Raw genomic sequence first — 72,089 nt, 5'->3', positions numbered from 1 at the left:
AGTGGAACTTGGGCAGGGGTCTAGTGGGGTACAATCTATGGGCTTCAGAATGCAGTAGGTTTAAGGTTTTGGGGAAGGAAAGGAAAGAGGAGGGGAGGGGAAGGGAGAGGAGGGGAGGGGAGGGGAAGGGAGAGGAGGGGAGGGGAGGGGAAGGGAGGGGAAGGCAGTGTATGCCAAGGCATCAGTAGTTCAGCTCATGTTTCTATTGTGATCTATTATTTGTAAAGTACTTTCTTTACAACCTGCTACACATTATTGATCCCATTTTATATATAACCACCAGGAGGCACTGCTGACCACTTGCCTGAACCTGCCTAATTTCAGTCACTCACTCATTTCTAGCAGGTATGCACTCCAATCAATGCCACAGGGAATTCTGCAATAATGCCTTATGGTTGCTTCTCTTCCATAGTCCTGTCCCTTTGTGGGTGGCAATATTGGTTTATGAGCTTAGTGTATTTGTGGATTTATCCATTCAAATCTCATAATTCCATCCTTATCCCAATAGACAACCCTACCCTTCTTCTCAACCCGGTCTTTCAATGGTGTTTATTCACAAGAGCATGTCACCTGCACTCCACCCATCCTCCTCATCCTCCTCCCTCTAGAACCTTGAATTCCACCTCAGGAAACACACTGTGCCCTGACAGGTAAGTTTCTACCTTGTCTTGTCCAGAATCAGGCTTCCACGTTACTTGATAACCATTCACAAACCATACCACTACAAAATGCCCCCTCTTCCCAGTCCTCCTCATTATGTGTTGTCTTCCTCCAAAAGAATATAAGCTACTTTAGAGCAGACACTGCCTTTCTTTCTGCTCATCTTACACGTCTATCGTCTGGTGCACTGCAAGTGTTTAATAAATAGTTTTTACTTTGCCTGTTACCATATGCCATAGAAAGAAGGCTAACACGAGTGGAAGAAGATATAAAAATAAAAGTACCCTCAAGAAGAGCATTTTTGAAAATAGATTTCAATTGATGTCTTTTGTCTTAATAGTGCCTACATTTCCCACCTCTCCCAAAGTTCAATCTCTTATAATATTTTTTAAAACAAAAATGAGAAAAAACAATTCAGCAAAACCAAAAAACATGTCAAAAACTTCTGACAATTGTCCATACCCGTGGCCTCTCACTTATGCAAATGAATGGAGATTTTCTCATCTCTCTTAGTTAGAGGCAAACCTCCTCTTTATAATTTCACAACAATTCAGTTTCTACTGTTTTGTTCTCTCCATTTACATTGTTGTATCATTGTGTATATTTAGAGGGTATTTGGAGTGGATTCCAAACCACAAGTTCTTTCCACAACATCATGTTGATTACTTGCTCACATAACCAAGATTTTTTTTAAAAATTTGCTGAAGAGACATTGGAACAAGCATTACGTATGGAGTACAAAGACTTGAGTTTTTTTATTACTACCTGTGTTGCCTTGGAAAAACCATTTCCCTTTGCTTAAACCTCACTTTCCTTGTTTGTAAAATCGACCAACAAGCATGTGACAGGTACTGTGAGAGGTGTCCTCTACATGTCCTCCATGGTCCTTCCCATTTTAAATCCTAAATTCCTAAAGCTACCTTCAATCTCTTGGGTCATTGAGGACAGTTGTGTCTGCCAAGAAACACATAACCCAAAGGAGGGAAACAACCAGTAACTGGAGGAAGTGGACAACCAAGGTAGCTATTGTTGGTTTCCTAGAAGATAAAAAGCTCGGCTGGAATTTGAGCACCCAGCCTTCCCCAAGGTTACAGCTGCCAGTTGCTTCAACCACAACAGAGACAAAGACCACTAATAACACTGAGCACTTATAATCTCTAAGGCAATTTACCAACATTAAATAATTAATCTTCACAATGCACCTGGCAAATAGGTACATCTGTAGCCTAATCCCCATGGCCCAGCCAGGGAATCTCAGGCAGAACCACAAAGAGAGTTGAGAGAGGCAAAGGCTTGAATGAGAACTCTGGGATGGAAAATTCAATCAGCTCACAGTTTGTCTTCAAGATACCAAATTGGCTTGAGTAATTTGAAGACTGAATTACTTGGCAGAAACATAATGCCATGTTTACTACCATGGCTGCTAGTACTTATCATGCCTTGTATTTGCAAGTCACTTTACAACACAATGACCAGCCTCACTTAATTCTCTTATTTGGTCCTCACACCCCACCCCTCCACCCTGAGGCAGGTGGAACTGGGATTATTGTCCCCCATTTGCAGATGTGAAAGAAAGGTCATGTATCACATAAGTGACCCAGCCAAGACTTCAGCTCAGATCTGCTAACACCAAGCCCTGAGTTCTTTCTATTAGGCCACACTGCTCATTCTATTTATCCATTCATTCATTAACAAGCAAGATATGGTGACTAGTAGTGCTTTTCAGGAGGGAGAGATTTCTCTCTCACAATTCTCTCTGTCTCCTCATCTGACTTAGAAATGTAAGGAACCCCAGAAAAACCCATCTAGTCCAAACCCCCCATTTTAGAAATGAAGAAAAATGAAGGACCCAGGGAAGGTAAGAATTTAAGGTTATAGAATCATAAATCTAGACTTGTTATATGTAATCATTTTATAGATGAGGAAACTGAGACCCAGGAAGGTGAAGTGACTTTTTCCAAGGGCACACAGGAGATTACTGCTATAAGTGGAATCAATAAATATGAAAGCATTTAGTATTTATAGCGAGAAAAAAATGAGATAATTAATAGAGGCAAATGAGCTTTGGAAAGTTTTTTCAAAGGCTGTGTAAATGTCAGGGATTGCTGTTGATTTTGTATTGCTTGCTTGTACATGTCAATCTTTTCCATCCCGTCCTTCAATATATGGTCTTATTGAGCATGTACAAGGGCCTTTCCTTTCTAATGTGGACAATGGGGCTCTGTACTTGGAGTCAGGAAGGCCCAGGTTCAAAGCCCACCTTAGATTTTTTTAACTGTATAACTTTGATCAAGCCAATTGGCTTCTATTAGTCTTGATTTCTTCATCTGTAAATTGGAGGTATTTTTAGCACCTACCTCATAAGAAGGTTGTGAAGATCGAGTGAGGTAATGTCTGTGAAGTGCTTTGCAAACCTTAAAATATTTTGTGCATGTAAACTATTCTCAAGACTCTTGAGAGGAGGAGGGAGATGGAGCAAGAGATAGAGATGGGGGGGGAGGGAGGGAGAAATACAAGCATACCCCACCCAACACTGGTAAGGGGTTGTATGAAAACATGGTATTATTTTTATAGGAACATTACAATATTCTAAACAGAACCAATCAGACAATACTATAGTATAGCAGCATTTTACGAAATTATGATGAGAATTGGTTATAATATCACCCCTTCATCTCAAATTACCTTGTTCATATTTGTATATCATTATGAAAGATTTAGAACCAGGAAGAAACTCAGATTCCAACTAATCTAATCCCATCATTTTATATCTAGATGAGGAAACTGGGATCTAGAAAGAGATGAGTTGATCTGTCCAAAGCATTCTCTAAAAAGCCCAGGTTCTAGAGAGAAATTGTGAAATGAAGGATATATTCCCAACATCTTGACCTTGACAACAGAGCTGTAGACTGGAAATCAAGAGATGAGATTTGGGACTCTGCCATTACTGCCTGTTTGACCTTGATCAAGTCATTTCACTATAGCTCTCAGCTTCCTCCTATATAAAATGAGAAGGATGGGTTACTACAGAATCTCTTGGGACTCTTCCATCTTTAATATTCTGTGACTGATTCAAAGAGATTAGACTATGACACAATAGATGGAGTGTTGGGTTGGTTTCAGAAAGACCTAGATTCAAATCCCACCTCTAATATTTAGTAGGTGTGTGGCCTTGGGCAATTCATTTAACATCCTCGGACATAAGTTTCCTCATCTAGAAAAGGAGGGGATTGGACTAGATGGCTTCTGAGGTTCTTTCCAGTTCTAAATCTGTGTTCCTACGAGTCTTCTTTTGGCTTCTTTGATTGTTACTTTTTGAAAAAGACATTTCCTAAGTTATTATTTCCAAACTTTGGCCTCACATTTTTGTTATTTACTAAATGTCAGGATGAAGGGAAGGAAACATTCCTGCTCTCCTCCATCAGGAGATGTTAGTAAATATTTCCATGTTCTGGAAGGCCTGACTTTAAAGCTTTGGTTGTGTTCAAATAATTGAAGCCAGACCAACTCACACCTTTGAGGATAACCCAGCAAAGCTTGAATAAGAGAGGGAAAAGTCTGCAGGGAAAAGAAGGACTTAACCAGCACTGGCCCTTTAACTGTCTCATCCCTCTTTTGCAAAGAACCAAAGATAATGGGAGACCTCTGAGATTCCCAAGTCCAGAGAAGAAACCCAGCCCCACCTCTGTCCTCCCACTAACTAAACCAGCTGGCTTTCATTAACACCTTTCAAATAAAGGGCTTTGGAATAGCATTTTCCATTTGTGACGTCTTGGTTCTAAGCACTGGACAGTGGGGTACTCACATAAACTTCGTGGGAGTCACTGTTAAAAAGAAACTTCAAATTCCATCTACCAATGGAGCTAGTTAACTAGATTTGTAGATTCACCTTGGAATTGATTCAAGAGCAGCAAAGTCTTTTTTCAAGAATCCAACATTCAAACAAAGTCATGGCAAGTCAAGGTGCTGTCCCTGTAGAGGCAGTGTGGTGTCATGGACCTGGAGCCCCGAGACTTGACTTCAGATTCCTATTTGGCACCTAGTAACCAATCAATCAACATTCATTAAGTGCCTACTATGTTCCAGGTATTCTGCTAAGCACTGGCTTATTAATTAGACAGCTATTAGAGAACTGTAGGCAAGCCCCTTTATTTCCCTGAGCTGTTTCTTCATCTGTAAATTTGGAGTAATGATACTTGAACTACCAGGGCCATTGTGAGCAAAACCTCAAAGCACATAGAATGCAATTCAAGTTAACATATAATTATTAAGCACTCACTGTATGCCAGGCATTGTACTAGGTGGTGGGCCTGCAAAACAAAATTAAAGCAATCCCTGCCCTCAAGAACTTTATGTTCTTGGGCACTCAGGTACACAAAGCATAATGTAAGGGATATTGACAAGGAGAGGCACATGAACAATAGTGAGGGGTGGTAAGGAAAGGGCTCAGAGATGAGGGAGATGCCAGGGTTGACCCTGGAAGCAAGACTGAGATTCTAGAAGTATAAGATAAGGACAAAATGGGGGGCACAGACAGAGGCAGAAGATGGCGTTCCAAGTTCCAAGACCAATTACTAGTCTAGTTGGCTGGAATGTGCATGAAAGAAAAGGAAATAGTATGAATAAGATAGAAGGGGTGTATGAGAATAGATTATGGAGGACTTTAAAAACCAGGCTATGGAGTATGTATTTTATTCAATGTTGGGGGAAACCAAGGACATCTTATGAGTGAGGATTCACATAGTCAGACCTGTGCTAAGGTGCACAGTTGTTTGTTTTTATGAGTGAGACTCCCTATTTTTCTTTGAATGCTTTCCATGGGTAGGCATGCTTAGGAAAAAATCTCTGTAGAAGTTACAACAGTAAATAAAGTCCTAGGTTTCAGGGCTAGAAGGGACCTTGTGGTTGAGGTTCTGCCCCAAATAGAAAGGTAGATCCATGGGAGACCCTTCAGACAAATGGTGGCATTAGGAGACTTCTTTTGTTGGGTTTTTTTTAATAAAATTTTATGGATATCTTTTATTTTTATGGCATCTAAATTCTTGCTTGTATCCCTCCTTTCCATCCCCCAGGAATCCTTTGAAACAAATTATTTTTTAAAAAGAAAGGAAAATCAACAAAACCCATCAATACATCCCCAAATAGTCTGACAACATATGCAGTTTTCCACATCTGTGAATCCTCCTACCTTTGCCAAGGGTTGGAGGGTGGGAATCTTTTAGAAGATTTCCTATTGGATTTACAGAGTCAGGAAATAGCCGAAGACAACAAGCCATTGGGGACCCGCTCCCTCGCACTCTTATTCTGTATTTCTTGCTGGAGGAATCCCTGTAATTCAGAGTCACAGTCCACTTCAGCTAAAACTGTTCTTTAGCCACTGGTCCTCATTCCTCTGTGCACATCCATGTCAAGTCCATCCAATCTGTGACACTGTCTCCTACTAATTTACCCTCCCATTGTCTGCCTGTAATCCTTCTTCTATTTCTAACAAACTGCCTTCCTTTTAGATCTGTGCTTCTCCCCACCTCACCCTCCAGAATTTACTTTGATTTTCTCATGCATTTAATTTTTTATCTCTGTTTTGATTCCTCTTTTAGTTATTAGGCTCTTGACAACAGGTACTATTTCATTTTTAATTTTTCTTTCCCCAATATCTGGCACAGCACCTGACACATAGTAGGTGATTTTTTAAATGTTCATTGGATTGAACTGAATCTTGGTTGCCCCCTTCTGGACACTCTCTCATATATCAATGCCCTTCCTACAGCAGTGGCCAGAACTGGACACAGGGCTCCATATGAGGGCCCGCTAGGCAGTGTATAGTGGACCCATCACCCTTACCCCCAGAAGCTATCCCTCCTGTAATTCAGCCTAAGATTGTATTTGTTTGAATTGTCATATAAAACCATTTCCTCATATTAATGTTCCATCATGTTAAAACCTCCAAATCTTTTTCAGCTCAAGTAGACCAAGTCATGTCCCTCTCACCTCGTACTTGTGAAGCTGATGTTCTCAGCCCAATAGTAAGACTTTACATTTATTCCTATTCAGTTTCATTTTATTAGAGCACACCTGATATCATTTGTGAAGACGTTTTTTGAACATTTTAAACATGTTAACATTTGTTAACATTCCTCCCAGATCTGTGTGATCTGCAGGTTTGACAATCGCATCATCCAAGTCACACTTATAAAAATCTTCAGTAGGATAGGACTGAGCACAGGTCCCTGGGGTACTCTACTGGAGACCCCCATTCAACTTGACATTGACCTCTTTGGCTCTAGCCCTAACTCCACTGAATGATATTGTGTCCTGCTCCATCTTTTGCACAAATAGGGCAAGAAATTCTCTAAAATGCCTCCCCAACACAGAGAAAGGATGTGGTTCACAATTCCACATCTGACATTTATCTCTGCGACCTTGGGTTTGAGTTGGTTCAAAGCATCTCCCAGTTAGAAAATTGAATTACCTTTACCAATATAGATGGACAACTGCCATGTACTTTATGGTCTTAGAAAATCAGCAGGAGAAAGAAAGTCAAGAGACAAGGGACTGAGCCTTTGGACACTCAGGCCTGTGGACAGGCCTCCTGGGGACAGTCCTAGGCAGTTCAGAGGCAGGGCCATCCCCATTTGCATAGGATAGCCTCGCATTTTATTCCAACCAATTGACCCACTCCTGGGAAGACCTCTGGGAACTCTGCCACTAAGTCTGGCAAACAGGTCACAGAATAAAGCAAAGAGCTCAGTGAGGAGCAAAAAATAAATGTAATTCTTTATTAATGTCTGTGCAGTGAGCCCAGATCATACATAGAGGACAGGCCCAGGAGCCTTCATTCCAAAGAATACTACAGGGGTAGCGGACAGAGTTAAGAAATTGTTGGCTCAAATCCTTGAAGTCTGAGCCCAGGGAAGCCTAAAATGAAGAGGGTGAACCTAAGGAGTCTGCAAGGTCCTTTCCAGCTCTAAATCGATGACCCACACCATAGTACTTTTGCATACAGGAAATACTTTCAGAATGCTTTTTCATCTCTTCACATACTAGCATGTATCCTACTCACCCTTACCCCCACTCCATCCCAACCTACCAAGATATCAGAATTTCCACGTGAAACTGTAACAAAGATTGTTTTAACCTGAAACAAAACCAGTTTCTCAGTCTTTTTCCTCATTCAAATTTATTGATGACAGGAGACCTAGGGCAACATGAAATGCTGTGTGTGTGTGTGTGTGTGTGTGTGTGTGTGTGTGTGTGTGTTGAGTGTACTGGGAGAGGGGAAGAAGGCAGCCAGTTCCCTGAGAAGGGAATCCAGCCCTTGCCCCTGGGGAGTTGGGGCAGGGAGGAGACTTTGGAGGCCAGGTTGCTTGGAAGATGGGCATAGTAAGAGACCCTGAGAGTGGTACACCTGGTACAACAATTGGCTAGTGAAATACCGAAAAGGGAGACACAGTTCCAGCAGTCGCCATGGGAAGGAAGTCCTACAAGTGCTCCAATTTCCATTTGTCCCATACAATTTATGTCTCTGCCCATACTTCTCCACAGTATTGGCATTTTCCATCTGCTAAACTGCTGTGGGACTTACCTATCTTCTCACAGTGGCCCAGGAACCTCATTGCTGGGAAATCTCATCAGCCTACAACATGGAATCAACCTGTCCTCACCCTTGAGAGTCCTTCTACCCCTCCAATTGAAGGGTGGGGTCATGAGCTCCAAAACCTCCGTACAAGGAGGGCGCAGCCATCTCCTCCCTTGGCACTAGCTATATAGCTTTTAAACTTCGCCATCACACCCCCATGTCTGTTACCTTCTTCCACCATCTTCCTTCTCATTTTTCTTCTGTGTGGTGTCTTTCCCTGTTAGGTTATGAGCATCTTGAGAGCAAGTATGCTCTATCTCTTTATTTCTATTTGTCTCCCTAACATTTAGAACAGTGCCTGGCACATAGAAGGCACTTAAGAAATGTTTCTTGACCGATAGCAAACTGCTTGTTCATTCTCCTCTATCCCCCAAATGTCACACGGATCTCCCATTTCACTATTATAACTTCATGCCTTTGGAAGGGACTTTGCCCTCTCCAGGTTGCTTTTTAAAAATGTAAATCCCCTGAAAGGATCATGTATTCCATTCTTCATCTCTGGAACCTTTTCATCTTCCTCTTAGGTTTAATCATCCCTCCTGAGAATATAAGGTCCTAGATGGCAAGTCTGTCTTTCTTCCCACTAATCTTTGTATACGCAGAGCTCAACTCAGTGACTGGAATATTGAACACATTTAATAAATGCTAGTTGACTTGGCTTTTGAGATCTGTGAGGCTATGGGCACTATTTGAACTAGGGTTCAAATCGTGTCTCAGTATGACCATTTTACCCCCCTAGGCCTCAGTTTCCCCTACTATAAAATGAGGTTTGGACAAGATGACCTCAAAGGTCCCTCCTACCTCTAACTTGAGGATCTTATGACCTAGAGATAAAATTTTCAGACCCTTTCGTCATCCCATTCCACTGATGACAGAATACTGGGGCCCCATAAGGCCTTGGGTGTCCAAAGGTGGGAGTCAGAGTTTGAACCCTAATTCCACTGGTCTCATGATTTTGCCCAGAACTGTGGGGGGTAGGGGCTGGGGGGGAGTGGTTGTCCTTGTCTCATTAAAATATTGCTCTCCCTTAGGGAAATACTGCCAAGGCATAGACCCCACTAGTATTTTTCCCAATTCCCTTTCTTGAACTGGCACTCTATCTCTCCTGGCACATCTCTGCCCTCCCTTTCATGTCTGCTTCTGGGATCTGAGGGCTCCTGAGTCTTGCCTGTGCTGGAGACAAGGCCATATCTGGTAATTGCAAACCTACAAGCCCAGAGATGCCAGGGTGGAATGTATGAACCCCAGCTTGGAGCCCTGCAGGCAAGCAACCTGGTATCCCAGACTAGGGAAGGCTTTGGTATCTCCTAACTACAGGAAAGAAGGCTGGGCCCTGCTCGGGGATCAGCAGACAGCAAACAGGCCGAGCAAGTTCTTAAAGATGGGGCTCCCAAGGTTTTGGCAGGGATTTCCGCGAAAGCTGAGCTCCTAGAGAGTACAAAAGAGTCAGGATGTGGCAAAGACCCAAGCCAAGAGAAGGAAGACCTGAAGACCAAAGACCCTTCACATACACACACACACACACACACACACACACACACACACACACACCACACACACATACTCACACACACCACACACACCACACACAGCACACACACACACACACATACCACACACACCACACACACCACACACACACACACACACACACCACACATACTCACACACACATCACACACACACACATACTCACACACACACACATACCACACACACCACACATACCACACACACACACACACACATACTCACACACCACACACAGCACACACACACACACACACACACACACCACACACACACACACACGCACATACTCCTAACAAGCACTAGGAAGATTACTCTGTTCCTATTGGGGTTTTTCCCCAATTATCCTTATCCAACATAGGATTGAGTCATTTATACATTTATTTATTCAATATATATTAATTGACAAGACCTCCCCCTTACACTTAAAAAAGACAGTAGAGAAAGTCAATTTAGAACTTTAAATCTGAAGAAGAACAAATAGAATGTTAAAATTGTTTTTATATGTAATCGGGGAAAAAAGAAAATATTAAATAAGAGGTTTTTTTAAAAGGAACATGGGTGTACAGATTATTATTGCAGCGTGTCATTAGAGACATGGTGGTATGACTTGCACTTGGCTTTGTTTTGAGTGAGGGAGGGCTGTACAAATATTTTTTTAAAAAAAACCAGACTCACAGATCCCAGGTTCAGAACTTGTAAAATACATGAGGATATCTACACAGATGCTCACAGACAAAGCTGGCCCTCCTCTTAGACAAAGAAGACAGCTATCTGTGTGATGTGACGTGAATGGTACCAGGCAGATTCTTCTGTCCCCAAATGTCTCCCCAATGGATGTTTGAAATTCCATCATTCATATTGTTGGAAACTAGGAGGCACAGTGGATTGAGCGCTGGGCTTGGTATTGGGAAGACTCATCTTCATGAATTCAAATCCAGCCTTTGATACTTACTAGCTGTGAGTCTAGACCCTGGGCAAGTCACTGAATCCTGTTTGCCTCAGTTTCCCCATCTGTAAAATAAACTGAAGAAGGAAATGGCAAACTACTCCAATATCTTTGTCAAGAAAACCCCAAATGGGGTCACGAAGAGTCAGAAAGGACTAAAATGACTGAACGGTACAATACATCATAGACAATGAAGTAAATGATTTCACTCCTTTGGGTTAGAATTGCTTTCTGCAGGATTCTCTTTTAAAATACATCCACCAGAGAGGTGAGGGACTTGAGGTACCCCTTGAGACATGCATTTTCACACATGGTGAATGCATGGAATAGTTTTGCTTGCCTGCGCTTATTTATTACAAAGTTCCCTCCCTCTCCCGCCATTGGACGGAGGTTGGAAAAAGAGAAGAAAAACATCAGTAGTGATTCTCCCCTCCCCATCTAAAAAAAAAAGAGAAGAAAAATAAGTTATTGAAGCCCTTTTTAAAAATACGCAGAAGAAAAGAGAAGAGATGCAAACAAACAGGACACCTTTGAAACTGTTGGCTTTATTATATGTTTGAAGAGATAAAAGCTATACAAAGTGGAGGTGTGTGGTTTCATATGTAGCCTTCTTTTCCCTTTCTTTTGTATGGAAAGGTTTAGTTTGTTAAGTCCAAAATAACCCCCCAAATTATCTTCATTTAATGTGTGTTTGGGGGTAGGGGAGAAAGGGGAGTCTAAATCTACAGGAGGGGTTCCAGGGTGGCTGGGCTTCGTATGGTCTGAGGTCTGGTTCACCTTTGCCAAGATTAGGAGGTTGGTGGGAGGAGGGATCATGTGCTCCAGCAACAGTGGAGGAGAGGAGAAAAGGAGGGGGACAGGCAAAAGCCAGTTTGGTTTAATCTAGGTGATCTTTCCTCCAGTCTCCCCACCCTTTGGCTGGGAGAGAGTCACCTCAGCTCAAACAGAGGAAGGAAGGGCATGATCTCACCACGGATGTCCACTCTCAGTGGTCTCTAGATTTGCAGACACTGAGGACAAGGGACAAGATAGGAGGCAGCTTGTCCATGCCTGGGGCTCATCTGCTGTTCAAAATTTTGCACACATTCTTTCTCTTTCTCTCTCTCTCTCTCTCTCTCTCTCTCTCTCTCTCTCTCTCTCTCTCTCTCTCTCTCTCTCTCTCTCTCTCTCTCTCTCTCTCTCTCTCCCTCTCGTTCTTTGTCTGTGTGGTGTGTGTGTGTGTGTGTGTGTGTGTGTGTGTGTGACTGGCTGGCTGTCTCTCCTCTGTCTCTCTCTGTTTCTCTGTCAGTCTCTGATTCTGTTTCCCTCCCTCTGTTTCCTCCATCTCACCACCCCCAGGTGTCTCAAAGTGTCCTTGCAACCAGTCAGTAGTCTTATCTCCCTCTGTGAACCTTGCACAGGGTTGTCCTGGCTTCTCACCAGAGTGCAAGTGGGAATGCAATTCACAAAATCCAACCTTTTTTCTCCTCTTTTCTTGCCCCTATAGACCTCACAGTCATATTTTCAATGTCTCTTATTTGGGGGCGAGGGGTAAGGTTAGGTATGGCATGGCCCTGGAGGACTGTAAGAGGGCAATTGAAATGAATGCAAAGGAAAGGCTGTTGGGAGGGGAAGACAGGCGGTGGGGGGGTGGGACAACCAAGTCCCCTTAGGAGTTCTGCCTCTGGCTAAGTATGGGCAAAGATCAAGCCTAGCCCAGGAAAATGAATTCCTCCTGGTGTCACTGTTGGGTCCAGGGTCCACACTGATGTGGATCCACATCCTTCTCCAGCTCTGCTGTCATTCCACTTGCTGTCAGGTACCTGACTCCACAAGAAATACTGGTTCTGGCATCATAAGGCCTAGGTTCAAATTCTGACTGCCATTGAATACCTACATAACTTTGGCTAAGTCATTTCACTTTCCTGGGGTTCCTTTTTCTTCCCTGTAAAAGGGGAGCAGGGATCGATGAGATGGCTTCTCACTCTATTTGGAGATGGCCTGAATTGGTAAGAAGTTTTGCCTTCTCATCAGCCTCACCTCAGCTTCCAGTCTATGGTCCTTGGGACACAAGGGTAAAGTCAGTTGTAATGAATCTTCTTTAAAATCAGAGGGAGAGACTTTGCCTTCCAGAGGGACTAGTCCTAAAATTCTTTTAAATAGCAAGGGTCCTTTGGGAACTTAGTCACTCTCCTTAAAAGTAAGGATTACAATTGGAAGGTGGAGGGCTGGGGGGAGAGATCAACAAATCCACCTATCCATCAATAAGCATTTATTAAATGCCACTGTGTACCAGGCACCAAGCTAAGTGCAGAACAGGTTATCATTTGAAATCAGTCATGAGAAAGCTAGGATTTTCTGAAAACATCTATAGTGACACTTCTTAAAGTAAACTTGTACAATAACCCCCAAGACAGACCCACAGACTCTGTTTGTTTCCAACCCAGAGTTTGATTCCACTTAAATATAGAATGTAAAAGTCCATGGAGTGGAAGAGAATTCTGGTTACCCATGACCCTTTATGATACAACAGCCAGGAGCATGGAGTCTGGCCCAGGCAATGGGTGGTTGGGGGGAGGGGCTGCCAAGATGTTTCCTCTACCCTATGGGCCATCTGGTGATCATTAAAGTTGTCAATAAATTAAAAGCAACAACTCGTCAGGAAAATTCCAGCTGAAACCACCAAAAGTTTTTTTTTCTCTTAAGTGTGGGAAAAACTAACAAAATTGGAATTTTCAGCTTTTATCCAGGCTAGAACATTAAAAAGAATAACTTTAACCTCATTTCCATTTTTTTAATTATTATCTTTGGTTCTTTTCGGATGAGTCGCATGCCAGTGAGGACACTTCTCTCCATCTCCGGTAGAAGCTTTCTTATCCCTTTCACCTTTGCCACTAAGTGCTTCCAGAGGAGACACTGGGGGCTTTCTCTCCCCTACCTAGTCTTTCTCGTCACCATGGGTGATGATATAGCACAGGTTCTTGTAATCGAGATTACCACGCACATCTGGAGGGAAAGCTGTAAACATCTGTTTGATCTGGAAAATAAATGCAAGAAACAGGCATCCATGGGGTGGGGAGGGAGGAGGAGAGAACCCCAAATCCCCTCCAGCTGGCCTCCTGTTGGACAAAGACATGCCTTGTCCAGTCTCACTCGAGTGAGAGTTCTGCTTAGAACCCTCGTCCAAGTTCATTGAACCCTCCCAGCCTTTGCTGAGCTCAGGATGGCCGCTAGCTCTCCTCCCCATGTGGGTCCTAACCAGCCCTTCCTTGGACAGTCACAGAACATTGGTGGGGACCTCTGTGGTCACTGAGTCCCGTCTATCCTCATACCTTCCTTGGACTCAGCCCCTTTGTCAGTGCAGGAAAAATCGCTATTCTTCCTCCTCCCAGCCCACAGGATGTGTGAGGAAGGAACGTGCAGAATTCTTCAGAAGATTCATAGTTGGGCATCTGAGACAGTGGTTTTACTTTCCTCCAAAGTCACCCATCATCATGTATGACCAAAAAATGTAAGGCTGAGTCCCTACCCTCAAGAAGCTTATAATCTAAACCTGTGATTTCATCAGTATAAGTAACTAAGTGGGCAAGTAGAGAGAGCACTGGACCTGGAATCAGGAAGACCTGATTTCAAATCCAACCTCAGATGCTGACTCAGCTGTATGACTCTGGGCAAGTCACTTAACCTGTTTGCCTCAGTTTCCTCAACTGTAAAATGGAGATCATAACAAGACCCAGTTCTCACCGGGTTGCTGTGACAACTGAATGAGTTAATTTTTGTAAAAAGCACTTGGCACAGTATCTGGCAAATAGTAGATGCTAGATAGATGCGTATTCCGTTCCAACCCATCCTACCTCGGAGAGATTCCCAGTAAGGAGATGCAGATCAGCATCTGCTCAGTAACTTAAGACTGGCGTGGGGTCCCTGAGCAGGAAAATGACTTGCCTAGGGTAACACTGTCTGTATGTGTCAGAGATCAGACGTGAACCCTGATTTCTTCTTGACTCCTAGGTCAGCACCCTGTCCACTATCTCATGGTTGCCTGTCTGCAATCAAGCAGGGAAATGTAACAGTGACCATTCATTTACTGAGCATTTTATAAAGCGCTTTCCTCACAATCACCTTGCAGGAAAAGATAAAAGAAGCACTCTGTGCGAATACACAGGGGATCTATGTCTTTGGCAGTGTGGGGAACTCCTGGTATCAACCGATCAATCTATGGCAAAACTCACTTTTCTAGGTGAAGGAAAACAGGTCCCCACCCTGAGAGGAAGGGACTTTGAGAGGTCATCAAGTCCATCCCCCTGCCTCTAGGGAATACTGCAAATCCCAACGACAGAAAAGATGACCTTACCTCCTCCTCGCTGAACCGGTCTGCCTGTGTCATGAGCTTTTCTTTAATACTGTTAAAATAAAAACAAAGTAAATGACTTTATTTCATGACAGGAAACAACCAGGCCTTGGAACTGTGGCTATGCTCCTTTCTCCAGCCTCAGTTTCTTCTCCTGCAAATATTGAAAAAGCAAGCTGAAAGTTCCCTAAGCTGCCTCCCAGGCCTCATGCTCCAGGGATTGTTCCAAACGTGGTTGCGTGAAGCCACATTCTGGTCCGGCCACGGCCAAAGACCCCCCACAGCTTCCTTCCCGGTGAGGACACCAGCCACATTTAGAAACAGCATCAGGGATTTATCTCCTTCCTTCCCATGTTATTTATTACTGAAGTTATTTGCCTTGAAACAGAATATTGTTTTCTCCAGCTAGTTGGCTTCTGCTTTTTATTCCCCAGGGTAACAAGTTACAGATGATCATTCCTCCCAGCTGGTGATGGCTCTGTCTTTCCCTCCTGCCTTTCATTGTGCCCCCACTCCCTCACTCTGGAAAACCTGAAACCATCATGAATCATTAAAGGCTACAACTGGCAGAGACCTTCACTGTACAAATGAGGAAACTGAGGTAGTGAGAGGGGAAGTGTCTTTCTCAAAGTCACACAGCAAGTTCATATAAGAGTAGAAATTAGATCCCACGTCTCCAATCTCCTACTCAGTGCTCCTGTGCAGGTCCCTAAGGACCTTCCAAAGAATTCTCCCTTATTTCTTGGCCTTCAGAGATGCCCCTGCTTGGAAGAAAGGCCACTAGGATGATACAGCAGCATCCCCCTTCAAGGCCAGACCTAAAAATTAAGAAATAATGCCTCAAAGGCGTTTCCTCTCCCACCCCTTCCAGGCCCTGAGTCTTGATTAGAACCCAGCACCCAAGCACTAAAATCTCAGCTTATTTGTTCTTACCATCCCTCACAGCCATTCAGAGTCAACCCCTTTCCTCATACCAAAATCCTCCTCCACATCTTCCTCAATAGCTCCCGAAAGAACTCCCTGCCTCCCCTATCAGACTCAGCCCTCCAGCCCAGTCAAGCTGCCAAACTTCTTGCCCTGATTTTCTCCTTCGGAAGTTTTTAAGGCTCAAGATTTACTGAACATCTATGGGGCTTCTCAGGCAAATGAGGCAGCTGTCCATGCTGCATGATATGGAATCAGGCAAACAACTCCCTTCCTAATCCCTGAAATTGCACTTGGGTTGGAATTCTAATTCTTGGGGCTCAGGATTGCCCTCTCCAGTTACCGCTATTAAAATGCAAGCACCACACCATAAATCTCTAGCAGATTAAAGACAAAAGATTATCATGTCCCAAAGTATTTACTACAGCCCTTTCTGAAACAGCAAAGGACTGGGAACAAAGGAGATGCTTATCAATCCGGGAATGACTAAACAGACAGGAATGGAACTGAATTTTACTTCACTATAAGAAATGGTATATGTGACGAATTCAGAGAAGTATGAGAAGACATGAAATGATGCAGACGGAAGTAAGTAGAACTAGGAAAGCAAAAAACACAGTGACCACACTAATGTAAATAAAAGTAACAAAAAAAAAAAACTGAATGCTCGATAATTATAATGATCAAGCTTGGGTGGTCCTCCAAAAGAGGGGAGAAAAATGTACCTGTATTTTGCATATGAGGAAACTGAGGTTTATCCATCAAATTACTTCAAAACTCTAAAATGAGATTGATCATAGGATTTTAAGGATCATGGATTTAGAACTGGAGGGGAAATTAAAGGCTGCCCGGTCTAGCCCTCTCATTTTAGAGATAGGGAAACTAAGGCCCATCAGGCGAATGATTATACATCCTAGATGCAGAAAGGTTATCTAGTCTAAGTCTTCATTTTACATATGAGGAAACCAAGCCCTTAAATGGTAGTGAGGGAGAGAGGCAGGATTGGAATTCAGCTCTTTCCACTGAAAGGACAGCTGGTTTTATGAGCATTTTCCCCTAGGAATTCATCATGATTTTCCCTGCCTTATATGTCCCTGGCCTTCCTCTCCCCTTCTCCCATCAAGGTCTGCCATTTCTTAAGTCCTCAGAGGTTCTTTCCATATTTCCTATGTAAGACACTACCCTTTGTCCCATTGGGCAGTGAAAACATGGTGGGTTGGGAAGGTCAAGGTCATGGAGGAGCTCGTGAGGGAATAATGACACCACCACCCCCTCCAGGACATAGACATAAACTCAAGAATCTTGGATTGGATGGGCCTAAATTTCTACTGGAAAATTTGAACTGAATGCTTATATTGGAGGAAGTAAGGGTATGGGGGAGGGGTGTGGAGAATTTGGGGTCTAATTATAATCTTCTGATGCCCGGCCCATCCTCCACCCCCTGGCAGGGGCACAAGGAAACCAAGTTAAAGACCTATGTGCATTTTCCATTATTTATTTTATAGGGGAAGGAGAAGTCACAGTTTCCAATGTTGAAAGTTATGTCCTTTTCACATACTATTTATTTCTGGAAGGAAAACAAAAACGTCCCCCCCAAACAAGACAACAACCAGAGCCTTCTGGTGCCTTTGCAGAAATTCGTGCCGAGAGTCTTGATGTGGGTCTCTCGCTGATGAACAGTCTGGCCAATATCAACTGGTTCTAATATTGAAACTATTTTGTTGTGCCTTTGATTTGCATACAATCTTTTAAAAGATTATCATTGGAATCTGCGGGGCAAGTGATCCCTGATCCAGCAGCACATGGAGCAAGGGCAGAGGAAGAATGAAGGGGGTGGGGAGATGGGGGCCTCATCACAGGAACCTCGAGAGAACCACATTATTAGGAACATACTAGGAGAGACAACTCCCTGAATCCTCTCTCCCTCCACTCCTGGGGGAGGAAGAGGCTGAAGGTGGAAGATCGTAGAAGGCACCAAGGGATCTGTTAGAAGTGAGAAAAGAGGGCCAGGGCTGTAAATTAGTAAAATGTACTGTCCTTGGCCCATCTGGACGGACCGCATGAGTCACAACTTTCCAGATGAGAGGTGAAAATACAAAAGGAGACTGGACACAAACCATGGACCCCCCAGGTCCATTCATATGGAGATGAAAAAAATAAATGTTGATTAAAGGTCATCGGGGCTTTTTTCCTGGTATTATTTAATGATTTTAATATGGAACACAATTATCGTTCAAATTTAAAGTTCTAAAATATGACATTAATTGGGCTTGGAAGATCCATCCTAAAGTGGGGAAGAAAATCACCAGCCCCAAAATCTGTCTAATCTCTAACCCAGGGGAGCCCATGAGAACAAACGAAAACCTCAAAGACATTTCAGGAATTGATTAAATGGTTTGCTCTGTAATGATCAGCTTTACCCTCAGGTCTAATAAGGAAACATCACGGTCTCCAGTGAGGACAGACTAAAGTAACTGTCTACTTTGAACAGAGCAGAGAAAAGGGAACTCTGACCTTTCAAGAGAGGCGAGTTTGGCTATGGGGAGGGAACTGTCTTCATTTTGACTGTGAAATATACCATCTATAGGAAATAGCCCAAGAGAGTTTGGCTAGAGAGAGGGCGTTGCATCTGACTGCCATCACTGCAAGGACAAGATTTCCCACTGGGATTCCCCTGCCTCAATTTCTCATCTTGTAATCTATGTCCAGAATTAGAAACTATTTCAGAGGTTCACCTTGGAGCCACTTCAGGTTACCCAACAGCACATACTTTTTCAATCCTCTCTTGAAAATCATCTCATAAATAGTCTCCAAATTTATTCAAAAAATTCTCAGCCAGTTATTTTTTTTTTTATCAATGCTCTTTCAAGGACTCGGTCAACCACTGAAAAGGGAAAGCATTGGACAAAGCTCAGCCCTTCAGTAAGTAATTTAACACCACTGAGTCTCAGATTCAGTTTTAGAGTCCGCAATTCCTGTGACCAAAACTTCAGAGACCTATACTTTAAACTTTGGTCATGCTACCCATTCTGTGCCTGGTAGTCATTTTATAGAATCAGTGGATTTCAGAGCTGAAAGAAACCTCAACTGCCATGGATCTATACCTGGGGGGTGCTGGAGCCAGATTATATCAGCCTATAAGGGCTGATGGTTAAATGTTCAGTATGAGCATTTATACCTCAGAAATTGGCAAACACTACACACCAGAGATATTATAGAAGGAAAGTCAACAACCTTGACAACAGATTGAATATGGTGGGGGGCATGCAAGTGAAAGAGAGTACGGAGTTGAGGGTAACACCTATATTGGGAACCTGAGAGCCTGGGATGATGGTGTCAGCCTCTATAGTAATAGGGAAGGCAGGAACGGGGTAGGACTTAGGTGGAAAGATAATGAATTTGGTTTTGGACATATTGAGCTTAAGATGTGTCCTGGATGTCCTGTTTGAGACAGCTAAAAGGCAATTGAAGAATCAAAACTGGAGGTCAGCAGAGAGGCCAAGCAAGATTGGAAGATTTGAAAGTCATCAGTTGATTAAATCCATGGGAGTTGATAAGATCACCAAGTGATAACAGAGGGAGAAGACAAAACAGCCTAGAACAAAACCCTGAGGAACACCTGTGGGTAGAGGGCATGATCTGGATGAGGATCCATCAAAGGAGACCTAGAAGGAAGAGTCAGAGAGGTAAACAGGGGGGTCCCCAAAACCAAGAGAAGAAGGTATCCAAGAGAACAGAGGGAAAAACAGCATCAGAGGCTGCAGAAAGGTTGAGGAGAATGAAGATTGTGAAAAGACCGTTGGTTTTGGCAACCAGGAGATCATTAGTAACTATGGAGAGAGAAGTTTCAGTGAAATGAGGTCAGAAGCCAGATTGTAATGGGTTAGGAAGAGAACTAGAGGGAAGTGAAGGCACCTATTATAGCCTTCTCAAGGGGTTCAGCCACAAAGGTCAGAAGAGATCTAGGTTGAAAGCAGGGATGGACGGATCAAGTAAAGGGGTTTTGAGGAAGAGGGGAACATGGACATATTTGTAGGAAATGAACCAGTAGAAAAGGAGAGTTTGAAAATAAGTGATTAAGTAGGGATGACAAAGGGAGAAATCTTGTGGAAGGAACAGGATGGAATGGCACCATTTGAGCCTTGGTAAGAACAAAGGCCATCTCACCATGTGAGATGGGTGAATGAGGAGAGAGTGGCAGAAGGCATCTGTGTGATATGAGATCAGAAAGCAAGAGCTCATGGCAAATAGCCTCCATTTCTTTTTTTGTAAAATATGATGCAAACTTCTCCATTGAGAGAATGAGCAGAAGGGGATCCCATGGGAGGTTTGAGGAGACATGAAAAGGTTTAGAAGAGCTACTGTGGAAAGTGGGATAATGAGGTGATGAGACAGAGGTACAGTAGGATTGCCTGGCAGCAGTGAGGGCCCAGTTGAGGTTGTATAACATAAGTTCATAGTGAACCCAACCAGAAATCTTGTCCCTTCACATGGCATGTAACTCCTCTGGGTCACAGTTTCCATATCTGTAAATATGAGAGGATTGTACAATATAATCCTTAAGATCCTTTCCAGCTCCAAATATATGATTTTATGTACTATACTCTTACATGTCTCAATGAGATTCTGCTCTTTGTGAAGAGTTACGCCAGATGTGGAGAGTCAAAGATAAAACTGAGTGCCTTCACACTTTAGTTTTGGCAAGACCACCTTTGGAAAATGTGGAAATATAAACAAATGTCCTCTCAGGAGTCACAAGGAGACTTTGAGTCATGTCTACACTGGAAAAGAAGCATCCAAAGGCAAATATTTTCAAAGAAAATGAATACCCTCCCCAGGCAAACCTTTGTCTCTGTGTCCTGAGTCTTAGCAAGAAATGCGATCGCAGCTTCCATCTGGGCTGTATCTCCTCCCTCATGCCAAAAATGGAAATTATGATCACCCATATGTATTCAATAGGTGGCGATTTGGGGGTTGTAGGCTGATTTCTCTCCAAAGCACAGAGATCAGTATATCTAATGCCTATGAGTGTCTGGAATTCTTTAAGCGACCACCTCATGTCCTTTCTCATCTGGGGAAGGCAGTATTGGAAAACAATCCATCGATTTTTCAGTCTTTCTGCACAGTAAGGAGAAAGGACACATTTGTCTTAAAGTGGATCCTCAACAATGAGTAGTTATAATGACCAAACCTGGTCCTAAAGAAGTGATGAGAAAATCTCCTTCTCATATGTGTCCCAGGGATAATTCCACAATTATCTACCTGTACAGAGATAGAGGTGAAATGAAGAAATGCTGTCCTTTGAATTATTCCAGATGTGGGGAGCCAAGCTAAATGCTGTTCGCATTTCCCCTTTACTTGGAGAAGAGGAAGACTATGGATGCATTTTTTCCCCTATGTTGTGGGATGTCATCACTATGGTAGCTGTTCTAGCTTGAGTGTTTTTCTTTGTTACAAAGGAAGGCTTACTAGGTGGGCTGGATTTTATCTGGAATGGCTTTTTTTAAAAAGCATTAATTAAATGTTTATTTAGGAAAAAAAATGAAGGAGTCCTTTAGAAAGGTGAACTTACAAGTCGGCCTTAAGGAAACCTTTTCCTTCAACATCAAAAATCTTGAAAGCATGCAGGATGGCATCTTCTGGATCTGTGCCTGGAAGGACAAACCAGACAAAGAAGGTGAATATTTCATGTAGCCAGGAGTCCCTGCAGAGAGACTGAGGGTAAGAAGATGTAGGGTCTCCTTCAATAAAATCAGGATGGACATGGTAAAGACAGACTTCTTCACCAAATCCCATAACTTCTCTCTCTCCTCCCTTGAAGTTTAGACTAATTTATTTTTTTTAACTGGGTCCCTTAATTTTTTTTTTCTAAATGAACATTTTATTGATGCCTTTAAAAAAAATCAGTCATTCCCCTACTTCTGCCCACCCAGCAAGTCTTCCTTTTGTAACAAACTAAAACAGCTAATTAAAATCAGTTTTGGAAGGGACCCTAGAGGGTAGCTACACATATACATACCCCCAACTCCTTGGATTTACCAAAGAAGAAAGCAAAGCCCAGTGTAGTTGAATGACCTATCCAAGGTCACAATCAAGCTACTGTCCTAGCTGGAACTAGAATGTAGGTTAGGTCTCCTGCCTTGCTGGAGGCATGCATGGAGGTAATAGAAAACTGGATGACATCAGGGACCAGCTAATAGTTCATCTTGGCTCGTCCTAACATGAGTGTGAAGAATGGTGACATCCAGTTGGGGAAGTAAGCTCCTTTCAGGAGGTAAGGTGTCTCAATAATTTTGTCCTCGAGATAATAGGGAGTCATTGAATATAGTTAAGCAAGGATGTGACAGGGTTTGCTAGGAACATTAAAGCAGCTGTCCTTGGAAGAATGATTATTTGTGTTTATCATCCTTGTTCATTTTAATTGCCATTTGTCATAAACTGAGGGTTATTATAGGTAGCACTTGGGTTTGATATAAGCCAGATTTGGGGAGGGGATGGAGAGGGAGTTCGAAATGTGGTCAAATACGGCAAATGAGAGGGATTAGTATTATTATTTCAATGAACACACCTTGCCTAGAGCTATTTCTTCTGTTTTTCAAAGGGTAATGGACATGACAGCTTATTGCTTAGTGAGGTTTTTGATGGTTGATATTTTTCAATTTTGGTTTGGAGAGTTTTAAAGGTGCTATTTTCTTGACAGGTAGAGCAGTGGAGAGAGCCAGGAATCAGGAAGACTCATTTTCCCGGGTTCAAATTCAGCTTCAGACACTTATTAGCTCTGTGACCCTGGGCAAATCGCTTCACCCTGTTGGTCTCAGTTTCCTCCTCTGTCAAATCAGCTGGAGAAGAAAATGGCCAAACCACTCCAGAATCTTTGCCAAGAAAACCCCAAATGGAGTTGTGAAGAATCAGACATGACTGAAATGACTGACTTACAACAACAACTGGGAGCTAAGTGTTAGAGATACAGAGGCAAAAAACCATCCCTAGTACAAAGGCCCTCACAGTCTAATGGGAGACAAATGTAAATAAACATGCATACACAAACTATATGGAGGATAAAGGAGAGAGATCAGCACAGGAGAAGGCATGATTCTAGGTCTCTTTTTACAGGTTTGTGAATTTCAAGGCCAGGTGCAAGGGAGATTCCCATTCCCAGGGTGAGAATGGGGACCATTTGGAGGCAGATTCCGCTGCGTGTGGGCAGGAGATGGTTTGTGGGGGCGTGGGGAGGCTTCCTTTCTTTTCTTCCTGCATGCAAACTGCTTCTTCTCCCCTGCTCTAGACACGAGGCCCTGCCTAGCCGGGCTGCACCAGGCAGCCTTTATTGATTAGCTGGTAAATAGCGCGGCCCTTTTGATGTGCCGGCATCCCTGCTTTCTGAACAAATTGCATTACTCTGTTTCCCCGTAGCTACAGTTCCATGTGGATGGCATTAACATAAATGGAGTTTTGTTAGCTGTTCATCTGGCATTGTAATATCAATGTACAAGGCTCGGTCTTGTCTCCAGAATCCTAGCTCGCCCTTTATGACAGAAATCAATTAGAGTGCCACCGATTTCCCAGGGAAAGCACCTTTCAGCATCCTCTTGTTGGCAAAAGAAAATCACAGTCCAGTGGCCAGGTCTGGCTCCCTGCGTCCTACTCCCTTCCTGACTCTCCGCTCCCACTACAAAGACTCTTTATCCCAATTAGCTTTGATTGGCTCCGAGCAGCCTTTTGGCTCAGCATCGTTTGCATGACAAAAGCCCAGCCAGAAGGGCCTGACAGGCCCAGCTGTTTCCCCCTTGTCAAATGAAAAAAAGCTGGCCTCCTCCTGGCCAAGAGGAAGCCTGAGGATGGTGGGCTGGGGACGTGGCACCCGCTTCCCCAGGCCCACGGCTGTCAGTGACATGAAGGTGGGACACGAGGTTAGAGAAGCAAGAGAGGGAAAGAGTGGCAGGGACCCTGGTCAGTAAAGAGGGAGGTCCCCAGAAGTCATCTCATCTGGCCCCACCATCTTTTGGGGGGGGGGGTGGAGAACTAAGGCCAAGGTGAAGAAATACTCAGCCAAGGTCACACAGCTGGTAGTCACAACGTCATAGACCTAGAGTTGGAAGGGACCCTCAGATTCCCTCTAGTCCAACCCTTTTGTTTACTGATGAGGAAACTGAGGCCCATGGTGGTGAAGTGAGGTGTGGAATCATAGAATAATGAATGTAGATGGAGAAGGGACCCCAGAAGCTACATCGTCTAACCTTTTCATTTTACACATGAGGAAACTGAGGCCCAGAAATGTGTAAGCGACTTGCCTAGGTTGTGCAGGCAATATGAGTCGGAGGAGGATCTGAATCCAGATCCTTTAACTCCAGAGTCAATTTTCTTCCCAACAGACTGAGTTGCCAGAGCAGTCTGCCCTTTTCTTGCCCAGCTATCTCTATCAGCCACTCCCTAGCATCTATAGCACCTTTCTCCTGAACGTTACAATGCCACAGACAGGCCCTGAATTGGGGTCAGTTAAGGCAAAAAGAGCTCTTAATAAAGCTCCTAGAGAGATTCCCCTTTTGTTCTTAAATGGAGCCATCAGATAATCCCAATTCAGTTCATTCAAAGTCCATCCCCCAAATCCCTTGTGTTTCACATTAACAAGGTTCTGCTGTATCTTATGGACAATAGTTTCCATAGGGAAACCCGAAAGCAAGCTTTATCCCTCCTGGTCACTCCTGAGCTGACCCTCCCAAATGGAGCCAAACCCAGCCACGTGGCCCTCCTTGAAGAACTATGAGACATTGGGCCACAAGAGGAAGGGAAAAGTAACAAACTTTGAGGTTGGGAGAAAGGGATGAGGAGAGAGACAAGATAAAGGAAGGAGAAGAGAAAGGAAAGAGAAGAAAAGGGAAGAAGGAGGAAAGGTAGAAGAGGGGAAGAGATGGGAGGAGGAAAGGAAGGAATAAAGGTCACTCCTTCCCTTCTTCTCATCCCTCCCTCCCTTCCTTCCCTCCTACTTCCCCTTTCCTCCCCACTCCCTTCCCTTGCTCCCAACCTCAAAGTCCTGCTTATTTTCTCAGGATTCTCCAGATCAGAAAAGGAGGAAAGTGCAATTAGAATGTGAGTAATGGTCTGAGAAAGTCCTGAGGGGTAGAGGGATTGTAGGTCTGTATGATGGCACAGAATCTGTCTAAGAAAGGTGAGTCATAAGAAGAGGGAGAAAGATAGGTGGTAACTGAAATGCTTACCACCACCTCCCCTACTTTGGCCACACTTTACCTCAAAGAAAAGAAATCTCCCAACCCAGTTTTTTGTCACCCCAAGGACATCCCTCAAGGCCACTCAGCCCCTCTTCAGCTCCCTCCTTCCCCTTTCCAGACCCTGAGACCACAAACACTTCCACCCTTAGGTGGGAGTTCAGGACGGCCAACAGGATGGAGGGGAGGATCAAACCAACTGAATATTATCCGAAGGCCTGGCCATGTGGACAACCTGTGTGACCCTGTCATTGTCATCTAACTTGTCTGCCTTAGTTTCCTCATCTGTAAAATGAGGGCAATAATAGCACCTACCTAGAGGATTGTTGTCAGGATAAAATGAGATAATATTTGTCAAGCACTTTGCAAACCTTAAAGTGCCCAATAATGCTAGTTATTATTCATTATTGTTTTAATCAGAGAGGTAACATGTAAGTAGTATGGTAGATACCAGAGAGATATGGAGTAGATGGAAAGTCATTCCATATAAGAAGGAACTAGCAGTTGGGGAGACAGGAGAAAGTCTTCTGCCAAAGGCAGAGAAACCAAGAGGTAGAAATGAGAAAGAACATGACAAGTATGGGGGGTAGGGGGAGGAGAGGAAGCCAGCAGGACAGGTAACACAAAGATCCAGAAAAATGTGATGGCAGCCAATGTTAGAGGAATCACAAGCAGCCAGAGCTGGAACACGGCTACCTTCATTTCAAGGCTCTTCCCAGAAAACCATCCTCGGGGCCACACCTGGCCTAGCACCCTGTCCCCCAGCCCTGCCCTGCTCTCTGCCTGTTTCTGCTACTGCTCTAAAGGATACTCACCCTTCAGCTTCTCACCAAACATGGTCAGGAAGACCGTGAAGTTGATGGGACCAGGGGCCTCCTTCACCATGGCTTCCAACTCCTCATTCTTGACATTGAGACGACCTATGAACAAAGGATAGAAGGGAGTTATGGGACCTTCAGTGGGTTATGGAAAGTGAATTTGATGTGGAATCCAAAGTGGAAGTCCTGATTTCTGACTGCCACTTGCTACATAAGTAACTTTGGGTAAGTCACTTGACCTTTCTGAGCCTTAGATTCCCCATTTATAAAATTAGGTTAATAATACCTACCCCTAGTGATGCCGCCGTGAACAATGTGCTGGACCTGGAATCAGAAAGACTCATCTTCCCGAGTTCAAATCCAGCCTCAGACACTTACTAGCTGTGTGACCCTGGGCAAGTCGCTTAACCCTGTTGGCCTCAGTTTCCTCATTTGTCAAATGAGCTAGAGAAGGAAATGGCCAAACCACTTCAGTATCTACCAAGAAAACTCCAAATGGGGTCATCAAGAGTCAGACATGACTGTAAAAACAACTGGAGTCAACACAAGGATCTCAGTGTTCCCTCTGCCCCTCAAATTGAAGAAGACAGGAAAGTCCAATTCCCATTAGCCAACCCAACTAGATAAAGTAAGATCTGTGATGACAGCCATTGGCAGTGACTGTGAATATTAACTGGTCACCAATTCCCTAGGGATTCTCACCAAATCGCAGCCCCTAAACCAAAGTCCAGTCACGAGGCGAGGTTTCCACATTCCCTCTCTCCCCTCCTTTAGTCAGTCCTTTCAGTTCTTCTTGACCCAGATAAGAACACACCTACAACATACAACAACTGGGGATTCCACCTTGGGATCCCAAACTTCACTCCTTGCAGCAAGCTCTGCATAGAGTAGGGGCTTGCTAAAAACTGAATAAATGAAGATTTTTGCTACTTACCTCACAAGGTTATTATAAGGATTAAATAGCAACATATGTGTGTAAGGGTAAACCATTCTAAAAAGTGGAACTATTGTGACCATCCCTATAACTCCTTCTCTTGGAGCATTACCCAGGGCTGCAAAGGTGTCTCTCAGGTCATTCTTGTCAATGAAGCCATCCCGGTTCTGATCCATGATGGTGAAGGCCTAACAAAGAGCAAAGGGCTCGTTAGTGCTGTATTCCTTCTCACCTTCCTGCTCTCCTCCCTCCCTCCCAGCCAGGACTATGATTTTATTATCACACGAGAACAAGGGCCCAGATTCTGTTCCACATTATTCATCTTTCTTCAGCCTATGGAACTCTTGGGCATTACATATTTTCAGCACATCAATCTGTGTTGGTGAGAAGCTTAATCAAATCCACTCAAACTTCCCTTCACCAAATTAACACTTGGTGAAACATGGAGCTGGGTCCCAGCCAATGCTATTGGCTCCAGTCGTTCACTCTTTTAACCCATGAAAGCTTTTATTCATGAGGCTCAAGGGATGGTATTCCAATGACCCCAGCTCTCTTCTCACCCATTTCTATGGACAGACCAGCTAAATGTCTCATTCGTTCTTCCCAGACAGAAAGAAACTCAAGGTGGGAAAGATGTGGGCACAATGCAGTAAAGCAAACCTTGCCATGACAATTGGCAGGCAAAACTCAGGAAGAGTCATTTGCGATCATAGATTTGGAGAAGAAAGGAAGCTCAGAAGTCATGTAGTCCAACCCCCTCATGATACAAAAGGAGAAACTGAGAGTCAGAAATAAAGTGATTTCCCCATGACCTTCCTTGGCAGCCCAGATGCAGTGGGATTAAGGAACAGGCCCAAGATTCTCTGAGCCACCCACCCTGAAACCACCCCTTTTGGACCTCAGTATCAAGTCTTTTTGAGAGGGGGAAAACACCCAATTTTTAAATCATACGATGTTAGCTCCAGCAGCAGTAAAGGCCAATTTCAACCTCCTCATTTTACAGCTGAGGTCCAGGGAAGTGAAATGACTGCTCAAGGCCACCCAGGTATTAACTGTCAAGAGACGGGATTCAAGGCCAGGTGCTCCGACTGCAGTGACCTTTCCGCTTAACTACATTGCCTCCTCAAGTCTACCTTGCTTTAAGAAATCGATGTCCTCTTCAAACATTGGATGTAAATCAGTATTTTATAACAAGTCCAATTTGATGCGTACTTGGGGGCTAATCATGGGGACTGATGATCTAAAGAACTCTTTGGGGGTATATTCTTAGATATGTTCTAGATATCCCTAACCTACTTCTTGCTTTCCTTCTTCTCATTTCTTTCCTCTTCTCTTTTTTCTCTCCCTTGGTCTTCTCATCTCTTCTCATCCTCTCCTCCTCTGCTCTCCTTTTTTCTCTCTTTATGTGTCTCTCTATACCTTCTCTTGTCTCTGGCTCTCTGTCTTTCTTTATCTGGACTTTTACATGCAAGCTTTACTTAGAGAAACAGGTTTTTACTCAAGTTTGGACAGGTGACTCCATTTTGGAGGAACCAACCTCTTTAAACTCCTGGATCTGGGATTGGTCAAACATGGAGAACACATTGGAGCCAGCTCCTCCCTCCCCTTTCTTCTTTGCCTTTTTGGGAGCCTGAAATGAACCAATGTACATGTGACATCAGTCATTACCACTTCGACATGCAGACACAAGCACCAGCAGCCACCACAGCCCATAGCTTCCCAACACTGGGACAGAAAGTCCCCGTGAAAACACCTTGGAGAAAAAGTTAAAAGTCCTATATTATTAAAAACCATGTTATTACCATCCCTACCTGTGTTAATAGCCATACCAGGTCCCCACTCCCAAAACAGAGAAAGAGCAAAATCTTACCGAAGCCTTGTAAATATGTATCACATCTTTACTGTCTAAGCAGCCCACCCACCCTTGGGGCATAAGGGAAGGGATCATTAAGCTATAGGGCAATGGTATTCCAAAGGATAGAACAGTCTCCACCCTTCTAGGACTGAAAGGATAGAATCATAGAATTTCCAAGCTGGGAGATCACCTACCCAATCCTTTCATTTTACAGACGGAGAAGATTAAAGCTCATTCTAATGGCTATTTCCTACACTTTCAATTTCCATCCACATCCCAACCCAAGCTCCCTCTGCTGAAATGCTATCCATTCTGCAAGTGTCACCCTGTCCATGAAGTTCCACAAGATAACAATCACCTCTCTTTCCATTTGGGGGGTGGGAGGGTGGGAGAGGGTTATATATATTTATACACTTCTTTTCTTCTCTATTAGATCATAAGATCCTTGAAGACAAGGATCAAGTCTAATTTGTGAGTTAGAGTAGGTGATTGAACTGACAGGGGGTTGGACTGGGTGATCTCTAGTATCTGTTGGACAAATAAAGATATGGTTAACTGACAAAGATGGTTGACTATATGTGGATTTCAGCAAAACATCTGACCAAGCTGCCACATGAGTCTGTCACGAGGAGTCTTGGGGACAAGTTGGACAGACCCAAGCATGATGGTCCAAGCATGTGATTGAATGGATTCAAAAGTAGCTAAATGATTAGTGTTCCCCAGTTGACTGACCTTATGATCATTCCCCCTCTTTCTAATCCCCCGTCTCTCCTTTTCTATTGGTTCTTTCCTAGCTGCCTACAAGTACTCCTTCGTCTCCTCCATCCTTTAAAAAAAAACAAACACCCTCACTAAACCCTAACAAGCCCTCAAGCTAGCCTCCTGTATTTCTCCTTTTTTATGAGCCAAACTCCTCAAAAATAGTCTACACTCATCAACCTTCTCCTCTTCTACTCTCATTCTTCTGAAGTCATTGCAATCTTCCACCATCACCACTCAGCAGCAACTGCTCCTTCCAAAGCCATTGATAATCTCTTCATTAAGGCTGGTGCCCTTTCTTCATTTTTCTTGACTTCTCTGAAGTATGACCCTCTTTTCTAGAGAGTCTCACTTCTTTAGAAGTTCAGGACCTTACTCTCTCTTGGTTCTCTTTCTACTTATCTGACTACTCTTTGTTAGTTTCCTTTTGGAGTACTCATCTGCATCATGCTCTTTAATTTTAGTGGTACCCCAAGTCTGTGACCTGAGAGTCTTCTCTCCCATTCTCTCTCTCTCTTTTTCTCTCCCTCTTTCTTTTTGTCTCTTTCTCTCTATCCCTGTCTCTGTCTCTCTGTCTCTGTCTCCTTCTGTCTCTGTTAATCTATCTCTGTCTTTATCACTCTGGCTCTGCCTCTGTCTCTCTCCTGAACCCCACCCCACTTTTATAGTCTTTCCAGTCTTATTATACATTACTTTCCTCAGAATTATGGTTAAACACCATGGTCCAGCCAAATTGCATTCTTAACTGTTACTTACACATGACATTCCATTTCCCATCTCTGTGACTTAGCACTGATTTTATCCCACATCTGCAATGCCCTCCCTCCTTATCTCCATCTCCCAGAATCTCTAGCTTTTTTCAAGGCTCAGCTCACATGTGACCCTCTATATAACACATTTTCTGATATCTTTAGTGGTTAATGATGAGAAAACTTGGTATTGGTTGTGACTTTGACTGGCATTTGGGGCACTGATACAGATAAAATCAATCATTCATCAACATATGAAATTTAATATAAAGTCTTACACTTGGGTCTAAAAAATCAGGATGGAGAGGATGAAAGAAGTGCATGGCTAGGCTAACGTCTATGTAAAAATGATCTTGACTTTCTAATGGACCTCTAGCTCATCATGAGTCAACACTATAACATGGAGACCAAGACAGTTAATGCAATCTTGGACTGCACCAAGAGAGGAAAACTGTCCAGAAAGGAGGTCCCAGTCCTTCTGTCCTCTACCCTGGTCAGACCACATAGGGAGTGTGGTGTTCAATTCTGTGTACCCCATTTTTAGGAAAGACATTGACAATATCGAATTCATCCAGTGATTGGGAGGAAACTGGAGATTATGCTACATGAGGACCAATAGAAGAAGGTAGAGATATTTGGTGTGTAGAAGAGAAAACTTGGGTGAGAGAGGAAAGCTGTCTTCAAGCATTTGAAAGATTGGATTAGACCTACTTTGCTTTCTCCCCAAAGGGCACAAATAGGAACAATGTGTGGAAGTTACAAAAAGACAGATTTCAGTTGATGAAAGGAAAATTTCATGATAATTAGAACAATCCCCAAATGGAGTGGGCTGCCCCAGGAAGCAGTGAGTTCCTTCTCACTGACTGGAGACCAAGAGGAGCCTGGAAGACCACCCATCAGTATAGCTGTAAAGGGGGTTTGGTTCATGTAAAACCAGCAGTTGGGGGAGAATTCCAGAGTAGATAGAGAGCTAGCATTGGAGCCAGGAAGTCCTGCATTCGAGTCCTGATTCTGACACAAAGTGACTGTGTTGCATGGACTAATTTACTTCATCCATCAATGCCCCTAGGCAGCTCTCTCAAGCTAAAGAGATGGACTGATTTAGGAGAGAGTTCTCTTCCTAGCTAGCCCCCCTACACTGATGAAATCGCAGTTCCAGTCTAAAAAGCAACAACTAAGTTGAACTAAATTGATAGACTCTCAAGGGGAAGGGTGGACAGGAAGGGATGTGGACACACCACTGCTGATCGGGTCCATTGATTATTTTAAGAGCCTCATGCTGGTGCTAGAGAAATCATGGCAATAGAAACTGGTCTCTGGATGTATGAAGGTGGTATGTGTGGGTGTGTGGGTGTGTGTATGTGGGGGTGTGTGTGTACAGCTAGGTGGCACAATGCATAAAGTGTTGGGTCTACAGTCAGATAGATATCTTTCCAAGTTCAAATCTAGCCTCAGACACTTACTGGCTGTGTGACCTTAGGCAAGGCACTCATCCCTACTTGCCTTGGTTTCCTCATCTGTAAAATGAGCTAGACAAGGAAATGGCAAACCAGTCTAGTATCTCTACCAAGAAAACCCCAAATGGCGTCACAAAGAATCAGACAAGATTGAAAACCTTTGGGACAGAGATGTAGAGGATAGACTCTAGAGAAACAAGGTCTGAGCTCCAAGAAAGCCAAGGAGGGTGGGCACTAAAGACAAACTTCCTGAATCTGGCAGCTATTAATAGAAGTTGCCGTTGGTCCCACCGAAGAAGTCACATGCCATCATCCATTCCCCATTGAAATGACTCCTTGGGAATCTGGCCTTCCAAGATTCCAGAGCCTGTGAGAATCCCAAGCCTCCACTCCTTGTGCTCAGACTTATAGTCAAAGTTTGGCTCCTAATGTATCAGTCCCTGGAAGTTACTATGATTTACTCTGAGGGGCAGGGGGCTATTAACATGAAGGTAATGCAAGGGCAAGGATAAAGGTAGGGCAGTATGAGATGGAGACCTGAACATCTGCCTCATGGCTGTGGGGCAGCAGAAAGAGTTATGAATTCAGAGTCAAAGGGCCAGGGTTCAAATTTCATCTCTTCTGATTCCCTTGAGTCAATCACTTAACCTCTTATGGGTGGTAGTTTATTAATCCATAAGAGGAGGGGGTTGGATTGGGTGATCTCTAAGGTCCCTATGGACCTGTTGGTAACTGGGTCCACCATAGAATGGGAGAAGGGCAAACTCCCCAGATGCAAGGCTGCCTCTTCAAAGATCTCTCTCCCTGCATGACAGACAACACCAGGTTGAATGGGCGAGCCTGGCACGACTGAGAAACAGATCCATAAAGAGAGAAGCCCTTGCCAAGAGAATGCTGGCTGAGCCAAAAGAGCATGTAATTCAAAGCAACTGCCTTTTCCCAGATTCCAAGATACATGACTGTTCTTTAATTAAGAGCTATTGGGTCACCCAGACAGACCAAGATGATCCCAGTTTCATACCTTCCTCATGCACTCATGGTCAATACAGGTCACTCATGCAGTACAGAATCAGAGACCATCTGGGCTAGAAGGGAACACCTACAAAAATGAATGCCTCCTCCTATTTCCCTGAGAAATAAGTAGCTATCCAGAGGCAGCTAGGTAGTTCAGGGGATAGAACACTGGGCCTAAAGTCAAATCCAGCCTTAGTCACTGCCTAGCTATGTGACCCCAAGCGAATCATTTAACCCCTGTTGGCCTCAGTTTCCTCACCTATAAAACTGGGATAATAACAACATCTACCTTAGAGGGTCGTCATGAGGACCCAATGAAATAATATCTGAAAAGCAACCTTAAAGCACTATTATTATTAGCTATTATCACTGCAGTTTTTCCCTGTTGCTTTATGATCATGAGATCAAAAGCTAAAAAGGACCTGAAGAGTCACCTTGTCCAAACCCCTCTCATAGTACCCTCAAGGAAACTGAGGCCCAGAGAGTCACAGTTGTGACTTGCCCATGATCACATAGAGATTATAGGATCTATAATATATATTATAGGATCTATAAAGGATATAAGAAGATTATAGGATCATTGATTTAGAACAGGGAGGAACCTTAGAGACAAACTAGTCTAATCCATTTATTTTATAGACAAGGAAATGGAGATCTTGAATGGTAAAATGACTTGCTCATGGTCATACAGAGTAAGCATAAAAGGTAAAATCAGAACCCAGGTCCCTTGACTTAAGAGCTAGTTTTCTCTTTACTCTGCCACCATTTAGTCATAGGATTTATCATTGGAAGGGACCATGAGATTGACTTAAAACATCTCATTTTGCATATGAAGAAAATGAGGTACAGATAGGTTCATTGATTTATCCATAGGGAGTAAATAAAAGAGCCTGAATTTGAACCCAGACCCTTTGACTCTGCCCACAAAACAACCCACCCTCTAATATTTGAGGATAAATATCCCATTTCCTTGGAACAATCCTCCTAAGGCATTTCAAGTCTTCCCATCATCCTAGTCTCTCTCCTAAGAACAAACTCTAGGTCAATGATGTGATTTCAACAGTGTAGGGAACTTCCCTGACTCTTGGCAAACTAGTCTTCAATTTACAGTCTTAGACAGTTGTCTGTGGCACTGGATTAGGTGACCTGCCCAGGGTCACACAGCCAGTTTGTCTCAGAAGTAGGATCTGAACACAAGTCTTCCTGACTCAGAGGCCTACTTTCTCCCTACTGCACCATGCTGCCTCTCACCAACGTCCTATCTGAAATGCGGTCCCCAGAACTGAACACTGTTCCAGGTATGGCTTGACTTGGGCAGAATGCAGGGGAACTATGCCCTCCCTCCATCCTTCCACACTTTCCCTCCATTCTTCTTATGTTCCCCAGCTTCACAGAGGCATCCTCGATGATGTCCAGTTGGCTCCCCATATTCTCCTTCCTCACCCTGGGGAGAGGGTGCAGAACCAAGTGCCTAGGCAGAGTTGGAGGGCTTGTGGGGGGAGAGGGGAGAGAGAAGCAGCAGGAGGGCTGGGCCAGCCTGCAATGAGGTGGTTTATATTCCGCCTTGCATCCCTTAATCACCCCTCTGTGCTGAACAGCACAGTTCCCTTTGCTGAATAATTAAAAGGCCAACTTCATAGCCGCCTCTAATCACTTTATTATATCACAAATGCTAATGTTCTTTCAACTGGGCTATTTCCCAGAATCTTTTTTGTTATTTTTAGAATTTTAAAAAAAGTAATAACAATAATAAAAAATAATCAACATCTCCTGACCCTGCCCCAGACTGGGTACCTAGGCAACACATTGTGCCAGCCAGTCTCCTTCCTCTTCTCTCAAACCTTTTGTCTAAATTCTTAGATATTAGGAATTTGGAGGTTTTGAGGGAAAAAGTTTAATATATGGGCCCAGACACTTCAAGCCAAAGCCAGCACTGTGCCCTCCCCCAGTGCCAGGGCAGTGTCTAGCATCAGGGAATCACTGAACTGGAGAAGGGGAAGAGGTCTTAATGGTTGTCTAGAGCCATTTAAGCCCATGATGACCAGGAAGTCAAGAGTTTAAAAAGAAAGTATGGGGAGATGTTGGGCAGGGTGGTGACAAATTTGAAGGGCATTCTAGGCACAGGAGTATGGGATTCAGCATCACAAGCTCCTGGGGTTTAAGATTGGAAAGGATTTCAGAGATAACTTAGCTCAATTCTATCATTAGGTGAAAAAGAAAATGGTGGCCCAGAGAAGTTCCCTGACTTGCAAAAGAGTCTTATGTTTCAGTGGAAAGAAAACTGGCTTTGGAGTCATGGGGCCTGACTGGACTTTATGGAGTTAGTACAGTGTAGGAGGACTCTGGGTTCAAATCCTGTCTTGGATTCTCAATCCCTGTGTGACCTAGGTTAAGTACTTTCATATCTATGGGGCTTTATTTCCTCGTCTATAAAAGGAAAGGGATACAAGTGATGGTCTCTAGAGCTGGGATCCTGTACTCTCCCTCCTCATCTCTGCCTCTCACTTTTCAGCTCAGATGCCACCACATGAAGGACCACCTTTCTGGTCCCTCTCACTCCTAATGCCTTCCCTCTAATATTACTTACGTCAGCTTTGTATGTGTCTTGTACCTACCAATTTATGTACATGTCCTCCCCATTAGGATGTGAGTTCCTGGAGGTTAGGACTTGTGTTTGCGCTTTCTTTGTAGACTCAGGATTTAGTGCCATGTCTGAGATACAGTGAGCACTTACCACATGGCTGATCATATGACTAGGAAGCCTCTAGGGGCCCTTGCTGAGCTTGTCATCGCAGAGATTCCAACTCAGTAACTCTGAGTTGAGTTACGCTGTTTAATCTCTGTTTATTCATCTAAGGAGGACCCTAAGCTAAATCACCATGGACTTCTTTCCAGCTCTAAATCCCGTTAACCAATGATCTTACATGTGTCCTTCATGCTGTGTCTGGATTAACCTCCCAACCCTAGTCAACCCAATCCCCCCACTATTCACTCCTTATCTCTTGACTTCCTGGCCATCTTACAAATCCCAATCAAATGCCACCTCTTCCAGGAAGCCTTCTCTGCTCTCTCTCCACTAGGACTATAGATGGCACTTTGTCTTTACATTAATACCTCAGTCAGGCACTTAGCATACATCACTTTACATTATAGCTACTTCTATATCCCTCACATCCCCCTACCAGATTTCCAGCTGGGGCAGGGGAAGGTAAGTAGGAGTGTGTAACTTGTAAAAAATAATTGTGTGTGTGTGTGTGTGTGTGTGTGTGTGTGTATATATATATATATATATATGTATATATATATACACATATATATACACATATATATATACATACATACATATATAATATATGTTGTGTATGTATACATATATACACACACATATATAGAAATTAATTATATTCACTATATTGTTGTTCAGTTGTATCCAACTCTTCATGACCCTGTGTGGGGTTTTCTTGGAAAAGATACTAGAATGGTTTGCCATTTCCTTCTCCAGTGGCAAACAGAGGTTAAGAGACTTGTCCAGGGTCACACAGTTTGTGAGTGTCTGAGGCTCCTTGACCCCAAGTCCAGCCCTTTATCCACTGAGTCACTTACCTGTCTCTAATTATTATTTTTATTTGTTTTTTGAGGAGGAAAGAACACTAGCTTCTAACTCTCCTAATCCCAACCGTGGAAGGTTGGAAGAAGGGGGTAGTGATGGAAAAAGAAAAGAAGGAAAGAAAGAAAGACAGGAAGATGGAAAGACAGAAAGAAAGAAAGAAAGACAGAAAGAAAGAAAGAAAGAAAGAAAGAAAGAAAGAAAGAAAGAAAGAAAGAAAGAAAGAAAGAAAGAAAGAAAGAAAGAAAGAAAGAAAGAAAGGAAGGAAGGAAGGAAGAAAGAAAGACAGGAAGATGGAAAGACAGAAAGAAGGAAGGAAGGAAGGAAGGAAGGAAGGAAGGAAGGAAGGAAGGAAGGAAGGAAGGAAGGAAGGAAGGAAGGAAAGAAGGAAGGAAGGAAGGAAGACAGAAAGCATCAATAAAATATTTCTAAATGCACCAAAGTGAGCAGAAGACAGCTTGGAAGGGCACAATGTTGGTTCAATTGCATTAAATTTAATGAACACTTTAAGGAAAAAACAAGTTGTGTGGATGATGCACAGTTTCCCCTACAATCCTCCTTTTTCTGTTCTTGGTACAGTGAAATGTTCATGTTCAAGTCTGTGATAAAGAATTGACAATTGAACCAAAAAGTAGAAAGGAAAGAAGAACAGACAAGGAAAGAGTGAGATGAAGACGGAAGCAGGGGAAACTTGGGTTAAATAGACCAGCCGTGTGTTTCACTTATTGAGAAAATAAGAGATTAATGATAATTCATATTAGTCTTAACGCGTTCTCCTACTGGAAGGTAGGTAGCACCACAGCATGTAGAGCACCAGGCCTAGAGTCAGGAAGACCTGAGTTCAAACTCAACTTCAGGTGCATGCTGCCTGTGTGACCCTAGGCAAGTCACTTCACCCTGCTTGCCTCAGTTTCCTCATTTGTCAAATGAGCTGGAGAAGGAAATGACAAAGCACTCCAGGATCTTTGCCAAGAAAGCCTCGCATGGGGTCGCAAAGAGTTAGAGAGGGCTGAAAACAACTGAACCTCTTAATGGGATTCTGTAACTGTTTTAGCTACTGGATTTTGCTATGACTTGTGTAGATCTTGCACCCCACAAAAGTCCCCAGAACTTTTCTTTTGAACTGCTGGCGGGTCATGCCTAGGAGGGAGCAGTCACTGTGTGTCCTTTGTTCTCAAAGAGGACCGTGACATCAGGGAGGTGATGCCATGATATGAAAGTAGACTGAAGTGTGGGAGGGCTGTGCAAAGTCACCAGCCTCACTTTGTCCTCTGGAGCCGTCTCGGCCCAGTGGCTATAGACCAGGAGGACTGGAGGGAGCAGTCACCAATGGGAAAGAATGCCCTTAGGCTGCTTACCAGAGGAGGTAGGCTAGGACCTGAGCCTGGAAGGTTGGGTCAAATTCAGAATTCAGGAATAGCTGTAGGGTAACAGATGGATAGGGAGTCATGAAGACTCCCACTCTGCTGCTTAACAGTTGTGTGACCTTGGGCAAGTCATTTGTCTCAATTTCTTCATCTGAAAAATGAGGATAGATAGTACTATAAGTATTATCTAAGGAATGGGGGACCTGTGGTCTCAATGTGACATGTGGTCCTCTAGATCCTCGAGTGTAGCCCTTTGACTGACTCCAAACTTCATAGAACTCTAGACCTTGAGGATGTGGTTTCCCTAACCTTGACCTATCCTAAATGACTGATGGGAGGGTCAAATGAATGAAATTGTGGCCAAAGCGGGTAGGAAAGAGGGCATTCCAGATGGTGGGAACAGTATGGACAAAGATATGGTGATGGAGAATTCTCAGGCAGTTTACTGGCCTGGCTGAAGCTGACATTTTTGGTTTGGCAGGGTAAGAGTAGGGCCAGAATCTAGTGCGCCTCAAGGTTAAACCAAAGCCTCCTACTTCTGCTGTAGTCTTGCCATGTGAAAGAGCCAAGTGCCGGCAGACCCTCCATGAGGGTGGGGAGGGGGGCGCCTTCATCTCTGTTGGCCTCAGTCTTATGAAATGAATGAGATGCCCCACTCAGGGGCAAGGTCCTGCTGCTGCTGCTGCCAGGCCCTTCCTGGGGAAGGTGAAGGCCAGATGGACCATCAAAGGACAGCCTTGGTAGGGGAGCACCCAGGAGGATTTGGCCTGGGAGACCTCCCGAAGGACATGATTTGCATTTCAAACAGGGTTTGCCTTCAATTTAAATACAATTAGCATTTGCAGTAATAAGATGCTCCCTCTTTCTTCATCAGCCCCCCCAAATCGGTTCCCATTCCCTCCTTGGTTGGCCGCCCAGAATTACTCATAGGCCCAATTTACTTCCTCCGACTCCCTGGGCTCCCGTGGGAACAGTAGCACCCTCTTCTCCAGCATTTGGTCTGGCTTCCTGCCTTGCTCTCCCTCCGCTCTTGGTGTCTCTCGGGTTTTCTCTGTCTCTGCCTTTTTTCTCCCCCTTGTGACTTCTTTAAATCCACTTTTCTCTCTTTTCCTTAGTTTTTCCAGGCTGAATTTCCTGTTTATTTCTCTTCTCCCTCTGTCCCTCCTGTGTTTCCATCTCTGTCTCTCTCACACACACACATATACACACATCCACACACACACATTCACATACATACACACACACACCCCTCTTCACTGCTGACATAAATTTCCCTTCTATATCTCCCACCCCAGTCCTGTGGTCTCCTCCTGGGACCAGTTAACCACAGTCACTCCTACATATATCTTAGATTTTTTCTCCCCCACCTCCCCACAACCCTTATGTCACCCCAAGTGTCTAGAACAGCCCTGTACATACAGTAGGTGCTCAGTAAATAGATTGCCTTACTTCTTTTTCAAATACACAGCACAATCTACCCTCAATGCCCCCCCACACACACACACACACAGTCTCATCTCTCACAAAACACATATCCAACCCATTTCCCCTAAAAGCATGTTCAGCCCCAAAATACACTGTTCTCCTTTCCGCCATGGCCTGATTTCGACTGCATTCCCCCAAAAGTCTTCAGGCCCTGTGAGGCAAGTTGGGATGACGAAAAGAACACTGGGTTCAAATCCCATTTCTGAGGCTTAGCATTTGCATGGCCACAGACAAGTCACTTGACCCACATGGGCCCTACTGTCCTCATCTACACAAGATAGTCTCTCCTCCTGCCCATTCCCTTCCTCTGGATAGTCAGGGTCTTCTTGGAAACTTGTCAGTCTTCCTTTAGGTCATATAGTATATTCCAGAGGACTTCAGAGGCTACAAAGAACTTTCAAGAATCTGAATCTAGAGTCCCTTCTCCCTGGACCTCAGTTTCCCCATCTGTAAAATGAGAGGGTTGGATTAAATGCCTCTGAGATCCCTTCCAAATCTAGAGCTATGATCTCTTAGTCTATTTTGGAGGGAAGTGAGATACAATGCATTGAGTTTTCCTTTCCTCCCAAACAAGGTATGAGGGAATGAGCCAGACTCCAGACCAGAACTCAGAAGAGACTGACCCACCCTCCTAAGCCCAGACAGCAGACACCCCAGTCCTGGCCTGCTCTTCTGTCTCAGGGATACTCCTTCTTCCCAGCCCTCTTCTTCTCCCCTAAGACAGAGACCCCCAAGCCCAGACACCCAAGGCAAATGGGAGGGCACGCATGCAGTGGAATTTGCTCGCTGGGTCTTCTGGCTCTCCGCACTCCATTCCTGAGGCTCTGTGTGGTCTCCCCCCTGTTCCCCCAATGATCTCTCTGAACCCGTCCATCTCAGCCGCTCTTCCAAGACTGTTTGTCAGAGCCTAGAAGCACTCTGCTGACTTGTAATTATTTTTACTGTGGTTCTTTGTCTCCACTAATCCTTTGAAAGAAGCTTTACTGAACAGCTGAAATATTATGAAGCTATAAAATCTTTGTAATATTTATAAATCCCTTAAGACATCATGAAGAAAAAAAAAACCTCCCCACAGAGTTCATCTAACATAATTACATATACATTTCCCTCTGATTAATAAAAAATGATCACTTCCTTATGGAAAGATAGACTGAGCTCTCTTTGCTCTAGCCCCCCCTCCTTTCCCTTGCCCTTGCTCCCCCCTCCTCCCCTTTTGGGCTTAGATCTTTCTCCTCTCTCCTCTGCAGAGAAAGGTGTCAGAAAGTGTAAGGGCTTGGCCCATCCTAACAGGACCTCTCTCCCCTGAGCTCCTGCTACCTGCAGATAAACAGGGACCAAATTCCAGGAGCAACAAACCTTTGTTCCCCCAAGACATAGGACCCCCTTGTGGGGAAGGGGATTTAGGGGCTCATCAGTGAGGCAGAGGAGCCAGCCACCTACATAGCAAGCTGTCCATATGAGCCTTTTGGGAGCCTGGAATTCCTAGGCTCCAGGGATAGAAATAATTTTAGTCTGTGAGGCAGGCACTGAGTATGTACAGTGGGCAGGGCATTGAGGTTGGAATCAGAGAATCTGCTTTCAGATCCTGCTGCAGAGTCAGATGCTACTGCATGGGGAGCCAGGAAGTCCTGCCTTAGAGACTTACCAGCTACGTCCTTGTGCAGCCTCAGTATCCTAGTCTGTAAAACAGGTATAATGAAACCTCTAGCTCCCAGAACTTTTGTAAGGGTCAAATGAGATGGTGTGTGTAAAGCACTTTATAAGGTGTTAGATAAACATTAGCAATAGTGATTACTGGCCATGTGACCTTGGTCAAGTCCCTTAGTAGACAAAGGTCTACTCTATGGTCCACTCCATTTCCTCAAATGTAAAAGGAGGCTGTTGGACCACATGGCTGCTGAGGTCCCCTCCAGTCTTATGTTCTTGGCTCAGTCTCCTCATTCTGCAGAAGGTGGACCCAAGGACCAGGAAGATTAAATGACCAGCCCCTAGTCACACAGGTAGTGAGTTCTGGAACCAACATTCTAACTCAAATACATGGCTAGTTCTCTCCTACCCTTCAAGCAATCCTAGCCCTAGAGCTTGCAGTGAGCTTAGAAGTTATTTTTCCTCCTAGGACCTGCAGCAAATCTTTTTCCTTCCCCTCATCTGTAAAACAAGGTCCCTTCCAGCTCTAGGGTTAAGATCTCCCAGTTATTGGCACCTGATCCCTTGGATCCAGCCTTACCTTTTCAAGTGTTTTGAAATCAAGGCTCCCCATCCCTCCCTATGAGTCACAGGCAAGCTCCTGACTGTGCATGAGGGCATCAGACCCTTTCCTCTCTGCTAGGGAGAGTTCAGAGCAGCTGAAGACAGCTTGGCTCTGCTCCCTCCCCACACTAACCTCTGTACCTGGAAAAATTTCAGTATCATGATAATGCATTGGGAGAGCAGGACCCCAGGAGGCTACCAGGAGGAATCACAGGTGTGGTAAGTGGAGCCCAGGAGAAGCCAGAAGGGACTTCCGAGGCCACCCAGTCCAATCCCTTCATTTTACAGAGGAGGAAATTGAGGCCTATGGGAGTGAAATGACTTGACCAAGGTTACTCAGGCAGGAAGACAAGTCCTGTGCCTCCCAGATCTCTCTTCTTTCCCACTGTGCCTCCCAGATCGTCTTTAGAGGGAGGCAAAGAGAGGGTAAAGGCTAGGCCTGAGCTGCGGCTTCCAGAGCTTTTCATTCCACTCCCCAGTTCTGAGCAAATACAATCTCCTCTTACCTCCCCCCTCTCCCTCTTCCTTTCTTTGTACCTCCTTCACTCCCCTTCTTTTCCTAACCACCGCCCTCTCATCCCCCCATAAACCTAGAAAAATTTTAATTGTGAAATCAGAATCAGCAAATTGTTATTGCCGACTGAGGACAAAGTGAGTGACAAGTTTCAGATAGATGGGGTTGTGGGCATAACTAGGGTGAGGACAGGCTGGGGACTGAGACCACAGTTGAAATGAGATGTTAAGGTCAGGGGCAGAGGGGTGATCATGTCAGGGTTGGAATTGGAGGTTGGAGGAGTGCAATGAGATGATGATTAAAGATGAGGGTAAGGGTGAGGGGGGACCATCAGGCCTGGGAGGATGAGTTCTGCCTTGGGGGGAGGTCAGGATTAAAGGAATAAGGTCAGGTTTGTGATGATATTCAGGTTTGGATGAGAGGATGGGTGAAGAACTGGTGGAATAAGGCCAGGGTTAGAAAAGAGGACAGAACCAGGAAGATAAGATCAGCTTTGGACTGGTGGGATTGGATCTGTATTGCTGGGATGACGTCCAGGTTGGAGCCAAGGTCCGATTCGAAGGGTTAGGAGGCTTTCAGTGAACTTAGGGCTGAGGAAAGACAAGGTCAGGACAGGAAATGTATGGTTGAGGTTGGGAAGACAAGATCAAGGTAGGGGTATGGTACAGGAAACCACCATGAGAAGCAGAGAGGGAGGCCCTCTGGGCACCTTACTGCCTGTGGACAGACCCTCAACTCCCTCTGGGGATGACCTCAGGTTAGAATTGAAGCTGCCTGAGCTCAACAAAGAAGGTCTCTAGCTGACCTCCTGCTGCCTCAAGCTCCCTCCCATCAGGATCAGTTGGACCCAGGAGATGGGGGGGATCAAAGAGGAGGAGGAGGAGGAGACACATAAGAAACAGGGCTAAAGGGAGAGAAAAAAAAGAAAGGAGTGAAATAAGGAAGAGAGAAAAATAACCTCATTCTACTTACCATCAAGCTGTTCTTTGTGCCGCCTCTGTTGTGCCAACCTGCAGGGTAGCACATCGACTGGCAATTTTATAGTGCTGCTGACAATGAGGGCAAATAAGCCCATTCCAAGTTTAGACAATAGATGTAAGGTGGTAAAAGTGTGGTAACTGGAGCCCAGGAGAATCTCTGGCATCTCATCTGTGCAGGAGTTGGGATCTGCCCAACAACAAAGCTGGAGCTGAACATCAGTCAAGGGCTGCCCTTGAGAAATGCCCCCTCCCAAAGAGTACCAACTGGGCACTCAGAAAGTCATGGCGGACAAGTGGGTTCATGGTGGGCATGCTGTGCCTCTAGCATAAAATTGAAAAGGAACTCTAAAGATAGATTCTACCAGACAGGATGATCTCCTGAAGATGAATTCTACTGGACCACAAAGTCTTTGACTTCATGGGGGTTACATCTGATGTTTCTTTGGGATCCCCCATTGCCTTAATCCACTATTGCTAGTATTCAATAAATACTGGTCAACTGGATAAAAGGAGAGAAAGAAGGCAATTCTGGCTTCCCTGCCTGCTTTTCTTCATATTTGCTGTTCCATTTCCCATGTCCACAATTTTTAAATGGCTGTGCTACACACCTTCCTTAACTCCATCTCTTAAAAACTCTTGTTTTCATCCAAACACTCCCTTCTACATCAGGGTTTCTTCACATCTTTTTGCATGCTATGGCCCTCTTTGGAAGTCCAATGAAAACTTGTAGACCCCTTCTCAGAATGATATTTTTAGGTGCATAAAACAAAATACATCATATTACAAAGAACATCAAATACTGTAAGTCCTAAGTTTGTGGCCCCCAGGTTAAGGACCCCTCTTCTATAGGAAGCCTTTCTTGACACCCTCCCCAAGCAGCTAGTACTCCTCTCTCCAAATTCGCCTTGTGTTTATTTTATGTATATTAATTCAGGTGGGCAGCTAGGTGGTGCAGTGGATAGAGCACCAAACCTGGAGTCAGGAAGACTCGTCTTTCTGAGTTCAAATCCTGTCTTAGACACTTACTAACTGTGTGACCCTGGGCACATCCCGTAACCCTATTTGCCTCAGCTTTCTCATCTGTAAAATGAGCTGGTGAAGGAAATGGTAAATCATTACCAAGAAAACCCCACATGGGGTCTCAAAGAGTTGGACATGACTGATAAACAACTAAACAACAAAAATATTGATTTATTTATATCTCGTTTCCGTCAAATAGAAAGTGAATTCTTTGAGGACAGGGATCTCAGTGCCCATCACCATACCTGGCATAGATAGAGAGGCTGTTTGCTGAGTGAATGATTGCTTCAGACAGCTCACAGTCCAGACACCCTCCCTTCCAGCAGATGCTGTCCACACCAAGTTAAGAAATGGTACCCATGTTCCAGAAATGCCTCCCACAGAGATGCCAAGTTGAATTGGCATGATCTCCTTGGGTTCCTCAAATGCTTTCTCAGAACCACCAAGGGCTTGAGGTCTAAGGACTAGAAAGGAAAAATCACTGCCTCTGGAGTCAAAGGACGTGGGTTAAGATGACTGTAGACGTCATTTTATTTCCCCGGATCTCTGTTTCCTCATCTATAAAATGGGCAAGTTGGAGTAAAAGACAAGGTCTATGAAAACTTTGAGAGCAGGGATATCTTTTTGCCTTTCTTTGTGTCCCTACCATTGAGCACAGTCCATGGCACACAGGAAGGACTTAATCAATGCTTGTTGACTGACTGACTGACTAACTCTTACAGCCCTAGATCCATGCGACTGTGAGCCTAGTATGTGTACTCAGCACTGGGGATCTAAAGGAAAAGGAAACATGGGTCCCTGCCCTCAGAGGTCTTAGATTGTGATGAAGGTTCCTCTGTTTCCTGAAGAATCAGGAAAGAGACAGGACAGGCAGATGCAGGGACCATTTGCCAGTATCACCACCTACGACTATGTGCCCTTCTAGAGAGACAAAGTCCTTTACATGCATTAAAACCCATCTGATCCTCTCAAGAATACTTTGAAGAAGTAGAAAGAACATTGAATTGAAGGCAGAGGTCCTGGGTTCAAATCCTGACTAGCTTGGATTAGTCATTTATCTCTAAGTCCCAGTTTGTACACCTGAAAAATCAGCCTGGGTGAGTGCAGGTTGGTGCAGAGGAAAGTGTGCTGTAAGTTAAAGGACCTGAGCTCAAATTCCAGTTCCACCACCTCCTGCCTATAGTTAGCTGACTCCCTTGGGCCTTGGTTTCCTCATTTGTAAGATGAAGGGGCTGGATCATCCACTGACCTCCAAAGCTCCTTTTAGCTCTAGCTCTCTGATCCCTGATTGTCTCTGGCCAAGAAGGCTGTTTGGGGGACGCCTGGTCAGATCCTTTGCCAGGGAAAACATAACTCAGATTAGGGTCTGACCACGTCCCCAGGAATGTGAGGGCTTAACTGTCCCATGGGGGGAGCATCAAGTCCCACAAAGCTTGGGGAAGATCAGTGAGCACTGTGGTCCAGAGCTTGCCTTTGATGATGCCACACAAAAGATTTGATGCAGTTGGGATTCAGACTGGAAGATAAGCCAGAGCCTCCATCCTGGTGGCCTCAGGCTCAAGGGTGGGGACAGAGGCTTACAGGGGCTTTTTCAGGTGGCCATGAAAAGTGGCAGTAACGTTCCACCCATCCCAGGGGAGAAGTGTAACTGAGTGTAACTATGTCAGCTCTGTTCATTCTTCAAGGCCCATCTTCCCATCATCTCCAGAAAGTCTTTCTGATTCCTCCTGGAAGCTCAGCCTAAATACTACCTTTACCAGAAGGCTTTTCCCAATCCCCACCCCACTCCAAATGCTGGTACCTCCCCTAACAAATAATCTGGAATCTATTTTTATACCTATATATTTGCAGGTCTCCCCAAAGAATGTAAACACCTTGAAGGCAAGGCCTATTTCAAAGATGATACATCAGACACTGGTAGGGACTTCAGCAAACATACTTTTACAGATGAGAAAACTGAGGTCTGGGGAAGTTAAGTGACTTTTCCAAAGTAACACCAGCAGTATCATCAGCAGGAGATGAACTCTGGCCTTCTGACTTCCAAACCAGACCTATCTCCATTTTCCTCTACTGCTTTTCTTTCTTAACTATTTTTCCTTTATCTCCCTACGTAGCAAAGTGCTTAACACATAGCAGTGTCTTTAAAAAATGCTTGTTGATTTACAGGCAAAAATGATACAGTCCCTGCCCTCATTGAGTGATAAGAAGCTACCCTCCTATAGCAAAGATTGGTTGAATTGAGACTAAATCCAAGTCCAGAAAAACCTGGGATGGCAGGATGCATGTCAAGTCAAAAAGCACCTACTATGTGCTAGGCACTGGGTGCACAAAGAAAAACAAAAATGCGTCCCTGTTCTCAAGGGCTCACAATTCACTGGGGGAGAAAAAGTGCAAGCAGCAGTTTACAAACAGGAGAAATACCAGCTAAATGGAGATGATCCCAGAGGGAAGGTCAAAGAGGACTGGGAGCAGTAGAGAGGACTGTCTATTATGTTCAGGACACTGTGCTAGGCACCATGGGGAGAGAAATGATAGCTATTATTAGTATTAGGAAGAAAGCAATCCCAACTCACAAAACAAGTTCAAATAATAGTCATAATAGCTGGCATTCGATAGCAATTTAAGGTTTGCAAAGTACTTGGCATATGTTAACTCAGCTGGTCTTCACAAAAACCCTAGAGTTATTATTATTAATAATATTGATTATTAATGCTAATAATATTAACAATGGGTATTGGTTACTATTAGTCAATAATTATCTCTTATTAATAATAAGTACTCTTAGTATTCTTATTGTACAGATGGGAAAACTGAGGCTAACCCAGGGACTTGCCCAGGAGCACACAACCAGTGAGAGTCTGAGATAGGATTGGAATATCAGATAATATTTGATTCCAAGTCCTGCCCCTAAAATATACACATCGTGAATGTAAAGGACGAGAGTCTGTAGCAGTTGGGGGGAGGGGAAAGGCACCATAGAATCTGAGAGCTAAAGGGGGCCTCCCTGGCTGACCCTATGTCTAGTGTCCATGACCACCCCCAAGGGAATGCTATTTTAAACTTGCATAAATGTTGTTGTTGCATTCCCTTGTATTGAGTCCAAATCTGCCTTTTCAGCTCCAAGGTATCATTATGAATACCAACATTAGGGCAGATGCCCAACTGGGTTGACTCTTACAGCTCAGGGAAACTGAGACACTGAGAAACCAAGTGACTTTCCTGAAGGTCTGGCATGTGGCAGCTAGGTGGCCCACTGGGTAGAGCATAGGTACTGGAGTCAGGAAGACCTGAGTTCAAATCTTGTCTCAGACTCATCCTAGCTGTGTGACTCTGGAGAAGTCACTTAACTTTGTTTGCCTCAGTTTCCTCATCTGCCAAATGAGCTGGCAAACTGCTTCAGTATCTCTGCCAGGAAAACCCGAAATGGGATCACAAAACTGAACAACAAATAAAGGTCACATAAGGAGTATCACAGAAAGGAAACCAACCCACATCCCCTGATTTCAGAACCAGAGCCCTATCCACTTACTTGTACCTTCTCTGTTTTTTGTCTTTCTCTCAAGCTCAAGAGATCCAGCAACCTGCAAGTGCATACCCCTCCACATGGCATGCTCAGAATGGTGTCGGAAAGGTTGTCAATTCATGACGAGTTTCTCTCTAACAGTGAATTGGCCACTTTCTTGTGTTCATTCAATAAGCAATTATTAAAAGCTGCTAGGCTCTGGAGGTACACAGACAAAAATAAAAGTCTCTTCCCTCAGGGGGCTTATACTCTAAGGAAGGAAACAGGAAGTACATAAAAATAGAGGGAAATTAAAGACATGTTGCTTGTTTTGTTTCGTATTTGTAGGGGGTGGGGAGAATGCTTAGCAGCAGACGGAAATCAGACTCTTGCAGTTTCACATGTGTGGGGAACTCCCAGGTGAGAAAACTCCCTCTGTCATCACAGATTGCCAGCTTTTAGTCTTGAGCCCTGAGAATTTCAGTGACTTGTCCAGGATCACACAGCCAATATGTGTCAGAGGCTGGACTTCACCTAGATCCTCCTAGCTGCAAGGCCGGCTTTCTCTCGGGGATGTCACACTATCTCCCATGTCAAGGGTGGCACATAATCTCTCACAACCCACTACAATAAGAGATCTCCTGGAAGTACCATCCAACCTCCCAAACCTCCCCAACATCCCCAAAGTGTATAAGCATCTATAAAAACACTCCAAGTGACTCAGAGTCTGGGAGGAAGTAGCTCAAGGCTACAGAGCTCACTAAGCATCTTCATTTTCTGCCTGTTTTAGACATTGTTTGGGAGTAGATTGTGTCTAATTTAACTGGCTTCGCCAGGAGGGAAGAGGACAAGAAGTGATGTTCCCTCCAGCCACTGGACAGTGAAATAAGCCATAAAGACAGTCAGAGCCAAAGATGGAATGGTTGTGAGTTCTGAGACTTTGAGAGAAGCAAAACAGTAATGACACACTCTGAATCAATAATTCTTGTCCAGTTCCTCCTTGCCTTCCATCCACCAACCCCTTTTTAATCATTGGCAAAAAGCTCAAAAAGCTACAATCAGAACCAAGCCAAAGTAACAAAATACTTAATCTGACACTGACCTGGGTGTTTGGGACATTTCCAGAGCTTAGAGAAGATACAACCCATGTCTCAAGAAGACCCTCTGAAAGATCACAGTCATTCCTGGACTGGTAGCAACTTGGCAGGGGAGGGTCAATGCAGCATCCAATTTATGAATACATCCAATGGGTGAATTTTCTCTAGTAGGAAAGACAGATTAGAGGAAAAGACAAGTGGAAAGAGACAATAGGGAGTTAGAGAATATCTTTTTTGATCTAGCCCCAGAAGAAAACTGTAATGGAGCCACGATTGTTGAGAGGAATGAGGTAGAGATCTATTCTTTACCCATTCTTAATCAATGAGTTAAATGAAGTCAGAGCTTTATAGATACTAGGAGGAAGAGCTAAAATATTAGCTATCAGAGTCAAGATTCTAAGGTCTCAACAAGTCAAATGGGTTAAATCTAAGAAGATAAAATATAATAAGGATAAATGCAAAATCTGACACTTGGGATCAAGAAATCAATTTCACAAGTCCAAGGTAGGAAAGATATGGATAAGCAATAAAATGTGAAAACGATCTTAGAGATTTTGGTGGATTGTGAATTCAACACATGTGAACAGTATGAATAAAGCAGTCAAATAAAAAGCTAACGCCATCCTGGGTGGCTTTTACTTCAGCCAGAGTGCGCTTGGCTAAGGAAACAAGAGTCCTCCTGTACAATGCCTGGGTCATAATAAAGTGGGTTGAGTGGGGGTTGGGGGGAGGGCACATTTTAGGAGCAGTAGGTTGGGGTAGGTTAGAAGAGAGTGATTAGAATTGTAAGGTCATTTAAAGTTGATTACTATCTTCCAGTATTTAAAGGACTGTCCTATGGAAGAGGGACTAGACTTCTGCTTGACCCCAGAAAGCAGATCTAAGAACACCAGTCAGAAGTATTCTTTCCAGAGCAGTGGGACAGATTTCAGCTCAATGCAAGGGAAAAACCACCTAGTCACTGGAACTTCTCACATGGTCAATAATCTTCCTGGGGAGGCAGTGAGTTCCCCCTCACTGGGAAACTTTGTCTTTAGGCAAAGGCTAAGTAATCACCTGTCAGGGACATGGTAGACACTCCATCTCCATCCCCAGAACTTTGCACAGGCTTTGTCTTTTCCTCTTCTTCTGACACTCAGAATCTCCGGTTTCCCCAGAAGCTCAGCTCAAGTATTACCTTGGAGGACTCCTGGTGTGACCTTTGGGAGTCAACTCCAGCCCCTAGTGCTTCCTTGTGACCTTGTATTGATTTTATGCACATCTTTTCCTTATAGAGAATATTCCAAAAGTTTTCATTCCAAAAAGCTCCAATCTGCACCAAGATTTTTGGGACACCCTGCCTATGTGCATAGAACACGAGTTCATTGAATACAGGGCCAGGGACTGTTTGCTTTTTGTATCCCTGACACTTAGTAATTCCTGGACAAATAAGCCCTTGTTGCTTGACTGACTTGTGGGTGGCATTTCCCCAGGCTAGCTCAGCCTGGCTCACAGGCTCAACTTTCAGACAAGTCACAATCTTCAGCACCCTCCCACCCCACTATCACCCTAGGATTTCTAATAAATGAGGGCTGGGGTGATCAGGACAGGTTTGCCCTGCAGAGGAAGCTCAGCAACTTCTCCCTAGTGCCTTGGGTCCAAGGGAATGGCCACCATTTCCCATCCAAAATCTTTTCCTTAAAGACTAACCCAGAAAGTTATCTGTCTGGGCCCATGGAAGGAAGGAATGGGGTGATCCCTTGAAGTCCCTTCCCATTCCAGGATTCTCCCTGGCTCCTCAGAAGCCTCTGAGCCCCAGGGCTGGACAAGTTGCTTGTTGTCTAGAGGAAGGGGAGGCTTCATGCTCCCCACAGCTAATAAATCTCTGGAGCCAGTGGCCACCAAGGCATGCGCTGCTGGGCTGCCTACTTCCTAATTTCTGGCATCTTAAGCCCTTGTTTGGGAGTGGAGCACGCCTAACTGAACTGGATTCCTTGGGATGAGAGACGACAAGAAATCTCGTCCCCTCCAGTCATTGAGCGGTAATGAGTGTGAGAGCAGCTAAGACTGCCAGCGTCATAGATAAATCCTAGATGGAATATTTGTGGCTTCTGAGACTTTTAGTGAATCAAAACAGAAATTACGAGCTCTTAGTCAATTATTCCTGTCTAGCTTCCCCCTCCCCCCCTCCACCACCCTCTTTCTTTTTCATCTTATAAAGACAGAAACGACCGCAATCAGAATTGAGCTGAGACCATGGAAAACTTAGCAAAATGAGACCGTTGTGAAACAAATTGGCAGCAGGGAGGGAGAGCCAAGCTTCAGATGCCCATAAGGGGGAAGCTGTGAATTCTGACCCTGCTTGGTGCTCTGGGAATGCAGTGTGACATTGAATAAATGAGTTCACCTTTGTTTTCTTATCTGTAAAAATGGCCTGGCAATATATCCGTTGTAGGGTTATTCTGAGCACAGTCTTTTTTTTTTTTCTCTTATTTTTCTAAAACTGAGTGATCACGTGGTATTCTAACACACATTCATAAGATAGTCTCTGGAAACACCATGGTACACTGGACAGATTATTGAATTTGTAGACTGAGGAGCTGAGTTCAAATCTTACCTCTGACTTTGAGGGACTGAGTGACCTTGGGCAAGCCACATCTCTGGTTTTGGTTTCCTCGTTTGTAAAATTAAGGAGTTGGATTAGATGGCCTCTCAGATTGTCTTAAAACCCTAAACCTAAGATCTTATGACTCAGTTTCTCTGGGAGCTTTGGTCTCTAGCATTATACCCTATCCCACTCACTCCCAAGCATCCTCAGAGAACTATGCTTATAGACCTCTTCAGGGGACAGAGGGCAGTTTCCATATGGGCTGGAGCTAAGGATAGAGAGTTCTTTATCAACATTAGTTTTTATTGGATAAACAGATTTTCAGAAATCCAGGGAGTCACCTGGGAAAAAAAGTTCCTCTGAGTGACGTGTCTAATTTTGGAAAATGTCACCAGACTTTCATAGGCTCCTAGGTCTAGAGCTAAGAGGGACCTGAAATACATCATGTTCAACCACTTTATTTTACAGATAAGGAAACTGAGGCCCAGCAGGGAAAAGTGACACAGGACTGTAGCCTTGTAGTTCTAAAGTTGGAAGGGAAACATCTCTTCCACTAGATCCCTAAGCATCGAGTTCCCACCATTCATTTTACACATGGAGAAACTGAGTCCAAGAGAGACTGAGTTGACTCACTCACAGTCACACAAGTTAAGTAACTTGCCTAGGGTCACACAGCCAGTAAGCCTCAGAGACAAGGACTTGAACCCAGATCCTCTAAATACAGCACCAGATTTGGAGCTGGGAGGAACATCAGAAGCCCCCTAGTCCAACCCCCTCAAATTACAATTAAAGAAAGTTAAGAACCAGAGAGCCTAAGTGATTCACCCCAGGCCACACTGGTAGAATTAAAGGATCACAGATTTAATTCTAGGAGGGACCTTTATAGGCCATGTAGTCCAAATCCTCCTTTTATAAATGAGGAACAAAGGCCCAGAGATGGGAAATGACTGCCCAAAGAAATGAATCTCATAAACAAAAGAAGTGAGATTCAAACCTAAGTCTTGAGTCTTTATAAAAAAGCATCTTAAGAAGATTTTTATCATGTAATTCATGAATTTGTTGTTTAGTTGTTTCATTTGTGTCTGAGTCTTTGTGACCTCATTTGGGGTTTTCTTGGCAGAGACACTGGGGAGGTTTGTCATTTCCTTTGCCAGCTCATTTTACAGATGAGAAAACTGAGGCAAACAAGATTAAGTGACTTGCCCAGGGTCATACAGTAAGTGTCTAATTGTGCACTGTCTTAAAACCACTATACAGAAATCTGTCTTTTACACAGAAGGCCAACCTATCAATAAGTCTGTAAACCAAGTGGCTGTTATTTAGCCCAAGTAATGGAGGGGATGATTTTTCACTTGACAATGGGCTTTTTCAGTTTCCAAAAGGGGTTATCATGGGATGTCCTTAATTTTGCTATACATGTTATATGGAAAGGGAGATCAGCTCAAACCTCACCATCTCTAAGAAGCCTCTTCTAACCCCCTGCCCTGAGCTCCTAGGGACTCCTCCCCAAGTTACCATGCCGCTGTAAAATAGCGCAGAATCGCTGGCATTTAAATAGGCTCTGGTTGGCAAAGCACTTTGCATATGATATTCTGTGCGATCTTGACCACAGCCCGGTGAGGAAGGCATGATTATGATTACTTTTATTTTACAGCTAAAGAAACTGAGGCTGAGAGATACTCAGTGATGTGCCCAAGGTCAAGTGGCTAGTGTCTAAGGCAGGATTTGAACTCAGGTCTTCCTGCCTCCAAGTCCAACATTCTAGCCACGAAGATGGTATCACCTCGCTGCCTTCTTAGCACAGGCTGGCATATGCTGAACACTTAATAAATAGCATTGACTGATTTGATTTTTCTGTATATCTACACAGGTATGAGCTGTAGTCCCCATTAGACTGTAATCTCCTTGAAGGCAGGGATTGTTTCACTCTTCTCTTACTGTCCCCAATGCCTAAAACACTATTCACTCAATTAGTGTTCTTGTCTGACTCTTCATGACCCTTTTAGGGTTTTCTTGGTGGAGATCCAGGGGTGGCTGGCCATTTCCTTCTCCAGCTCATTTTACAGATGAGGAAACTGAAGAAAACAGGGTTAAGTGACTTGCCCAGTGTCACAAGTGTTTGGGTTGTAATTTGAATTCGGGAAGATGAGTCTTTTTTGACTTTCAGGCCCAGCGGTCTGTGCACTGTGGCACTGCCTAGCTGTCCTATGTGCACTCAATAAATGTTTCTTGGGTGACTGATGGTTAATTCATAGGAACTTTTAAGTCAGCTTTTCAAGATAAATGCCATTGGGATGGAGAACAAGCCATTGGAAGAGCCCTCACAGTGGGAAGGGAAGAAGCCAGGGCATCCCTCAGGGCCCAGAGGAGCAGAGGGGCTTGTCGAGGGTAGGCCACCAGAGGGAGAAAGCATGCCATCTGCTAACTCCCCATTTTAACAAATTATTCTGGCAAACGAAGTGCCAAGCTCAGTTGCTTAGGCAGCTAGATAGAGTATTGATTAGAGCTGTGGACTAGGAGTCAGGAAAACTTGGCTCAGATCTTACCTCTGACACTACCTTCCTATCCTTAGACAAATCACTTCACTTTCCCAGACCTCAGTTTCCTCTTCTGTTAAAATGAGGGGGTTAATTTAAGCAAGCATTTATTAAACACCTGCTGTATATGAAGCACCATGCTTAATGTTGAATACAAAGACAAATGGAAGACTTTTCATTCCTCCAAATTCCCTGTTAGCAATAGACCTATGGTCCTAAGATTCCATGATGTGGGTGGGCTTTAGTCTCAGTCCTGCTATTTCCAGCTGTTCAGCCTTGGGGAAGACACTCCCTCTCTCTGGGCCTTAGTTTCTCTTCTGTAGAAGGAACTCCAAAGTCTTTCCCAGGTTGAACCCATAGGACTTAATGAGTCTATTACAGGATGCAGACAATCATACTAGGTGGCTGGATACAACGCTGCGGAGGCTGTTCCTCGAACCCTCCCATCTCTCAGCATCGCCTTTTCTGAGGATTCCCATTCTCCCATCGCCTTGTTCCAGGGCCCTCAAGAAGACAGTTATCTTTATGGTGAGATGGATTAGGCTATGACCCCCTTGAACTATGTGCTTCTTACATGCCTGTGCAGAGAAAGCAAATTCGCCAGATCCCTTTCTGCTCAGACTATAAAACATCCACAGAGGAATTCCGGGAGACATACTTCTTGGTTTTAAAGGTTTGCTTGTCTTTCTGTAACTGCCTCCAAATTAGAGAAAGGCTCCAGACAAGAGCAGAAAGGGAGGGGACTGGGGGACACTACGGGCTCTAAACCAGAAATGCTTCCATTTAATTGCCTAAAAATTTCAATCGTTCAATCTGGTAATTAGAGAGTTGGCTGATTCAAAAAGCAATTTCCTTTGGAGGACGGAGGAAAAAAAGGTAAAAAGAAGGATAATTGAATCTAAGTAAGTGTTTTACCTGAAATATTAAATACCAAATCTTAGGCTGCCTCCAAGGACCGCTCTGCTGGTGTCTGATCCTTTGTCTTCTTAGTGGGGGCGTCTGTAGGCTGGGCACTCCAGGCTGACTGGGTCAGAGTTCTACCAGGAGTCTGAACTGGGGGCTAGGGGGAGGTGGAGAAGGAGAAAGAAATAGCTTAAGAAGAGATTTATGAGGGAAAAGAAAATATCAGAATAATAAGCAGAATCTCTGTGAACTATGGGGTTTTTCCACTGGCTGGCCAGCCGTCCTTGGAAATGCTTTGATGAGCAACCCAAAGTCAAGGTCATTCTCTTCAAACTTGGAAAGGCCTGATTTTGAAGATGGAATACAGTAGAAAATTTTTGTAAAAGCTAACACAGAAGGGAGTACCCAGAACCAAGAGAGCAATGGATCCAGAGAAAATGACAACCAATACCTGAGGTCTCTGTATTTATAATGGTCAAGCTGGGCTCCTAAAAAGACAGATGAGAATGTGCCTTCCTCCTTTCCTTGCAGAGGTGAGGGACTATGGGTCAGACCTCATTAAAATGTTGGTTAATTTGCTGACCTGCTTCTTCTCCCCTTTCCTTTCCTTTTTCTCTTCCAGTCTCAGATACTTTGTAACTGTATGACCCTGGGCAAGTCACTTCACCTCAGTGCCTCAGTTTCCTCAACTGTAAAATGGGGATAACAATAGCACTCACCTCACAGGATTGGTGCGAGGATCATATGAGATAGCAGACTGATTGACCATCTGGTCACACAGCAATTGAGGCAGGATTTGAACTCAGATCTTCCTGACTACAGGACCAGTACTCCAGAGATTCACTGAGACACCTAGCTGCTTCAAGTGCCAGCATACTGTTTCTGGAGTCAGCAGCTGAGCTCAAATTTTTCCTCTAAGACTTACTGCCTCTGTGATCTGGGATGAGTCACTAAAACTGTAGGAACTCCATTGTCTTCAGAACTGATGACCTCTGAGTCCCTTTCAAACTCTAGATTCTACCAGCCTCCTCAGGATAGTAATAATTATTAATAATTGTAGCTAATATTTATGTGATACTCTCACAAAGAGATAAATGTGTGGTATGTGTATATTACATATGTATATATGAATATGTATGTATATATATATGAATAGATAGATATGTAACAATCTTCTGAGTAAATCTAGTATTTTCTCCATTTATAGATGGGAAAACCTTGGGCAAAATTTATTTGCTTGGGGTCATATGGCTAATAGATGTCTGGAGCAGGCTTCAAACTGGGGTCTTCTTGAAATTCAGTGACACATCCACTATACCAACTAGCTGCCTAACATACTGAAATTATCCATGCTTAATAAAGTATATGAAACTAGAAGATCCCATTTTTAAGAGGAAACGCCATCACATCCAAAAGCCAATTCTCAAAGCCAAGGAGATGTCACTGCCTTTGGCTTCAAGGAGAGATTTATGGGGATGGATCTCCAGGGAGTTAGAGATGTGTCCAGAAGGGCTCCCTTCCTTACCCAAGGGGTGCTGGCATCACTGAAAAACTCCGAGCTCTTAGAAATTGCCTTGACTCCTTCTCCTGGGCCCAAAGCCCTCCATCAGTGCTGACATGGGTACCATTAGATTCTAGCCTAGGCTGTCCCTGAAAACATAGTCATGGTCACTCAGTGTGTGGGCTGCTAGCCAGCAGAATAGACCCCTGGGGTAGATGCCTGAAGTCATCAGGACAGAATTGTGAACAAGTTATCACGTGGGACGCTTCCCTGGGGAGAGATGCAACTGAGCCGAGGATGAGTGTTCTGAAACCAGCCCAGGATTCTTCTTGGAGGATACAATGACTCTCTAGGATTTCCCTGAAGCACAGGGGAGCACTGGATTCTGGCCATCATGCCAATCTCTTTTCCAATGCTCCCAGCTTAGGGCAAGAAACAGTCCTAGATAGGGAGGGAACTGGGGACTCTGGTCTTTCTGGCCTCAGCAAGCGGAGGCCCGAAGTAACCCTAGTATAGGGACACAGAGAAGGACACTGAGTTTCCATCAGTAGCCTGTCTTGCGACTCCTTGGGGGCAAATCGGTTCTAAATGAGACACTCAAAATCACAACCAATGAAGAAGACAGAAGGCACATTCATGGGTGGGGGCCAAGATCATAGATCACAGATTTAGAGATGGAAGAACTCTAAAAGACCATGGAGTATATCCCCATTTTACAGGTGAGAAAATTGAGACCTAGAGAAGTGAAATAACTTAGGATCTAGCTCTAGAACTGAAAGGCATATCAGATGCCATCAAGTCTAACCCTCTCATTTTACAGATGAGGAAACTGAGGCTCAGAGGCAGACCTAGAATTAGAAGGGACCTCAAATGCCATCTAGTACAAGACCTTCATTTTATAGATAGGAAAACTGAGGCCCAGTGAGGTTAAGTGACTAGCCCAAGATCATATAATTTTTAGAGGCTGGATTTGAACTCAGTTCCTATGACTGGAACGCTGTGCTGAAACCTGGTGACTTCTGAGGGCACAGCTTGAGCCTGGCCCACCAGTGAGGTCCCTTAAGTTGAAGCTGCTGGGTGGTTGGTGTTTCCTGGCCTCTGATAATAAGAGAGTCCCAGTCCCCCTCCCCACGTTCCCTTGGCTTCAAGTGGGGTGCCAGAAGCGAGGCTCTCCTGACAATGGAAGGGCTTTTGAAGTGGGCATTTTGGAGCCAATAAAGCAGGAAGCATTTTGCAAACACGGGAGCAGGAGGATTTATGAAACGGAAGGTGAAAGACAGCACATTAGTCACCCAGGTTTGGCATTCAGAAACCTTCCCGAGACTGAGGTTGAGTTGGAGACAGATGTGCCCAGCCCACCCCCAACCCCTCCCTTTGCAGGTGGGAAGTCAAACCTCACCCAGCAGAAGGGCTCGATTTCAGTCAATGGGGACCTATTATCAGGGGGCTCATGCCCTACCAAAGTTCAGACAGGCATGGCTGAGGTGAACAAAGAGTAGGGTGAGCCAGGAAGAGCCTCAAGCAGAGGGTGGCAAGCCCACAGAGGGATGGGACATAGCTGCAAAAGCATTGGGGCAAAGCTAGCATCTGGGAGACAGTGACCTGGTGTAGGGTGACAATGGAGAAGAGAGGAAAAAGCAGACCCCTGCTCCAGCTTCCTAGCTATGAGCTCTCCACAGCACTGCGCGTTAAGCATAGTGGAGACCTGATGAGTCTGTAATGGATGAATGGATCCATGAATGAACCAACAAATGAAAGAAAGAATCAATGATGAATCCATGAGGAGATTGGGGGCAAATAATAGAAGGGCTGAACCCAAATGGGAAGGCACCACAGGGCTGGGTGGCTAAAGTTCCCTGCAGCTTTGCTTCTTTAAATGGCTCAGAAAGCAACAGTTTTCCTGGGTGGAAAGGCAGTTTTAATGGAGGAAGCATCCACCATTTCTCTAGCAAGGATGTCAAGGAGAGGGGGAGGGGTGTTCTTCCCTTCTGAGTCCTGAAATACCTCTGTTGAGAGAAAAGTTTTTTTATTCCCCAGTGAAAAGTTTTTTTATTCCCCAGTGGGAATTAAATCTGTGTACACATACATACACATACATAGAAATGTGTATTTCCTTTGCAAAGTTTGGAAAGATGCTCCCAAACAGCCCAGTGAACCTGGAGACTTAGTAGAGCCATGTTGTATGGCCAGATTTAAGCTGCAAAATCATTCAGCCACAAATACAAGAAAGAATTGTGAGCATCTCAAAGTGGAAACAGCCTCCACCATTACATATCAAAACCCATCTATGAATAATAAACCAAACTTAGAGAGCTGGCTAAAGCACAGGAGAATTTGAAGTGATCAGCTCAGGGTCATACAGCTAATGAGTACCATGGGCAATATTTGGACCTAAATATTCCTGGCTCCAAGAGGGATAGAATGGAAATGGCGCTGGAAGTGGTGTAAGAGGACCTGGTTCAAAGTACCACCTCCAATGATCACTCCCTGTTACCCTACACAAATCACTTGCCCATATGGTCCTTGTTTCTTTACATATACAACAAGGGGGTTGAATTTTATGGACCTTCCAGTTCTGCAGATCTTTATGTTCAGTGGAAAGAGGAGTGGCTTGGGAATCAATGGTCTTGGGTTCAAATCCTGATATTTCTATTATATATGTGACTGTGGTCAAATGCTTGAATGTCCCTGGAGCCCATATTTCTCATCTGTAAAATGCTAGGATTGGACTAGATGCTCACATGTTTCCTTCCACGTTGAGTTCTATGATCCCATGATTTCTCCACACTCTGCCAAGCTGCCTCTGCTCAGCTCCTTCACTTGGAGGCATACATAACTCACATTTATACAACACTGAATATATTCTCATTCCTCACACAACCTTGAGAGGGAGGTCCTATTATTATTCCCATTTTACAAATGAGGAAACTGAGGAAAACAGATGAAATGACTTGTCCAGGGTCACACAGCTGAGTGTCTGAGGCCAGATTTGAGCACAGGTCTTCCACAGGTTCAATGCTCTATCTACTGTGCCACCAAGATAAGGACTGAACCTGTTATTTCATTGGTATAAGACATTCCTTCTATCAATCCAGGTCAGCAGCACCTTCTCTGCAATTTAAACTGAAAGGCTGAATGATATACCTAAGATCAGGTAACCAGGATGCGTCAGAGGCAGGATTTGAACTCAGATCTTCTGTTTCTCAACTCTTCCCATGACATCCTACTGCCTGTCAGTTTCTTTCTGTGTCGTGGATGAGAGTGGGGGTGGGTGAGGATAGGGGAAATTGTTACTGAATACAGAGATTTTGGGCTGCACAAAGAACAACGCCATTTCTAATACTTTCTGGGGATAAACAGGTGATGGCTCCTCTGGATCCTACCCTTGTTAGAACACATCTAAAATAGAACTGGGTTCAGCTGGGGGCAGCATAGCTGAAGAAGGTCATTGCTAAGCTGTAAAAGTCCAAGGAGGTCAACCAGGGTGCTGAAGGACCTGGGCTCCATGTCATTTGAGGTTTAATCGAAAGAACTAGGAAAGAGAGAACAAAGAGAGAGAAAGAGAGAGAAGGAAACAGAGAGAGAAAGACAGAAACACAGAGAGACAGAGTGCTGTATCCCCAGCACTTATCACAAAGTTTGGCACACAAGAAACACTTCTGGAATGCTTGCTGACTCAATGACTAACTGGTTCATCCCATTAGGTTCATCTTCATAAATCCCTTGCTCCATAGTTTCCATGAGTCCCATTAGAACTCAGCACAATGAAGCAGAGAGAGAACTGACAGGAACTCCTGGTTTTGCCGCTTACTACTGGTGTGGCCTCAAGTAGGTCACTTCACATGATGAACCTCATTTTCCTCAACTGTAAAATTAAGGAGTTGGATCTGACAACCTCTAAGGTCTCTCCTAGCTCTTGATCTAAGATCCAATGGTGATAAACATTGGTCCAAATAGAGTGATGCTAAGATTCCTCCAGAGGACCATGCCATGCAAGCCATAAATCACAGCACATCAGACCTGGAAGAGGCCTTAGGTGTCATCAAGTCCAACCCTCTTATTTTTACAGATGAGGAGACTAAGGGACCTGCCCATATTCACACAGCCAGGAAGTAACAGAGGCAAGATTAGGATCTAGGTCCAGGTTCTTTGCCTCTGACTCCAAGGCCGAGGTTATCCCACTCTCTGAACACCACCTGACATCCCTACCCCTATCCTCAGTGGCTGGATCCAAAGAGCTAGTCAGTATAGACCTAGAGGTTCCCAACTTCTGTAGAGTGGAGGTAGGGAAAGGAAAGGAGGAGTCATTCACTGGTAGGGCCTAGAAGGCATACTTCACTGACTGAGAACAATATTTAAGTTGAGATCAAGCACCTAGACTCTCGCCAGCTCCATTTTGGCAGCTCCAATGCAAACAGAGCCAGATTGTAAGAGGCAGAGGCTGGAGCAGCCCCAGAAGCTGCTGAATCAGGGTGGGAGCCATAGTCCCTTAAAAAAAGTGGCAGGGGGCGGAGCCGTCCCATATATTTGGAACACTGGGTCAATTCAAGTCAATGAAAATTTTTCAAATGTCTGTGTAGAGATTTAGATGTACTGTGGTGTAGTGCATTGAATCTTTGATGTCAGAAAGCCCTGAGTTCAAGGTTCACCAGGGCCACATGTTGCTTGTGTGACGTTAAACATGACATACAACATCCCAGTGTGCCAGGAGACTCTCTAAGAATATAAAGAAGAGAAAGTTTCCTCTGCCAATGAAATCCCAGGTCTGCTCCAGCCCTCAAAATTTAGAAGGCACTAGATCCTTACCAGGGAAGAGAGGGAGGAGGAAAAGGAGGAGGAGGAGGAGGAGGAGGAGGAGGAGGAGGAGGAGGGAAAGTCTTAGTTTTAAGAATCACAGATTTCGATTTAGAAGGGAAATCTAGAAGGGACCTTAGAGGCCATTGGACCTTAGAGGTCCAATGCACCCACTTTACAGATGAAGAAACCAAGGTCCAAACAGTTAAGTAATTTGCCTAGAATCACTAAGGTTATCAGCGACTGAGTTGGAGTATGAATGCAGGTCCTCAGACTCTAACTCGAGCACTTTCAACTACACCCTGTTGCCATGTTCACAGTAGCAAAACAGGAAGTTAACTCAGGCATTGATGAGAAGGAGGGATTGGAGAAGAGAGTGAATGGAAGCTGGGAGACCACCCAGGAGACTGTTTCAACATCCTAAGCAAGAAGCAGTTGAGATACAGTAATGATCATGGGCGCAAAGAGGAAGGGCTAGGTCCAGGATGTACAATTGATGCCACTGGATCCCAGACTCTCTGTTATTCTATTGTAATAGCCTCCTAATTGGACTCCTGACTTAAGGCTCTCCCCTCTCCAGCCCATCCTCCACATGGTCGTCAAATTGATGTTCCGAAAGAACAGGATGACCATGTCATTCATCTGTTCAAAGACCTCCAATGAATCTTCATTGCCTCTAGTGTAAAATAAACACTCCTTCCCTTGGTACCCTTCACAATCTGGTTCACTCAGTCAGACAGAAAACGTGGAGCAAGTCACCACTATATTCTAGGCACTGTACTAACCACTGGAGATACAAAGAAAGGCAAAAAACAGTTCCACCCATTGAGAAGGTCACAGGATAACAGGAGAGAGATGACACATGGCTATGGAAAACAAGAGATATACAGGATAAATTTGAAATAATCTGCAGAAGGCACTGGAATTAAAGGAGGTGATGAAAGGTGTCTTGTAGAAGGTGAGATTTTGCCTGGGACCAATTCTATATTTCACCCTCACAACTCTGCTTCTGATTGGTTGTTTGGCTGGTTGTCCTTTGTTCTTGAAGAGAACCAAAATGGCATCACTGTGTTAGAGGGACCAACTCTACTTCTACTGAAATTGGCCGGCTTGCCTGCTGCTCTTCATCTACAACATTCTATCTCTCATCTCCCATCTTCCATCGCAGGCTGACCCTTGTTTCTGGATTATTTTGTCATTTCCTTCTCCAGCTCATTTTGCAGATGAAGAAACTGAGGCAAAGAAGGTTAAATGACTTGCCCAGAGTCACACACCAAGGAAGTCTCTGAGGACAGATTTGAACTGAGGAAAATGAATCTTCCTGATACCAGGTCCAGCCTTTATCCACTGTACTACTTAGCTATTTATTAAGCACCTACTATGTGCTAGACACTCTGCCAAGCCCTGGGGGTACAAAATGAGACAGAAAACCATTTCAGCCCTCAAGGAGCTCACAACTGAACAGGTGACAAGGAGCAAACACATATGTACAAACAAGCCACATACACAGGATAAATAGGAAAAAATCACTAAGGGTAAGACCTTAGTGAATCCTTAGCATCCTTAAGTGCTAAGAATCCTTAGCACTCAGCCCATTTTGCCTGGCAAATAGTAGGCGCTTAATAAATACTTGTTGACTTGACTTCAACATGAGGCTGCAATTGAGATGAGGGGAGACATTCAATGAGTCCCTTTTCCCCAGTCCTGTGCAATTCAAGAAGGCTGGCAGTACTGCCCTGAGGTTCCCTCGGGCATTAACCGACCAGACCATGTGGATGGGTTACTTGTTCTGACCACAGTCCATCCTCTTAAGTCTCAACCTCTCACTCTGTCATAGCTTTGTTTGTGCCTTTACAGATTTTTATCAATATTGTTTTATTTTCCATCTCCCGTACTTCCCCCATGAGCCCTCTCTTCTGCCATCCCAAAGTGCCATGTGCCCATTTGGTCTTTGTAGCCTCGGTCCTAGCAGGGGCCTAGTACATGATGTTTAGTTAATTACTGTTGAGTGATGGATTGATTGATTAGAGAGGAAGGGAGAGATGGGAGAGATATTGCAGAGGTAGACTGGACAAGACTTGGCAAGGGTCTAAGGCTCTTATTATATCCAAATGTGGAGAAAGGGAATGCAAACAGGCCAAACCGCCAGAACAGCTCAAGCTTCTTGTCCCAGGAGACTGGAGAACAGAATTCCTTCATCAATCAGTCTCTCAGCAAGTCTTCACGGCTTCCTGTGCGCCAGGCTCTGAGTTCAGCCTGCTTAGGAGAGTGAAGACAAGGAGACCAGAGAAGACATCCCCTGCACTCCATGAGTTCACAGTTATACAAGGGATACAAAACTGGCCTCCCAGGGAGAATACTATTAGAACACAGTGGAAGAAGGTATGAGTGGACTGTTACATTGTGAGATGTGGACCATGAGGGATGGAGGAAACCAAGGGAGGGAAAGAGAACTAGGGCCTGGGAAGGCTTCACACAAGGAGAGAGGCTTGGAGGGAAGGATAGGATTTGGAGAGGTGGGGGGGGGGGTGGACATGCTCATGGAACTGGTTTATAACAGAGAAGAGAAGGCTTGGGATAGGAGGGATGGGGATGTGATCGTTTTCCTTATGTTGTTTTTGAGTCAATTTTCAGTCATGTCTGATTCTTCATGTCCCCGTTTGGGGTTCTCTTAGCAAAGATACTGACTAGAGTAGTTTGCCATTTCCTTTGTCAGCTCATTTTACAGATAAGGAAACTGAGGCAAACAAGGTTAAGCAACTGGCCCAGGGTCACAAAGCTATTAAGTGTCTGAGGCTGGATTTGAACTCAGAAAGATGAGTCTTCCTGACTCCAGACCCAGCACCCTATCCACTGCATCACCAACCTGCCTTTTCCTCATTTGTCTGAAGGCTACTTGTCATGTGAAAGAAAGATTAGCCTTCTTCTCATTGACCTGAGTGAACGATAAGAAGTGGAAATCTAAGAGGCACAGAGTTCAGCTCCTGTCACTAGAAAGAAACTGCTTGGGTTTAAAAACCATTATTGGGAATCTTTTATTTTTATAGCACCTTCATTCTCAAATATATACTCCTGAGAGAGCCATCCCTTGTAACAAAGAAGAAAGAATGAGAAGGAAAAAATTAGTTCAGCAAAACTAACCAACACATCAACTGATTATGACGTTATTACAATACTCCACACCCATGGTCCTCCACCTCTGCAAATAATGATGATATTAACAATAATGATGATAATGTCATGACCATGACCATGACGATGATAATGATGGGGACATTTATATTGGGTTTTAAAGTTTACAAAATGCTTTGTTTTATCTCAGGGGAGCCTCACAACCACCCTGTGAGGTAGATATTATCTACATTTTACAGATGGAGAAACTGAGGCTGAGAGGTAAAGACTTGCCCAGGGTAACACAGCTAGGGAGTACATGAGTTGGGATTCAAACTCAGGTCTTCTTGACTCCCTTCCAGCTCCCTCTACATCACTCCATGCTCCCTCTCACAAAGCCAAGGGAAGGGGAGGAAGATGCATTTTGTCTTCTCATCTGTGGGTCCAAGTTTGAGCACTAAAAACGTACAACATTTAGTTCCCCCTTTTGTTCACTTATTCTTTCCACTTCCTTTGTTGTATGGAAGACCAGCTGTTGGAGATGTTGATTCTAACCCTCTCCCCCATTCCAGTTGGTAAATGCCTCATGTGCCACTGATTTACTATATCTAAGTGGGCCATATTACTTCCTGTTGATCTTCTGCACCATGTCCCTGCTGGAACAGCTCCCTCACCTTTCCAGTTCTGACACCATAATCAAATCAACACCACTATTACTATTGGAAAATGTGTGTCAATCTACTCCCCCAGGACCTTATTCACTCTTCTCATAACTTTCTGAACTATAATATTCCTCCACACCCTCATTGGAATGCAAGTTTCTTAAAGGATAAATCTAGACTATCTTGACTTTTATATTTGTGGAAAGGATGAGTACTTAATAAATGCTTCTTTCATTCCTTCACTCACTGAGGTTAGAGAGGTGGTGGTCCTATTCAAGTATAGACCGAACTGAATGGTCTCTGAGGTCCCTTCTCACTCTGACATTCTCCATTCTTTGCTTCTATTATCTCTCCAACTCCAGAAGCAGAGCAGAGACTAGGATGCCAAGGATGTAACACAGTAGGGACCTAACGAGGGATGCTCTAATATTCTTTTTAATGCCAGAGCATACTGTTCTTCATAATCCATAAGTATTTATCTTGTGTCAAGTCAGGACTTAGGAATTTTACATAACGAAGGCTCCAAGCTCTGGTAAGTAATACCACTTGGTGAGGGCATGGGGGTTTTGAGCCACCACCTTATCTTGGCACTGCCTGGAAAGCCAGTCCCTTCTTAATATAGAACCACATCCCAAATAGCCTCCAAAGGCTCACCATCAGCATCCTGCTTTGGGGGTCTATGAATTAGTGGGAGTGGGTAGTCTGATCATTTCATCAATCAACAAGCCTTTATTTATTAAGCATCTATTATGTTCAAGTTCCATCTCTGAGATAAACTAGCTGTGGGACCATGGACAAGTCATTTAATCTCCCAGTGCTCTAGCCAAATCTCTAAACCAGCTTTGCAACCTGTAACCTCCTTTGGGGTCTATGAATAGATTCCAGGGAGTCTATGAAAGTTATTGAGGGGGAAATTCCATTTCTATTTTAGCTCATCATTGGTCTCCTTTGTGCCACTATATACTTTATTTTCTGCATTTAAAAACATTATTCTGAGAAGTGGTCCACAGGCTTCTCCAAAATGCAAAACGGATTAAGAACCCCTAGTTGAAGACTATATAAATTGCAGAGAAAGTGGCAGCCTGCCTTAGTGGAGGGTGTTCCCTCATCTGGGAGTTCCCTTTAACCAATGAAACCACACATCAAGTTTTTATAATCCTATCCCTATGAACCAGGCATTGGATCCCTTTCACTGATACAGATTCCAGCCCCTCTCTAACTTAGTAGATAAGAGCTGCTATGGAGAAACAAATCTATCACTCTGATAAATAACTATCTTCAGATTTAACTTGGTTCATTTTTCGATGACAGTCACACATCTACTACCAGTCTCTGACTCAAAGCCTTCCCATTGTGTCAGGGACTGACGGGGCTAACATTCTGCTGCCATGATGTTTGAGAGCCCAAGGTCACCAATGAACTGTGATGAACCACTGGAGGAAGACTCAACTTTCCCCTAAACCCATTCCACACTCCTGGGCAGCTCCTTTTTCTCTGTCTGGCTTTGCCCTGTTCCAAGAATGGGAAGTTCAAAGGCTTGATGAGGAAATTGTAAATTGTCCTTTGTCCTTATGACTCTAGTACCAGGATGGTACACACTAAAAGGTAAATAAAGGACAAGCTCTCAGACTTCCCATCCATTGTCCTGAAGGACAGGGGTCATACTGAAGTGTCTGAGCACATTGCTGGTCTCCCCAAGCCTTCCGGTGGCCCTGGCTGCACTCCCTTTCCCATGGGAGGCTGATGACTCAGTGGTAGTACCTTGGGTCTCTTACTCCCAGGCCACCAATCACTGCCAAATGAGCCCCAATTTGCTATGCTAATGTGTGCTTTATGCTGAGCTGGGACTCATCAAACTCCTTTTGCTCAGGACCTCAAGCGAGACTCTGGCCCCGGCAGAACAAATTGTAATTATGTCAAGCCACAACCTGCTGCTTAGTCAAGGCAATTAGTGAAATTGTTTAGCATTCCACAAGCCAGGGGAAAGCAAAGCCATGAGCTACGTGCGATAAAAGATGGGCAGGTATGAAACCAGCAGTCAATCAGCAACCTTCCAACCCCCACCTTCATCCCCCTCCAAACCAATTCCAAGGGGGCTGCAAGCTGCCCCCACCACCAGAAACCCACCCAGCCATAATTAGGCTTCATTCCATGCTAATTATCCCACATGCCCTGCATCTCCACCTTATCCCTGCCACCTTCAGGAAATTCACTGACACAGCCCTAGACAGGGAAAAAGAAAAATAGAAGGGAGGGTTAATGAATAAAGAGTGTGGAGGATCATCTGCAACCCACTCGTGGGTTGTGCTCTGAGGATCATCTGCAACCCATTCATGGGTTGTGCTCTGAGGAGGCAACTGATCTGTGTCCTGATGTACAGCCAGGGCATCTCATGCCTCTCTGCTCAGAAGCATCACTCCACCGGCCATCCACACTAGGGCAGGCCCATAGAGAATGGGTCCCTAGCAGAGTCTTCAGAGATGAAGAGCAGGAGCTGAAGGCCCAGCTAACTGACATGAGAATCCTAGGTCAGTCCATCCTTCATTCAGTCAACAGATATTTAATAATAAGTGTCCATTAAGTGGTCACTGTGTGATAGGGATATGGAATACATATTAGGCAGTGGGAATAAAAATTCAGGGAAAGGATGACAGTCCTGCCCTAGTGGGGGTGGGGGGTGTGGACAAGACAAGCACACAAAAGCTTATAACACTAATTAACATTTTATTAAGTACTTGGGAAGCGCCCAGGTATACTGAAAGAATGAAACCAGACTCAAAGTCAGGAAGTCTGACATATAATGGCTATGGAACTCTAGGTAAATCACTTAACCTCTCTCTGCCCGAGGCAACTCTCTAAGAGAACTGATTTATAGTAGGTGGCAATCTGGGCATCTAGGTGGTACAGTGACTCTCTAACCACTCAGCCCTGGATTCAGGAGGACTCAGAGCTCAAATCTGAGCTCACATGCTTACTAGCTGTGTGACCGTAGGCAAGTCACTTCATTCTGCTTGCCTTAGTTTCCTCACCAATAAAATGAGCTGGAGAAGGACATGGCAAACCATTCCAGTATCTTTGCCAAGAAAACCCCAAGTGGGGTCACAAACAGTCAGACACAACTGAAAAGACTGAACAGCAACAGGTAAGTGGTGGAGGGGGTTTCTTACCAGAAGTTCTTTACATCAATAAAATCACAAGTCAAGTCCCCAAAAAGTACATAGGGGAACTGAAAGGATGCAGTCTGACAAATTACGAAAGGAAGGGAGTCCTCTGAGCTGAGGGTGCCAGGGAAGGCTTTATGAAGGAAGTGATCCTGAGCTGAATAGGGAAAGAAGAAATAGAGACATGGCAGAAAGTTCTTCCAGGCCCAATACATGGTTTGTGCAAGGGCAGGAAAGAAGGGTAGCATGGGATCAGAGAGCAGGCATCAGTCCAATTTGACTAGAGCACAGAATGATTGGAAAAGAGGGGTATGCAATAAAACTGGACAGCGAATAGAAGCCAGATCATGGAGGGCTCTAGATATCTTTCTCAGGGGTGGGGGTATTTCTTTTATTTCTTTGGTAATAGGGATTCATTGGAGGGTTCTGAGCAAGGGAGTGACATGAACAGGCACAGAGACTAGCTGTGTAAATGGCAGATGGAAGAAAGGCGGCAAGTAAAGAGACCTAGAGACCAGACTCCAGGCAAGAGCTCCTGAATTAGGGCAGTCATCATTGGAGGGGGGATGGAAGAACAGATGCAAGAATGGGGCCTGGCTTATTGGATGTGGGAGGTGAGAATCAGTCTGTCATTTAACAAGCATTTATTAAATACCAGTTATGTGCCAGGCACAGGGAATACAAGTATACAAAATGAAATAATCTCTTCTCTCAAGGAACTTGTAGTCTATTGAGAGAAGAGGAAGAGGAGGAGATTCCAGGATGAGGGAAATCAAAGATGGCACTTAAACTTCGAACTGAGAGGACTGGGAGAAATAGGGAAGTTGAAGAGAAGGAGAAAATTTGGGGAGAAGACAATCAATTCTGTCTTGGACATGTTGGGGTGGAGGTAGAAGAATAATATTCAGGTGGAGATGTCTAGAGAGCCATATAAGATACTGGTGAGAGGCTCAGGGTTGAGATCTTGATAAGAGATATGGATTGAGGGATCATTTGCATAGAGGGAATGATTAATTTCTCCAAGCCCTGGGAAGCTCTCAATAACTATAAATTGAAAGGGTTTTAAGCTCCTTACCAGAAACTCTCTGCATAGACGTGATTGCAGGGGTGTCTTTTAAAAATCAGCATAATAATGGTTAGCATTCGTATAATACTTTATATATTTATATATAAACTTTATATTTATTTCTATAAAACTTGAAGGTTTTCAAAGCCCTTCACATGCTCCCTGAAAATCAGCTTCCCTGGCCCGGTAACACTGCCCCCAACACTTGTTAGGAGTTCTGCTCAATTCTGTCCTGGGCATCACATTTTAGAAGAGAATTGACAACTGAAACAAGTCCTAAGAAGGGAAGTTAAAGGATGGTGAAGAGTTTTAAGCCAGTCATAGGAGGACTGGTTGAAGGAAGCCTGGATGTTTTGCCTGGTAAAGAAATGATTTACAACATCCAGGATATCTGACTTCAAGTATTTGAAGGATTGTCCTGTAGAAGAGGCACCAGACATTTGCCTTGTCCCAAAGTTCACAACGAAGAGATGAAATGTATAAAAGTTGCCAAAATACCAATTTAAGAGCCATATAACTCAAAACCTGCCAATAATTAGAGATGCCCATAAGATGGGCTGCCTTATATGGTAGTGAATTCTCTGTCACTGAAGATCTTCAAGGATGAGCCTTGACGTTAAGAAAATTCTAATCCAAGAATGGACTGGACTAGTTGACCTTGAAGCTTCCCTCCAACTCAAAGATTCTATAATTTTGTAATCCTAACTCATTCATTTTACGAATTCTCTCAGTCCGTCTCTGGCTACAAACAGGAGAAGATTTATATGGATATTCATCAGATTGAAGTTTTATCACATTAAAGGGGTATATAAACTCCCCTTCCCAGATACAGACATGCACAATTTAAGATTAGGCTCCTCCCTATTCCCAAGGATGCAACCTGTGAGTCCTCTGTTCTGTGAGTTCATTGAAGGAAGGGAACTTGAACCCATACACATGGTGGAAGAGAGAAGGTTTTCGGGTATGAAATAGAAAGTTTAAAGATGAATCTCAAACTATCTTTCTGCTAAGAAGGAGAACTACCAGACTTTACCATCTGCTTTTCCTCTATGTCTTATAATCCTTTGGGTCACATTACCTGCCCACCACAATACCACCCAGATTGCCATCAGACCAGCTGATGCACCCTAAGGGCCCCTGAGCCTTGCCATCTGTAGTACTGCAGTATTCTTGGGAATTCTGGGTATTTTGTTAAATACTAGGTCAGAACTGAAAATTCACACAAAAACTTGTTCCTTCTGGCCATAATGTGAGGATGACTCTCTAAGATCCAAGAGACCAGCTAATGAATATTGAGGAGATACTAACAAGAACTGGTGATTAATATTAAGGGGAATAGACCAGAATTGGAGCTTAAGCAAATAGCCCTTGAATGATCCCATAAGCCCTTAGGGATTTCCCTAGAACCCTGGGGACTCCCCCCCACCCACCCCGGCTAGTGCGAGTGGAAGCTGTAACAAGGGGCCTCAGAGTTTCCATAGGCTACAAAACTGTAAATCTATAGAAATGTGAGCTATTGTATGGGTTACATCCCCACAGATGCAGGCTCCAGGAACAGCAGCCTGCTGTATCATGTACAACTATTCCTGTCTTCCTATCTCCCTGCTGCCCACCAGACTTTCCAACTGGATCACATGCCTTCCCAGAACCCTCCTCCAGTTGGAGTGTTTGGCCAAGGGCATTGTCAAAGCTCATTCTGAAGGCTGTGTTTCTTTCCTTGGTGTGCATTTCCTTTTCTTTCTTTAATTGGGCTATAAAAGACTCACAGAAATCCTTTTTTTTTCTTTTCTCTTTCTTTCTCCACTACGTTCGAGACACAACAGGAGCTGCTCCCTTCCAGGGATAATTGGAAGAGGTTCTTAGCAATTAGTGGGTTATATAACAAAGGGAACAGAATCTCACCTGGCTTTCTGCCTCTCACTCAGCTCTGGAAAGCAGGATGGCCTAGGGACAAATAAGATGAGACATTCAGACCCAGTGATGTTGCCTGATGCCTGTGTGCATTGCTAATAAGACCAGTATCTTCACTAACTGCCCCGGGAGCTCAGAGTAGGAAGGAACCTGAGAAATTCTCAAGTTCTACACCTTCCTTTCACAGATACAGAAACTGAGGCTCAGAGAGAGGAAATGACTCACCTAGAGTCACACAGGTAATAAGGGCAAAGGCAGGATTTGAACTCAGGTCCTCTGAATTCAGAATCAGTACTGTTTCCATGGTGTTTCCATGGTGCTGACTTGCCACCAGCAATACATCCCAAATATCTTTACTGGAAGTGACTTCCAAGAAAGCTAAGGACAAAAGAAGAATTCAGTGACTATAACCCACTCAGCTGTAGATCACGGACTGTGTTCCTCTGGATGTGTGAGCCTACAAGAGGGTACGTGGGTATCTATGTACATGTATGTGCACATTCATTCATTCAACAAATGCTCACAAATGTCAACACAGTGGAAGGTACTGAACTGGGCTACAACGTGAGGAATACAGATAAGGTGTAGCACATGGTTTCTACCCTGCAGGAGTTGAGATTAGGTTTGGTCAAAGAGAGACACGCAAACAATTAGAATGCAAGGCAGGATGGACTAAGTGTCCTGAGAGAATGAAGACCAAGGGACTATGGTAGACCAGGGGAAGGAGCACCAGAGGAATCACAACAGGAGATGTCCAAAAGCAAAGGAAATTGGTCCTCCTCCATGGAAGTCTTGGGGCAAAGATAAATGAAAGTCTGTTTGTCACCTAAAGTTCCCCCTAATCTGACTCCAGTCTTGTTACCCATTCCTCTCCTTCATACATTCTACACCCAAGATGAACTATCTTGCTTGCACACGCATTATGTCTCCCATCTCCACACCTTCACATAGACGGTCTCCCATGTCTGGGATACACAGAATCTTTTGCTGAAACATTTAACTGAACAATTTAAAATTATGTAATGAAATTATGTAAATGAGTGGCCAAAGGTCCATACTGTTGACCCAGAGATTTCATTGCTAGGCATATGCCCCATAAAGGCTCTTGTCATAGCAAAGAACCCAGAATAAAGCAAATGCTCATTGCCTGGAGATTAACTAACAAACTGTGGCATCTGAATGCAATGGAATATTC

General features: G+C 44.2%; 1 protein-coding gene across 2 annotated transcripts; it reads right to left on the bottom strand.

Annotated features, from left to right (window-relative positions):
• Nucleotides 1-13,011: 13,011 nt before the first annotated feature.
• MYL10 (myosin light chain 10) lies at nt 13,012-54,919 on the bottom strand. 2 transcript variants are annotated; one of them, XM_072640320.1, is made up of 8 exons: nt 54,701-54,909; nt 43,035-43,229; nt 28,543-28,635; nt 27,118-27,193; nt 26,069-26,173; nt 21,602-21,680; nt 15,109-15,157; nt 13,012-13,791 (listed from the first exon to the last, which is right to left on the bottom strand). In XM_072640320.1, the coding sequence occupies exons 2-8, from the start codon at nt 43,086-43,088 to the stop codon at nt 13,693-13,695; spliced, it is 555 nt and encodes a 184-aa protein (XP_072496421.1). In that variant the 5' UTR covers nt 43,089-43,229; nt 54,701-54,909; the 3' UTR covers nt 13,012-13,692. The 2 variants fall into 2 exon arrangements, with proteins under 2 accessions (XP_072496421.1, XP_072496422.1); XM_072640321.1 differs by lacking the exon at nt 43,035-43,229 and having other exon boundaries at nt 54,701-54,919.
• Between the last annotated feature and the right edge of the window lie 17,170 nt (nt 54,920-72,089).

This window comes from Notamacropus eugenii, chromosome 2, assembly GCF_028372415.1.
Source record: "Notamacropus eugenii isolate mMacEug1 chromosome 2, mMacEug1.pri_v2, whole genome shotgun sequence".
NCBI classification, from domain to species: Eukaryota; Metazoa; Chordata; class Mammalia; order Diprotodontia; family Macropodidae; genus Notamacropus; species Notamacropus eugenii.
Note: the sequence above shows the minus strand (reverse complement) of the source record. Positions and strands in the feature narration are given on the sequence as shown.

Coding starts and splice junctions, on each gene's coding strand:
- MYL10 (XM_072640320.1), bottom strand. CDS start 43,088: ATGTGCTACCCTGCAGGTTGGCACAACAGAGGCGGCACAAAGAACAGC. Junction 28,636..43,034: donor GCACAAAGAACAGCTTGATG/GTAAGTAGAATG, acceptor GGTTCATTTCAG/GCTCCCAAAAAGGCAAAGAA. Junction 27,194..28,542: donor AGATCCAGGAGTTTAAAGAG/GTTGGTTCCTCC, acceptor GCTCTTTGTTAG/GCCTTCACCATCATGGATCA.